The following is a 54,212-nucleotide window of genomic DNA, read 5'->3' on the forward strand; positions in this document are numbered from 1 at the left end:
TACCCAAGGTAAACTATCCAATATCCCAGTTCGAGACATTCTTGCTTGTCGTGACCTTTCATACATGAAACTTATTTATCATTTCATAAAGAAAATTGGAGTTTCAATTTAATAAAGGCCCCTTTTAAGACTTAGTTCTGATCCCAGCTGCGTCCATGAGTTCAACCAATAGCTAAATTAGAATAAAAATTATGTAATGATACAAACAAACTCGAAACAGTTTATGAAATTATCAACAGAATGTCTGAAAATAACAGCTTATTTTATAATTTATAGAAGTTAATCGTTTGGTTCAAATAATATTTCCGAGTAGATTTCATAATTAATGACGAGTTACCTAAGATGATATTTAAGCTATAAGAGAATATGTTTTAATAAATTCAAAACGTTGTGACTATGTTAGAATTAAATTAGGATAAGAATGTTATGTAAAAGTGATGCTACGGCGAAGAAAAACTTATGTAAACTGCCTTAAGAAATAAACGTATTTATGGAAAAAAAAAAGTAATGTCCTTCATGCACAATGCGAGACTATTGTTTACAATTCGATCTCAGCATTTATCCAAAATGAGTACCGCTAACGCTTCGCGCTTCGAAGTTGTTTTTTTCTGCTCGCACCCGAAAGATCTCAAAATGACCCAAGCCCTCTCAGTCGCCCGATGCCAATCCAATTGAGAACGTTTGGGCTCAAATGAAGATGAAGTTTGGGAAGAACCGACCACACAATTTGAAGCAGCTTGCTCGCCGAATTCACAAAATTTGAAGGTCATTTTCAGAAGAAAACGCGCAAAATCTCGCTCAAAGTATGCCTCGAAGCTGTCAAGCCATTATTAACACTGAAGGGGATTGGACTTGCTATTAATGTATTTGCATGCAAGTTTTTGATCTATTAAAATAATATTCAAAAGTATTTTCATGTTGAGTCTTTCCACAGACTAACAGACTGTGTTACACGAAAACACCGACATTTTCAGCTTCAATTTAAAATGTTATTTAAACTCACGAATTGTTGTAACGTACTAGACGAAAAAAACCCTCGATCTTCTACTTTCTGATGCCGTGTTCCGTTTCTCCCTCCCTTTTTTATTTTCAGTGTAACTAAAGAACAAAATGTGCCAGGTTCTTGCGCGCAACCCTGTATAAAACTCGTGAATTTTATCTGGATCCGACTTCTGGTTCCGGAATTACAATGTGATGAGAGCTTAAATTTTCAAACCGTCGTATAAAAGCGACGATACGAAAAATGAAAAAATCTGAATTTGACTCCGATACTGTGTACAAATTGAAAAGGTTATGCTATTATATATCCACCAAATTAACTTTCTTGTTTTTATTCAACATTCAATGAGAATTCCTTAGTATAATCTGTTCGCGTCAAAATTTTTAAGAGGGTTTTAATACGTCTATCTACTTAATAAACGCGTGAAATATTTCACAGACTGGTGAACGTATGTAAAACCGGATCAGGTTCTGTTCGCCGAAAGCCGTTTCGCCAAATGTCATTTCGCCTAAAGAGTCATTTCGCCGAAAGGGTCATTTTGCCGAACTCCTAATTAGTCCTAATATCGTGATTGGAATTGATTTAAAGAAAAGACAAATGAAAAATGATTATGTTTACTCCCGTTTTGTTGACCTACAATCGTACTTCTGAAATAATCCAGCCAGATTTGAATCATTTTCGTAGGTTTATATAAGATGCTCAGAACGGAATTAAAAAAAACTTGTTGGCGTTATTAATGTATCTACCAGGCTATTGTTTGCGATATTTTCCGATAACTGAGTGCAAATGAAAAAATTTTGTTTTTGTTCTAAATCGAAATTATTATCCAACCTAAACTGTTTGATCTGCTACTTTTTGCACTCTTCTGCGATATATAAGTTTGAATTTAGACTGTATTTTACAAAAAAATATTCATAACTCTTTTGAAATTTATCATAGCACTTTGAAATGTTATAGTCTGTTAAGTATTTGCACAAAGTCTAGTTTTGTAGAAAAATTTATTACTCTCAGAAGAATATAAAATTTGTTAGAACAAAAAAACTGATTTTTAAAACTTTATTATTTAAACCACCTAAAATTAATAACCGGCTAGAGCTAGAAAAAAATTTTCTTAAGTAAAGTTACTCGAAATTTAATTTTCTACAATATCGTCGAAGACAAAAATTCTCTAGCTGCTTGCAGTAAAAAGTTAATTTTTTTATCTGTCTTTACACGTGTACTGGAACATGGCCGTCCATGTACATAAAACCGCAGTAACAACCCGTGCAACTTTTCATAAGACACCAATGATGAAAAGTCTACGGTTTTGCTGAACAATAATTAAAGGCATGAAATTGCCGTTTTGGACCACTGTGCATCGTTTTGTTCGTATGCTTTCCGACCTCGCTACAGTTCGTTCGGACCTAACTGAACCAAAGAAACCTAGCTTTGAGTAGACCGGGCAAACGAGACGGTTACAGGTTTGTATGCGAGAGTCCGCCGCTTCCAACGGCGGGTTAGCGGCCAACTCTGATGGCGTCGCCATCTTGGCTTCGGATATGTGGCTACGAAACATTAATTTTCCATGAGATATAAAAACAAATAGATTTTTGATAACAAGAATTTTCAGTTTTCTAATAAAATATGTTATGTATTCGGGAAAATGACCCTCTCGGCGAAATGGCCCTTTCGGAGAAAAATCCCTCTCGGCGAAATGACCTTTTCGGCGAAACGATTCATTCGGCGAAATGACCTTTTCGGCGAAACGATTCATTCGGCGAAACGACTTTCAGCAAAATGGCTTTTGGCGAAATGACCCGCTTCCTGTAAAATCATTATGTAAAATCCTTTTTTGGTGATATTACAAGTTTATGTATCGAAGTTGGAGTCGAAAGAATAGCAAGTGCGAAAAGCAATTATGTGCGGTCGTATCCGGAAATCCGGATCTGTCAGTTAGAAAAAAAAAAAGCAAAAAAAGCTTCTGATTAAAAACATAAAAATGGCTCCAACTTTCGTGCATACTCCCAAGCACCAACGGAACGGCGTAGAGAAACATTTCAGGACGAAAAAAGGTAAAAAAATATTTGTTTTAGCAAACAATATGCAACTGTGGTCGAGAAAGTCAAAGCTTAATCACTACCGGAACGGTAAACAAGCAAATATACCGTGAAGAATGCCTAAAGAAACGATTGTAACATTTCTACGCAGCCATGGTGCTCCCTCGCTATTCTGATGGAATTTGGCATCTTGTCACTACGTCAAATATGTTTTGGAATGGTATAAAGCGAATGCAATTCATGTTGTACCGAAGAAGGCCAGTCCACCTAACTCCCCGGAGATGCGACCTATGGAGCGGTATTGGGAACTCGTGAAAAGAGAATTCTCTCAATATAAATAACAAGCTACAACTATAGACAAATTTCGACAAAGTTGGACAAAAGCAGCTAAATCGGTCTTCACAGACCCTAATGGCTGAAGTAAAGCTAAAAGTTCATAGTTTCTTCATGTAGCGTAATTAAGTAACCGTAACTAGTTTTAAGATGACTAATAATGCACAATTAAATGAATGAAAAATGCATATTAGATTGAACTAACAGCAAATTTGTTTTATTACTAATTTAATCTGTGATTTTGGACAGACCAATTTCAAAATACATACATTACATGAACCATAATTGATAATGATTCATACGAAGATAGTCTAGAAAAGACTGATTAATTCGTTCATAAACTGATTTCGGGATAGTTTTAATAAATAGTTTTAAACTTTGAACAACCAGACAGAATATCTGTAATTTTCAGGAGTTTATTTTTGCGCGACCAACAATTCCACACTGATTTTTTCGTATTCATTTATCATTTATTGGATGTGTCAATACACATTTTAAATTAGTTTATTATTGAAAATATTATAAACAGACGACTATTGTTATCCTGTACTATAACACTGATTGGCGGATGGTAAACTTATGTTTATCTCTCCCTGTTCTATTATTGTCTATCTATGAAATATGAGAGCTCGTCCTACACCCATTCACCAAACATAATTATCATTCGATGTTTGAGAGTATTATTCAGATATCAAATTGTTGACATAACCCGCACATTTGTGCACAATTAGTCCATTGTCAAATCTTTTCATCGACGCGTACCAAACCAAAAAAAACCCTACTTCCACATCCTTCCAATCCCCACTCCAATGTACATACAACGGGAAACCAGAAACAGTATGAGCTTACCTCTCGGCGATGTCCGGGTACAATGGAATTTCCGACACCATCGTATATCATGGATCCCGGTCCAATCGCTCGCAGCAGGAATAAAAATTTTAGAACTTGCTTCCATGCTTCTCGCTGCAGGGCTTGATCACGGAATCCCGTTGGGAATCTCTGCTTCCCGAAGCGTCGAACCAACTCGCCAACATCCCGCACTATAGCCGTGCATCGACTTTCATCGATGGCTAATCTTTCGAAGCCAAGAAGGTCACCCCCCTTGTGTAACGATAATTTACCGATGGAATCGCTTTCAAAATATAGCTTCAACGAAAGAGCTTGCAGCGGGCGCAACAACAATTCATCGATGATGGCTCTGGTGTTAATTTCTTTTGCGGATGTTTTATGGCTGACCAATCCTGGTTTTGGAGAGAATGGATAAAGAAAAGTGAAATTATGATAATGAATTGTGAATCATGCTTTACGACCAAGATTATGTGCACCACTTAATTTAGTAATAATGTGATTTTATGCATTCGCACAGCTCACAGCTCCAGACATACACTACTATAATTTATAGCATACCGCAAGGACTTGGCGTTTGCCAATATGGCGCGTATAAATTATAAATCACGAGTTTCGTTTGGTTTAAAGAGGCTTTAAACACGTTTTGTTCTCGAGCCAACAAAAACTTCTGATTATTTTTTGTTTGGATATGTCCTGTTGGTTTCCGTATCATGCTGTTATCCATCCCGAGTTGCGAATATATACGCGTTATATTTATGACTTAAAATTCAACGAAGTAAAGATACAAAACGTGGATAAAGAGAAAAGTAGGAACTTAACCAAACATGCTCCGAATGTTCCACCGAAAGGCACACACACTTTGAAGATAAACGACATAAATGAAGGGAAGCACAAATGAAAATGAATGTACATGTGCACTTTAGTAGTGTGACATAAAATCAATGCTAATCGAATATTCAATTATATACAAATTTCCATAAACCGGTAACGAACGTGGAGACTGGAACATTGAACATTGTAGTGTAGCGAACAATAAGATGTTGCTTGAATGGGAGGTGAGTGTAGCGTGATTTGTAACACCATCGTTCTTCAAGCAGCCTACCTCGGACTGATCTTCATCTTCGCACACAGGGTCAAAAAGTTTTTCTATACTCCAAGAAAAGAATAATAGATTTTGAAGATTTCCATTGCATTCGAAGAATTTGAAGGTTTCTATTGCATAATACTACTATATTGATATACACTGAAGTCTTTTTTAAGCGAATTTACGTACCGCATAAAAAGACCGCATAACTCTTAAAATTCGCATAAAAAACGCATAACTCTGAAACTTAAAAAAAGTCGCATAAAAAACCGCATAAAAAAAAGACCTTAGTGTACTCCATTTGAATTTAAGGTAGAGAAAATCTATGCGAGAAAGTGAAATTAGCTCCATTTTATCACATTTGATTACTATTGCCAGTACTTCTGAAACCGAAAACAGAATATCGACATAGTGACATTCGGTTCATTCATCCATAAACTAATATGACCTAAAAAATTTTTCGTGATTCTCTATGATGTTTAGAATTTTGTAAAAAATGTACCGAAATCGGACTTGGATGAAATTCAGCAAATCATTTATGGAACAATCAATCCTTTATCTGGTTACATACAATCGTGATCTGGAAACTAGATAAATGTACTAGCCAATCTAAAGAATTGGTAACTAATGGAAAAAAAATCGAGGGTTGTATTCAAGACACGACCGAGCACAATAACATTAAAAATGAAACGTTTCCGGGGTCTTCATAATAAATACAAAAATAAAGATAATAATGATGATGATACACTAAACTTCACTACACTTCAAAGTTATTTAAAAGCTCAATTTTAGATACAAACAACCTTAAGATTTAAACCTGAACAAATGTAACTATTTTATTTTATAATGATTATTTTCGAGAAACGTACAAACTTATTAATTTGATTTGATTTATATCGTTTATTTACCCCCAGTTTTAACCTAATAATGGTCGTTCACTGGGTGGACTTATTAATTTTATAAACAGTTAATCGATCCAAGAGAATGTTGTACCAGTAATCTCAGTAATGGTGTAATTTTATTAATCCTTCAAAATCGTCGATAATCTTCGGAAAGTGTCGGTAGATAATATGGCAACAATACGAGGAATAAAACATGTGAAATAGTACGCATAAAATATTTAGTTACTTACATTGATTTTCGCTTTGGTATATTAGGAATATACGGAATGGATACGTAACAAAATTCCGAAATTTTGTTCATATTGTAACTTGATGTCATTAACACATGAATGAACATTGTCATACCAAAACTCTTAGCTATTTGCTATACAGTCCTCGCCTAGTTCCGCATAACCTAAGACTCCAAATTTTAAAAACATCGATTTTTTATGTTTTCGAAAATATTTAATTATTTACTGCTACAAATTTGAGCTAGTGCTAAAATCCAAACGATTAGTTTACAAAAACAAAAAAATCAATGTTCACTATAGTTTCACTCTAAGTGTCAAAAATTTGTACTATTTTATAAATTGATGTAAAAATGTAGATGATTTTGAGAATATTACAGTCAATGTGAAATTATTTTCTTCCAATTATAACTGGTACCAAATTCGATAATTTGTCTCCCAGAAATGCATAGTTGCCCCTTTTTGATTTTTTTAGTAAATTTGAAGTAATTTTCTTCCGAAAACTAGAGCTCAATCATGGCATGGGATCTACTGGTATATAAAAATATATATGTCATCGATTTTTTTGTTTTGATTATAGAAGTTTTAACCATAAGATCAGTCGCCTCGTCGGGCCAGAAAAAGTTTCTGGCCCTGGGATTCGAACCCAGATGGGCAGCGTGAAGGACATCGACTTACCCATCACGCTATACCCGTCCCCTATGTCATCGCTTTGGATGTAATGATATGTCAAGAAATACGAAATGTCCTATTATTTATTCTTGGACTTTCGGTTATGAAGTAGTACTCCAATATGTATATTTTTTATTAGAAGTATCATATCCCGATTGCTGTAACAACCTAAAGAAGTACAGAAGGATGTACCTATTTTTTGTGTCTAATCAACGTAAGAGAGTGCAAGGATAATTTTTTTAATATTACCATTTAATTCTGTTATAAGTATAACAAGTAGTAGTATTAATTCTGTTATAAGTATAACAGAATTAAATGGTAATATTAAAAAAATTATCCTTGCACTCTCTTATGTTGATTAGACACAAAAAATAGGTACATCCTTCTGTACTTCTTTAGATAGTTACAGCAATCGGGATATGATACTTCTATTAATAAATATACATATTGGAGTCATTCTGTTCAAACACTCAAACGAAAAGTTAATGGTAAGAGAGTGGTTTCTAAGTACCTTCCTCTTGATTTAGAGAATTTTAGGTGAAAACGTGTACAAAGGTAAAAACAATGAACGTATTGAAATAATGATAAATAATCTTATGAAAAATTCTACTCGATAAATGTTGATGTTAATATTGAATCCTTATTTTAGCTGTGATTCACACATTTTTTCAATTTGGAATACAAATGCATCCGCACCCATTGTACCCGTGAACATTAGTGAGTCGTTAAGCTGCTTGATTGTAGGGGAAGATCTTCGGTTGCCGGCAGTGTTCGGATGCCGACACCCCACCGTAACTTTTGACAGAAAGCAGATAGCGTCATTCCGACAAATGTCATGTGTGTGTAATAGCAGCACGTTCTTTTTGTGTCTAATACCAAAGCAAACAAACGCTTGTACTTTTTGCTGCGCTAAAAACACATTTTAATTGCGTGAACATCAACACAAAAGTTTTCTATGACTTTGTTTTATAGTATCATAAATTGAAAAGCATCAATCGAAAAGGTGAGTGGATTGAATATTTATGAGGTGAAATCGATCTATTTCGTGATTTAATACTAGATGCCAGTGCAGTAAAACTTCAGTCAATTCAATTGAAACCAAATGTGAAACACACTGACGATCTCTCTACTGCAGTAAACTTCACTCTCTGACACACACAATGTTTGCTGACGGCCCGAACGGGCAGCATTCAGTTCATCACTCGTATTTCTTCAATCGAGGCTCAGTTTAACCACCGTCAGTTGATCTCTTGAAGTAACCAAATATTTCTTTCAATAGAGAGAGAGCGGCCTTCAAATGAGGTTCATGTAAAAATTCTAATTGATTCAAGAAAATAGATGAAAGACAAACCAGATAGCTGAAATATCAATCACAGAATACACATAAATTAATTGTTTCCTCCTTCAGTTTTGATTTTGAATACTTTACTACATTTATAATTCTATTCGTTCGAACTTGTTAACTACCAAGAGCGAAGGCAATGAAACAGGTAGACTACTTGGCACTTGAAACTTAGCAAGTAAAACTTCAAAGTACTAGGTACGATTATTCAACTGACGATGAATCCTGGGAGCTTCACTTGAAAATGGCAGCAAAAGTAAAAAGAATTAGTAGGGATATGAAAAATTTCGCAACCATAGTTTTTTTTTTCGTCATTTTCATAATGTCTACCGATTTCGGTTACCGGCACCCCAAGGTGTTTGGTTACCGGCACCCCATTTTTTCGACAAATCGCGAAAAATTGTCAGTGATATGCAGAGATGCCAAGTCTGCAAATTTATCTGTAAATTATCAAATTTCTTAGTTAACATGTAAAGCTAAAGCGTCTAAAGACTTTCTACAGACTTTTAAAAATTCGATTGTTTGCAGACATTCGTCAGAAATTAAAGACTTTTGAAAATTGGCGCGATCTTTTCTTTTTGCTAGCTAAACTTTTTGTATTACCTGGCATCTCTGGTGATATTCAACACGTGGACAACTTGACAGCTTCAACACATCTGTCATATAAGTAAAAACTTTGGTTCTCTGGTTCTGTGAGCTATGGCGACTTCAAACAAATCTTCCAAGTCAAGGAAAATTAACTTTAATGCACTGTTTAATGCCATTAAGGTAGCGCTTCGCCGTGGTCAGGTCGAAGCGAGACAACTCACTGCTTCCTCTTGCTTTGTCGCCGAAATTTCACCCTAAATTGCAAATTTCTTCAATACTAAGCCGATTCACGAAAAATCAAAAACATACGATTGTAGGTAAATGATTTTACTATGCATTTGGCGAAAAATATTAGTTAGAAAGCTTTTCTTTCGCGAGATTTCGTGCGAGTTTTGTTAAACATTTTGTTTTCTTTTTTCCTTTTCTCGCTATAAACAACTCGCATATGTAGGGATGTGCTACGTTTTCAACAAAGCGTCAAAGCTAGTAGCGATGAAAATCATTACTGATTTCTGGTTCACCTGAAACATGAATAGACATTATTTTACAAAGTAGTAACACTTACTTACATTTTCTACTCATCTATATTCAACGTTTACGCAGAGAGAACAAACAACGAAAACAAAAGAAATGTTGTTGGCGTCTACCGCATGTGAGATTTTGCACACCCCAATGCATGCGTGGACATTGTGTGCGTGCGAAAAAATAAGGAAAAACTCATTTATTTTTATAACTCGCACGAAATCTTTCGATAAAAACGTTTATCAGGCACAATTTATATACGAATCGATAGAAAAATTATTTATCTTGAATCGTATGTTCTTGGAATTTCCGTTTTCTTCCCCGTTTTCTCACAATTTTGGGTAAAGTGCATGAAACCCCGGGATAGGCAGCGAACTCCCGTGACCACAGCGAAGCGCTACCTTAAACGTGCCGGTAACGGAACACCGTTTTTGAAATGGCCAAAACTTATCACTTTACTAAATTGATAATAAAATTTTTTCAATCTATTGAATCAACTTAGTTTCTTATTCAGTTGTTAGCTAGGGACTTTAGCTTTCCATTGATGTATATATGTACGCATAATGTGCACTTAGTCGGAAGTTATAAGCTTAAAAGAAAATGGTGCCGGTAACCGAACACTCTCCCCTATATAACGCATTTCCTGGAATAATGACAAAAATCGCCTGTCAAACTCGCCATTGAAGAGGAATTTCGAAGAATTCAGTGCTAGCTGAGAGCTAACAAAAAGTATTTACTCTATTAATAATTATCCACCCGGAATTTCATTTTCATAGTGGATGGTTGTTACCTAAATTACTATCAATCCAAATATTTAAATGTCAACAACTGTGAATAATTGCGATGATGAAATTATACGTAGAAATTGAAAATAATTCTGAAACATCCATCACGTTTTTCTTCAAATGCTGTGAAGAAAAATTTCGCCTTATGTGTACGAGCCCATGAACAGTGAACCATTGATTCTCGTTTATTCCCTGAATAGCAATGAAAGTGTCTCTCTTCCATTGGAACTAGAAGAAAATATTGAACGAAAGTCGGTTATGCAAAAAAATATATGTTTTAAATATGTTCAAACGGTAATTTTTATCTCTGAATTAGCATGAGCCCGTTTTCAGTCTTTTCAGAAAAAAAATATTCCAATCGAAGGTATTGAGAGTAATTGGGTGGAATGAAGTCCACTTCGTTGGAATTCTTGCCTGCTGCAGCTCCAAATCGCTTGCTAAATCAGAAATGTTCTAGTGAGTCTATCAGCAAAAAATAATCTGTTTGAGGCATCGCCTCTCAATCACCGGTTTCGAATGGTGGCACGACCTTCTTCTTCTGGACTTTCCGACAAAAAACGCCGGACAAAGATATGTTTGGAGTCTGCTTTAATGTTCGTCTCGTCATCCACTATGATGCATTTCGGCCACGCCATCAGCCACTCGCGGTACAGCTTTATGGCGCGTGATTTGACCATTGTTTTCTGGATGGTGTTTCAATTCGTTATCTTAAAGACATGAAGTCTGACCCGCTTCATTGCTTGTTGGATGAACCGGATTGACGAATAGGCCTTTTGGACAACGTCCCGAATCGAAAGGCTCGAATTGAGCTTGAAGTAATCCCTCGTCTTCCTTGCGTTCACGGGGTTGAATTTTTTTTTCTTCTGCTGCTTGCTAACCGTTCAAATACAATTTTTAATTTTCAACCGGCAAGCTGCCCAAAATCCATCTTTCCATCCAAGGTAGTTTGGATGAACCTCTCTATATATTTTATCTGAGCTTATGTTTAGCCATTCAATCTATTCCAGTGTCCGGTTTGGCTACTTGCTGAAACGATAGAAACAATAGCCGTCGGGTAGATGGATCCTCTGAAAGGTGCTGATGTTGAAATTGTTTTTCATGTCAATGTTTTCATTCTGGTTAACTGGGTTCGTTCCAATTGTCTTTAATACCTTTCATCGCAGTTGCCGATCCATCCGAACAATATTGCTCCACTCAGAAAAATGTTTGAACACGGTAAATTCAACCGAAATCAACGATTTCGGAATGTTTGGAACCTGGATTGGATTTTCGTCGTGGTTGTAGTAAATTAATTAACCTTTTTACCACCTTCATCTGTCACGACTTTTTCAAAACTAAATTAATCGTAATAAAACTTTTACGACTGAAAGAGCGGAGAAATTACCAAACAGTTTGCTGTCAAAACATCATCAGAAGCGTAGTAAAACATAAACAGTGCGGCAAAATTTTATTTGAATCGAGCTTTATGCATTTGTGATCACATAACGATGGTTGGAGTTGGTTTCTTTAGGTACTTTAGAGAAGTCATTTCGACTATTACTTCCCTTCCGGATCGAGAAAATGTAGAGCGGTTTTTTTTTCACTGGAAACCTACAGCATTCTGCAACCTTTTCAAAATCATCACTAGATTATGGCTTAATCGTCGGTAACACATCACTCAATAAGTCGTGTGACTAAATAGAAAAATCACTTTTTTTCGATTTTTTTCGGCAATGTAATCTCTTTCAAAAGCAATGCAATCATTCCAACGTTTGTCTAACTTCTGGGCACTGTTCTTGTAAAAGGATTTGTCTCTTACCATAAAATACACAAAGCTCAAGGCATCACATTAAGCTATTGCTTCATTACTTGAGATGAATTTTTTACCCGTGAGCTTTTTTGAGTTCAGAGAATAGCCAGTAGTCACTGCTGGCCAGATCTGCTTCATGCGGTGAATGAGGTAGCAATTTAAAATGTAATTCATTCAATTTAACAATCGTTGCATTGGACTTGTGAATTGGTGCATTGTCTTGGTGAAACATTCTTGTTTTTTTTTCTTCGACACTTGATGTCGTTCTTCCTTGATGCTTGCATTGAAACGATCTTACAACGCTATTTAGTATTCGCTAATGATTGATTCTCCTTTCTCACTGAAGATTGTACCAAGTGCATTCCAGGATTCTGATGCCATAACCATTCCAACTGACGCTAGTATTGGACGCTTTGAACATAGTTTACCGGATGCAGTCCACTCATATGATGAGTGTTTTGATTCCGGAGTAAAGTAATGGATCCATGCTTCATCCATTGTCACATATCGACGCAAAAAATCCGATTTATTACTAGTAAACATGGCCAAACACTGCTTTGAATTGTCAGCACGTTGTTGATCAAATGTCAATTTGAAAAGAGCCTACCCCATGGTCAAATGTTCATGCATAATTGTGAACACACCGCCATCTGATTTCTTTACGGCCTCAATTATCCCACGCAATTTCAATTTTGAAAACTGATTATTGATTGATTATTTTGGTACTTGATTTGATTCTACTCATTCGACATGAATCACGAGAATCTATCATTGCAGCAAATTCCGTGAGAACAAGATATACGACCTTTAAGAAATTCGTAACATTAAGTACAATTGTTTTCCATCGAAAAATATTAGACTGCTATTTTACTCATTTTGCTATTAGGGTGACGATTTCCATGTTAAGGTTGTCCAAAGAATCGATTTTTTCGTAGTTTTTTTGGCAAACTGCCTTTTTTTTTAAATTCATAACATGGTGACATCTTAACAGATTTTTTCAATTTTTGCCCATGTCTAAAAATGTCAATAGTATTTCTTTCTAGGAAAAATGCAAAGATAGATAAATATGGAGCTTTGTGGTTGATAACGTCAGTTTTATACGAATTTATCGATTTTCATGGTTCGTAGAAAGAGGGCACTACATGATTTCATAATTTTTTTTAAATTTCTATACAAAATATCAAAATATTAGTGAAATTAAATTTTTCGTTTCTGAGTGAGATTTTTTGAAAATTTCACGTTCAATTTCATATCAACCATGCCCATTTAAAACAGATCATAACTTTTGAACGACTTAGCCGTTTTTTTTTCATTCTTTAATATGTTCTGTAAAAATGATTATATTTTCCACAAAAAAATATGAAAACATAAAAAAGTTAGATTTTTGCGTTTAAAGACGCTTATTGTATAAGTTTTCACGCTTTGTTAGAGAAAGGTGGTACATGTGTTCATATTTTTTTTTTGAGAATTTACACTTCTTAACATAACATATCAAAAAATTTGCCAAGCGAAATTTTATATTTTTGAGTAATAATCTTTTGAAAATTTAAACCCGAAATTTGGGCGATAATAGCAAGACTTGAAATGTTTAATTTAAAACCGAACAATTTCACTTTGCCGATTTTTTATTGCTAAAAAAGTGGTAAAAAGACGGAGTTTTTAGTAAAAAATATTTTAAATGTATACCCTTTATATAGTAACTATAGACATTTTCAGATAACATATCCAAATTTATAAAAAATCAGTTCTGTGGTTACCAAGTTATAAATTAAAAAAAAACTTCTTTAATCCACCTAGTGGTGTAATGATACCTTTCTCATATTACTTATATATTCAAAAACATCACAAGATGATTCTGTCAAGATTTTTTTTCAAACTTGAATAAAATCGAAAACTTTCTTTGGTATAAACTATCATTAAATATATAATATATTAAATTAATATTGATTTAAATGTGGAAATTCTGCACGCTCTACAAAATTGAACAAAGCACGCTGTGTGCTAGGCGATGGCGTTTTCTTTTTCCGTGCCGATACGTACCAATTTCGCATCATTTTGTAAGACCGTTTGTCATTGTCCAATTCAGAACCGTAAGTTGGATCTGAATGAAATTGCACAGTATCTTTTGAGATACAGGGAGCTTTAATTTGAATCATGATTGGTGAAAATCGGTTTAACCGTTGCAGATAAATCGAAATTAGTTCCGGTTTTGGAGCTTTTCTTCACTGTTACCGGTGCGTTTGGAAGCGGAAACTTGGGACTAGTAGTCTCAAAGTAGTTTTATATATCCACTAACTAACAAGATCTGCCAACTAGTTGAATTCACCAGTAAATTTAAAAAAAATTTACACCTGGTTTCTCCATCAATTTTTTCGCTTATCGCACTGTAATACCGGAACCAAAAGTCGGATCTGGATCAATTTCTCAATGACTTTTTAAAGAATTTTAAGAGCTTTTATTTGCATCTTAGTTTGTAAAAATCAGTTCAGAAATTTCCAAGAAAATTGAGTGCGCATTTTCTCATAGATTTGCACATATTGCCTTGTAATTCCGGAACCGGAAGTCGGATAAAAATAAAATTTAATATCGAGCTATGGGGCCATAAGACCTTTCATTTGAATCTATGTTTGTTTTTGATACATGTCACCCTGTAATTCCGGAACCGGAATTCGGCTCGGAATAAATTTGAATAGCAATCTATGGGACCATAAGACCTTTCATTCGAATCTGAGTTTGTGAAAATTGGTTCAACCATCTCTAAGAAAATCGAGTGACATTGTTTGTCACATACACACATACATACATACATTCATACACACACAAACATTTGCTCAATTCGTCGAGCTGAGTCGAATGGTATATGATAAAGTAAAAAAAAAAGGAAAAAGTTCTTCCACTTTTCTTTTTCGATAGAGAGAATCTCTCCGTATTGGGACATATTTTTTCGAATATATGGATCGATGACGCTTGAGGGAAGATCATACACACGCACTTCTATAGCACTATCTTCCATATATACTGGAATGTTGCACTTAATGTTTTCATACTCCACATAATGCACATTGTTATTATCTTTTGCAAATTGAACTCTCCAACTCTTTATAAAACTGGATGTAAACAGCATTATTTGTCTTATTGCATTGAAGTAAATGCACACGTTTAATGTCAAGATGCATTTGCTCCTTAAGCAAACCTTCAAGTTCTCGTACCGAAGGTCGAATTTTGCACTGCTTGAAGTCAACAATAATTGTATTCTTTCGTACCGGCGGTAGCTTTTGTTCGTTTGGTTCACTCATTCCGAGATCGTTCTATTGTTCACTACACAATACTGTACTTGGTTTCTTTCGTCCCGAACGTAAGCGGTTTTGTTTTATCGACTGACTTGGATGAGATGTGAAAGGGAACTGACAGCGAGTATTTGTTCATGATTGTGAGAAATAATGATGACTGAAGTCATGCATGAAACTTTCACGTTTATTTTCTTTAGTAATCATACAGCAATATTTCCTTAGAGAGTACTACATTTTACCCCAACTTCCCCTATTACGCATTTATTTTGCTCATGGAATTTCTGATTGATTGAATAAAATTTAATTGGGGTTCTGCTATAGCCGAGTCAACTGGTCTAAATAACTTATACCGCGCTCAGTACAAAATGTGAAACTCAAAAACAGGTTTACAACTTTATGTGACTTTCTGTTAATTATCCTTTCTCCTGTCCGAACGCCATAGAGTAGCTAGTGGAATTTAACTGATTTCCCAATATGGCTTAAGGCAAAAACTGCATCCTGTTGCTAAGTACAGAAAACCACAATCAGTCGGTTATTTTTAAAACAGTCGAATAAACTTTTGTGCGAATAACCTAGACTACGTGAAATGGCAATCATATCCCCCCTCTGTTCCGTGAAATATGGATGCAACTTTAACGCTATGCTCACCCTTGAAGTGGCAGTAAAACATAAATTACCTATGAGCAATGTGCAGGTATTTCAAGCACTGCTTTATATTGGAGATGGTGGAGAACGACAAAATGTATGTACTTATCCAACCAACCAACCAACCAACGAAAGACCATGCAACCTAGCTCTCTCTCTGCACATGCCCTGCACTGTAATGGGTCATTCGTTGGAAATGGAATAGCAGAAGTCAGTGCAACAAAAGGATGGATTTTCAACATTAAAAGGTAAATGAGAGACTCTTGATGGAAAAGTTAGTAGGAAACAAAAGTTTGGATTTTTTTTCAACGTACGAGATTCATACTTGAAGCACTGCTCTATGAATGGAAATGGAAATGAAATTGAACGCAACCTGTTTAATACATGCTTCCTTACCGGGAAAATACCATGAATTAACCCTCGTGATTACTTGAGAGTTTATTCATAACGAATTCCCCGCTGAACAGGGTAATACGCTTTTTACTAATTGTTATCGTCTGACTGATGGGATAATGAACGTATTTCAGATTACAACTTGATGAGATGCATGTTTGCCTAGCCCTATACAATCCTTTCTATCGGATGCTGCCTGGTGCTTGTGCGTAGGACATAACATTCCGTATGCGTACAGCATAACACCGAGGCTGGTTAAATATGATAGCTCAGAAAGAGGCTTCAGTTTCATTCTGAAAGCACGAAGAAACAGTTGTTCGAAAACAATACTGATTCTTAGGAAAATGACAAAACTATGAAAAAAGATAAACTCATGTAAAACATAAATTTGATCGGTATCGAACGAAGAAAACCGCTCGGAAAAATGACATGCAAATACAACTATGTAATGAAAATCACGAAACGATTGCCGCAGAGACGGAACTCGAACCCGTAGTTAGCTCCTATACCGCAGATAACAGATATACAGGTTCAAACAAAAAAATGTCCAAAGCTGGATAAACTTTAAATTAACTTTACTTTAACAACAAGAAGTCAACTACTCGACAATTCGCCGCGGTCGTTCAAAACGTTTCATTACATTCCGCAACGACAACTAAGTTCTCATGCCAATTATAGAAATATTCTAGCTAAAACACTTCTCACATGATTTCCATAAGTGTAAATCCATCACGTTCAAATCACACGTGAATTCAACCGGAAGAAAACGATAATAATCTTTTGATTTTAACCAACAGCAGAGCAAAAGTTTAGCATGGAGTGAATGTAGCACCCAACATAGTGGCGATCGCGGCGACATCTGCAAATATTCGCCACGCTGCTCGTTCAAAATTATAATCTCAGTTCATTTACGATGTTATATCTGTTTCTGTTGTTCAACAGTAGACGCTAGACAGACGTAAAATTAATCATATCTTCGAAACAATTTTTCGGATAGAAGTGTAATGTCTTTAAATGCGGGTACCGGTTTGAACTAAGTGCACATAACAAACGGCGTTAGCAATTCAACACAAAATGCTAATGCACTGAAAAGAATCGAAGACGAAACGTAAAATTAAGACAATAGTTATATACGCTTACCATCGATGTATTGAAACGCGAGTTAAATAGTCTGACACGAGTTATATAGTCTAACTGGGGCCCTTATTACCGTTCTCACTTCCACTTTCACATTCACTTCACTTACATGTCACTTCACTTGATTTTTCCTATTACCAGTATCACGAATAGTGAAGTGATCACTGTAGTGGAAAAAACTCATTTTTTCAACGAAATGTTGGTGGCGTGATGTTCATAATGACATCAAGTTCGTCCAAATAATTACTTTTGCCTTTGAAGCGACTTCCGTACTGAGGACCTAAATTCAAATTGGGTCTCGGTTTCTTCAAAAGGCCAAGTTCGAATTCTTTTCGGCTCAGGCGTCTTAGTAGTTGATCTGCTGGAGCGTTTTCTCTGTAGGAGATCAGGACAGAACAAGCTCAATACTAATTTGGCTTAGAATTGTGATGATGAAAGTAATTATAGAACATCAGTTCTAGCTCAGAAACAAACATAACACATGGGCTGAAAAGTCCCGGGCCTAACAAAGAGAACACAATTTTTTTTGGTTCAAGATTAACTTTATTCATCATTGCACAGTGGTCCGGATCCACAATTTAGGGGAACAAAAACATTTGTGGCTTAGCCTTATACTTTAGAGCTATGGTGTCTTCAGAATAAATGATCAGTGAAAGATAAGCCATATTTTGAAGCATATGGTATTAGGGTGGTTCTAATTTCATTTCGTAGAAAGTATTCCGATACAGCTCGGACATTACAAATCAGACACGTATTATAAATAAGCGGTTATTCACATTTTTGTAGATTACTAATATACGTTAATTATACTAAACATCGCACATTGGGGTACGGTTGTGGATTCGAATTAAATTGATTTGTAATCGCACCGAGAATTGGAACTTCGCAGGCTACATATTAGCTCAAGACAGAAATGTTACATCGAATAATTTCAAATCAGTTTAAGTTGTGATAATTTAATAAGATAAGTTTAGTAAAAGTCATATTAGACATAAGAATATTACAATAAACGAATTTTGCGCACAATTTTTCGTATTCGTAGTTAACAGCACTCTCTCAGATTTGAATGAAACTTACTGAACATGTAGACTTTGTTGACCTATTTTGTTTTTCCAAAATTGATCTAGACTGTCTTTTCAAAAAGGCCAAACTTTTCAACCTTTTTTTTTCAAAAAGTATTTTCAAAAGTGTTGTGTTTGTTATTTTCATAAAATAAATCAAATTTTCGAATAAATATAATGAAAAAAATCCTTTTCGAGTCCAACACTGAAAAAATTTACTTCAAAAATTTAAAATCGATTTTCAAAAAAAAACGTTTTTTGATAACATTTTCTCCCAAGATACGTGAATGTGTTCCAAAATGGGTACTTCAAGGAAAAAAAGTTTGTTTACCAAAAACTTTTTCTTGTATACATATTTTACAGTGTCTTTTTATCGATAACTATCGAATCCAATGAAACTCAATTTGTTAGGAGATTTCACAAAATACTCTAACATTGGTTGCTCGATATTTGAAAAAAAAATATGAGCAATGGGCAAGATAAAGTTTTAGTTAGAAAAGTTAGAAATGGTTTTAGACTTTCTCATATAGAAAAACTATTCAATCACTGTGAAAACCCACATTTGAACCGAGGCCCGAATTTTGCTCATGCTAATGTATGCTCAAACAAACTTTGTTGTTCTCATTTAATAGAATTTAAAGACAAGTTTTTTGAATAATCACTAATTGACATTAACGAAAACACTAGTTATATGAGAAAGGAATCAGTTTTTTTTTGTTTTTTTTTAACCAACTCAAAATTTTGAAAATCGATTTTTTCCAATGTCGGATTTGAATAGACGAATTTCGCGTTAAATCGTATTCTAACCAACTTAGTGGACAGCATATAGACTTTAACACAAAAAGCCACTTAGCTCACTTTGTTTTTATACAATTGATCTAAACTGTCTTTTGAAAAGAGCTGAACTTTCTATAACCATTTTATTTGAAAATAATTCCAGCAGAAAAATGACAAATTCTACAAAATATTATTGGGCTCGTGACGTTTACAAAAGCAGTTTTTTTTTTCTAATAAAAATATACTAAACGAATCCTACACTGAAAAAAATCGAACTTAAAATCTTGAAGTCTAATTACAAAAACATTATTCTTTATTTCAGTGAAATTGCCAATATCGAATTTTTATTTATTTTTTGTTAGAAGCATTTTTTTCCTTGATATTTTATTTTTTTGTTAGTTTTTTCATTGGAAAATTTAACTGATTTTGTAGAAATCACTAGTACAACATTTTTTTGTAGCATTTATCATTTTATGACAATAATTGAATAAAAAATAATTTCAAATTTTGGAAAATCAGTTTTAATCCACCTAGTGGTGTATTAAAACCTTTCTCATATCAATCATACTATCATATATAAAACTGTGGTATTCTTCAAAATAATTTTCTTCGATTCCTAAAAGAATAACCGAAATCGGTTTGTTTGACCGTCTACTAATAAAAACTATCAATTGGAGAAGATTTTAGGTCGATTTAGAAAACTTTTAACGGGTTTTCGCCAAATTTTAACACGCTTCACCCTATATTTCCGGATCCTGAAGTCGGATCCGGATGAAATTCAGGAAATACGAATGGGACCATAGCACCTTTCATTTGAACCTAAGAAAATCGGTCGCGCCATCTGTGAGAAAACTTAGACACATATTTTCATTTTTTTGGACATTTTACCCCATAACTCCGGAACCGAAAGTCGGATCTAAATAATATTCATGAATTGGACCACAAATTTTGTTTTATGTCGTTTTTGCTTGAGAAAATAGAAACTGAGCCAAGGAAGTTTTATCAAACTTTTCACGAAACTTTGATTTCGCATTTAGCAACGGCAAACCTGATATAAAAACCAGGTTCGAAACTGACTCGATTTTCAGTTCAACAACGTTAAAACTAGGTTCGAAACTAGCTTCAAATAAACGGTTTGACAGCAGTTAGGGTGAAAACTGGGTTAGGTTTGGCATCAAGCGAAAACGACATAAGATTTTAATCAAAATTTTCTGGACATGTCCCAAAATGTAACTTTGCCTACTTTGTTTTTCCAAAATTGATTTAGACAGTCTTTTGAAAAGGACCACACTTTTTAATTATTTTTTTTTCAAAAGTGTTATATTAATGATTCTCATGAAATCAGTCAAATTTTCAAATAAATATATTGAAAAATTCCTTATTGAGACGGGAAACTAGCAATAGTGAAGTTCTCTCACATATTGAGTTTCATTAGAATATTGGAAGTTTTTGACTTTCAGTTCAATTTAGTTTTAGATAAAAAGACAATGTATGATGTTTTGAAGTATTTTATGATTTTTTCAGTTTTTTATTGAAAAATTTAGCTGATTTTGTAAAAATCTCTAGTATTTTTGTGGAATTTGTCATTTTTCGACAATAACTATTTGAAAAAAATTATTAAAAGGGCTTGGCCCTTTTCAAAAGACAGTATAGATCGATTTTGAAAGTCTACATGTTCAGAAAGTTCCTTTTAGATCTGAGAAGGCGCAGTCAACATTTGTTCAAGTTGGCGCTAAATTCGTAAATAAAATTTCCAGCAGTGAAGAGAAGCCAACTCCTGCTAAAACAGAACGGAATAATCGAGTTGCTTCAGGAAAGGTAACAGACATTTTACCAGGCATTCTGACACATAAATTTCCTGGCTGATGATTTCGGTCTAAATGTAAATGTCATTCATCAAGTTACAGGAACAGTTGGCCTATCACACATGTTTTTTTTTTGTTTCGATTATAGAGGTTTTAACCTTAAGGGCTGAGGACAGTACCGTAAAGTGGTAGGTTTTTTGCTATTTTCCCGTTTCAAATTAAATTTTCTTGGAAACGGTGCAGAATATAGAAAAACACACCTCACAGTGTCTTCGAAATTTAGTTGAGAATATTCTGTGAAATTTTCAGAATGATTTATTGAGTTTAGCGGTCGTGTTGTATTTTTTTCTGACTGAAGAACTTTTGAAAATTGGAACGTTCGGAAATGCATACCTCTACTTGTTCATCGAATATCTCGGCTTTGTAGGCTTGTATCATAAATCTACCGTGACAAAGCCCAGATAATTTAGTTTAGATGCGATTAGTACATAAAAACATATATGTTATCGCGATAAAAATAAAGTCTTGTATTTTTCTGTAAAACAAAGTCAGTTTCAATGCATCCGCCATTTTTTTCGCTTTGGCTTCCTGATAGTATTCTGAAAAAGGAGAGAGAAATAAAATTGGCTCGACAAAGCTGCCAAACACGCAGAAGTTTCATTGTATATAAACACATTTTTTGTTTCGCATTCAATCTTTGTGAAAGTTGAATATTTTTTCAATGTTCATTGGAATCCATGTAATGTTCAACCCATACGATAGATTTACGTGATAAAACTTCTCATCAAAATAATAAAATGTATGCTGGCAATCCGGTACAGATTGCTCATATACGAAAGAGTACAAGAGAAGTACGATGCGCAAAGGGAATTGAAATTCAAATTCAAATTAAAATTGTGTACACTCTCGAACTGCTGAGCAAGTTTTTGAGCTTTTTCGCTATTTGTATAAATATTTGATTTCCTTCCTTGAGAGCAGGAATTGGTTTCTGAGGTTTCTTAAGAACCTTAGAAAGTTTCCAGAAAGGTTTAGAATATGGTTTAATTTGTTCAACTTCTTTAGAGAAATTTTCATTTCGCAAAAGAGTAAATCTATGTTTAATTTCTTTTTGTAAATCCTTAACTATGTTTTTCATAGCAGGATCACGATAACGTTGATATTGTCGTCGACGAACATTCATCAACCGAATGAGCAGTTGAGAATTTAATTTAATTTGAGCTTTGGGAACTGAAAGATTTCTAGCTTCGATAATATAATGATTCAAATTATCAATTTCTGTGTCGATGTCCGCAGAATTTCCTAAAATAGTTTCAAAACCAGATCAATTGTAAAGGGGTTTTTCACGGAAGAGAAACAAGTCGGATTACTGGGATGAAGAACTGTGAAGTAACCAGCTGAGAGTTGATTATGAAGTATTTTACCATTACTGTTATTTTGCCTACAATTCCACTGGACATGTTTAGCATTTAAGTCCCCTATTACGAAAAATTTCGATCGATATCTTATGAGTTTTTGCAAATCGCCTTTAAAGAAATTTAATTGTTCGTCGGTGCATTGGAGAAATATGACGGAGCATTGGAGATATATGCAAATAGGCTCCAGCGATGAAATAAATTCCATGAATGGTTTCAACTTCGATTCCCAAGATTTCAATAACTTTAGTATTGAAAGAAGGTAATATTCGATGTTTAATTTGCCGTTGGACAAAAATGGCAACTCCACCACCCATTCCAGTAATCCTGTCAAATCGATGAACCACATAATGTGGATTACATTTCAATTTGACATTTGGTTTAAGAAAAGTTTCTGTCACAATGGCAATATCAATTTTGTGAACCTTGAGAAAATTATAAAATTCATCTTCAGTCGATTTCAAAGATCGAGCATTCCAATTTAAAATATTCAAATAATTATTTAACATCACTGTTAAATTTTAAATTCATTATAATATTATTTGCAAATTGCCATCCGATTTTAAATGCTTTAAAAAGTGATGAAGTCGAATTCATTCGGATGATCATTTGAAAAAGTTGATCTTGTAGGTAGATCATTTTATTTTCAGTTATATCGCCTAAATCAACTTCATTTATAGAAGCGAATGGCATTGAAGGAATATTTGTAGGCAGACTGCCATTAGAACTGCCATTAGAAAAAGATGATATGGCCGATCTACCTATTAATAAATTGTTTTCGTTAGAAGATGAACTGCAAGGCGGTCCTGTGTTTTGATTATTTACATTAGAAGAATTAAGTGATAGATTTCTACCTGTTATACTAGCATAACTGACATTAGAAGAAGATGATGACGAGGTCGCTCTACCTGTCGATAAATTGTTTTCGTTAGAAGACGAATTGGAAGGCGTACCTGTTTTTTGTTTTAAATTCGAAGAAATAAGTGCCTTAGAAGAATTAGGTGTGGCATTTGTAACGGTTTTTTGATTTTCAGGTATGTTCTGTAAGTTTAAGCAAGTTGATTTGACTTGTTGTCTAAGCGAACGAGCGTTTAAAATTTTTTCCCTGACAGGACATTTCAAATACTTGGATTTATGATTTCCATCGCAATTTGAACATGAAAATTTATCAGTGGTTTCATTCATTGGACAAACGTCTTTCGAATGCGATTTACCACAATTCAAACACCGTATATCCATATGACAATTTTTGGTTCCATGGCTGAAGCCTTGGCAACGATGACATTGCGTTAAGTTTGCAATACGATTATGCCGTTTATAATGTTCCCAATGAATTTTAATGTGGGAAATAAAACGTACTTTTTCTAAAGTTTTCAAATTGTTTACATCACTTCGATTGAAGTGTATTAGATAAAGTTCATGGGAAATTCCAGAGCGTGGTTTAGAAGTACCATTCGCTTTTTACTTGGGAAGGGGCAAAACCAAGCAATTCTTTTAGCTCAATTTTAATTTCATCGTAACTTTGATCATTTGATAAGCCTTTCAAGACAGCCTTGAAGGGTCTGTCTGATTTTATATCATATGAATAAAATTTATGAAGTTTCTCGGACAAATATCGAATAAGACGTTCGTAATCTTCCAATCCATCAACCAAGACTTGACATTCTCCTCTTCGTCCGATTTGACTTTTACTTCCGGGAGAAAAGTAGAAAGCTCAATCCGGAATACTTTGAAGTCGGCAATCATCACCGTCACTGGAGGCATAGACTGTTGTTTCTTCCCAGAACGACAAGCGTCCATTTTGGGAATTTTTGAAGAATTTTCTTCTATGTCGCTACAATCGGATTCAGGAAGAATCTCGTAAATATTGTTAGACGGCATAGGATCAACGGAAGGGAAATCTGTCCGTTGTCTTTTATTTTTACATTCAGATTCTTCAAGATCGTGAATGTTATTAGAAAAATGTTGAATAACGGATTGTGATTTATTGAATTATTTTTAGCCTTAGGCTTGTTGCCTTTCCGGTTGGCATTTTTGAAATGAATGAAATTTTAGAATCAATTAACTAGGCTATATTAGTCTTCGATTAGACTCCTAGTTTGGAAAAGTCTGATAAAGACTGATTTTGTGGTAGTCTTTATAAAGACTGATTAGTTCGAAGAATAGTTCTTTGGATAGCTAGCCTTGAAAAAGGCTGATTAATTTCTTAGTCACTCTAATATCACTCTTTGTATCACTTAGTCACTCTAATATCACTCTTTGTATAGCCTTGAGAAAGGCTGACTAATTTTTAGTCTTTAAAAAGACTGTTAGTGATTCAGGTAGCCTTGAAAAAGACTGAAGCCTTGAATCAATGAAGCTCTAGGTAGCCAGAAAAAAATTCCAGGAGCCAAGAGCTATACGCGTGCGGTGCGAACGACTGTTCAACACAATCCATATTATTTTGACAGTTTAGTTCGTTTTTTAGCGTGATGAGTTTGTGTACATTATACTCCCAACTTGCAAACTCTGTAATTTGGCAATCTGTTTTATTCTTAGTTATCAAGCGATGTAGTTGATTGTTGAATGACCAAACTTAGACAGGGGAAAATCAACTTTTAGCTGGAAAATAGTTAACAAAAATGTGATCAAGCTTTTGCAACAACAGTTCAGGAAAGTTTTATTTAGGGATGTGACTCAGCATTATTCACATCAGTTCGTTATTTATAACAATCATTCCGTACCCAGAATCCATCTAAAAAAATGTTTATTTTCTCGTGAAGCAATTTGTTAAAGTAACTCAATTCGTTCGTCAGTGGTATACATAATGGATTACTGCATCCTGTAGCGATGTGTAAATGTTCAAATGGAAACAACAGTCACATTGCACAGGCATAGGATTTCAGTTCTTAATACTCACCATTTTCAGCATCCTCGTCTGAATCCAGGCAAATTATATCACTATCCATGATGAGCCAGCAGCTCTGTTCCCTCAGCACTAGTCTCTACTTCGAAGATGCGATCAAACCCATATGACTGTTTGCAAAGCTCACAGACAAAAGGATGAACAATCCAACACTTTTTGCTCTTTTCCAATCGTCCGTGACAAGGCAAACATTACTTCTAACACCTTTGGTTACACTATACTGACTCTGGTAACAGGATACCGTTAATTGGGTTAGATATAAAGGAAATGCACCTTTTCATACACCAGCGGCGGCGTACAATTTCTGTGACCTAGGATGAAACTCGCTCAGCAAAACCTCACTTACGTTCAGTGACACCTCCTCGGGAAGCGAGGATGTGACTCCCATTACGACGCTAGCAACAACTAGTCCACTACAACACAGAATCAATAGTACTATGAATAATTGAGCGCGGTATGAGAATCCATAGTTAAAAGCCACAATCAGTCTAGCCACTAGTTGAAGCATCAGGTACCTAGAAACTCTCTCTTCCGCTGTCTGTCGTCTGTTCGCATGGCACCCACATCACCGAGAATGTTCAGCTCATGTGATGAAATGTGCAAACAAACGCTTCGAATAAATTATAGCAAAAGAATGGTAACGTACAAAATGAAAAATTAGATTGCTTCTCAAACATTAAAGTTCCATTGAGTTATTATGTGGATATTTTTCTTTTAAAGAAGAAGTTCTAGTCTTGTCAGTTGATTTCAAGTTTTCCATTGCAGCAATTTCAGAAATGGGTAGCAAGTCATTAGACTACGTTTGCAGTATGGCAAATCGATTGTTTTACACAGAAAACGAAACCAATACGACTCAAGACTGCTTTAAAAAACGGGTGGATGTATTTTTGCATACAGTTTCTGCTAATCGTTGTAACTTGGAAACTGTAAACTGTATGAAAATTAGGTCTAAAAAATATACTCCTAAATAAAGTTGCAACCTTTTTCAAGAATTGCAAAATCATTTTTGAATTCATCATTAAAGACACAAAATCATGATAATAAAAAGTTCATTTCACTCATAAGTGCAGAGCAGTTCAAATTGAACTTCTTAGTGCAAATTTACACAGTTCAACGTAAAGTTAATGCGATTAGCGAAACACTTTTTAATTGACACCGAAACGTGAAGAAAAGTAAAAACGGTTATGTGCCCTAAGCACAAACTTAGGTTAACCCCTAAATGACCATACCTGAATCAGCCAGTATTAGCCGAAAATAACGTTTTTCGTTTGGCACGTCAGCAAAGACATGGCACTTCGGTGCCAATTGAAAAGTGTTTTGCAAATAGCATTAACTTCAGTTGGTGTTGAACAGTCTTTCGCACCGCTTGCGAATAGCTCTTGGCTCCTGGAAATTTTTTCTGGCTACCTACAGTGTCATTGATTCAAGGCTTTAGTCTTTTTCAAGGCTACCTAAACCACTAACAGTCTTTTTGAATACTAACAATTAGTCAGCCTTTCTAATGTAATCAGTCTTTTTCAAGACTAAGAAATTAATCAGCCTTTTTTGGGCGAGCCATTCAAAGAATTATTCTTTGAACTAATCAGTCTTTATTAAGACTACCACAAAATCAGTCTTTATCAAGACTTATCCTAACTAGGAGTCTAGTCGAAGACTAATTTGACCTAGTTAATTTATATTTTTCAAAAATACCTGCGTTCAACTGGAAAGGCAACAAGCCTAAGTCTAATATTAATTCAATACGGAATAAATCACAATCCGTTATTCAACATTTTTCTAATAACATTCACGATCTTATATAATCTGAATGTAAAAATAAAAGACAACGGACGGACTTCCCTTCCGTTGATTCTTTGCCGTCTAACAATATTTACGAGATTCTTCTTGAATCCGATTGAAGCGACATAGAAGAAAATTCTTCTAAAATTCCCAAAATGGACGCTTGTCGTTCTGGAAGTAACAACAATCTACGCCTCCAGTGAAGGTGATGATTTCCGACTTCAAAACATTCCGTACTGAGCTTTCTACTTTTCTCCCGGAAGTAAAAGTCTCATTTCAAATCGGACGAAGAGGAGAATGTCGAGTCTTGGTTTATGGATTGGAAGATCCGTCTTATCCGGTATTTGTCCGAGAAACTCCATAATTTTATTCATATGATATAAAATCAGACAGACCCTTCAAGGCTGTCTTAAAAGGCTTATCAAATGATCAAAGTACTGATGAAATTAAAAATGAACTAAAAGAATTGCTTTGTTTTGCCCCTTCCCAAGTAATACTTATGAAAAAAAGAGCGAATGGTACTTCTAAACCACGCTCTGCAATTTCCCATCAACTTTACCTAATACACTTCAATCGAAGTGATGTAAACATTTTGAAAACTTTAGAAAAAGTACGTTTCATTTTCCCCATTAAAATTCTTTGGGAACATTCTAAACGTCATAATGGTATTGCAAACTTAACGCAATGTCGTCGTTGTCAAGGCTTCGGCCATGCACTGTCATTTGTTTATTTGTTTATTTGGAACAGTAAAAAGCCCGGTGGATTTAGTTTCTGTCAAACTTGCTCTCCAACAGGCATAAAACCTCCTCATCTACTGCACCAACATATTACAATCATCCAAATGATACATTTCACTTAAACATAGTATTTCTAAGCTAACTAAAACTAAAATTAATTAGGTAGTAACCCTAGGAACAATTTCTTGACAACGTTTCGTGATAGATTAAAGTCGAATGAATTGGACCAGTGGTTGAATGTTCGCCACATGCTGGCAAAAGGCTCATTATACCCATATACGGTGTACGGTGTTTGAATTGTGGTAAATCGCATTCGAAAGACGTCTGTCCAATGAATGGAACCACGGATAAATTTCCATGTTCTAATTGTGATGGAAATCATAAATCAAATTATTCGAAACGTCCTGTTAGGGAAAAAAATTTAAACGCTCGTTCGCTTAGTCAACAAGTCAAATCAACGACCTTAAATTTACAGAACATACCTGAAAGTAAAAAAAAAACGATACAATTGCCACGCCTAATTCTTCTAAGGCACTTATTTCTTCGTATGTAAAACAAAAAACAGGTACGCCTTCCAATTCGTCTTCTAACGAAAACAATTATTGACAGGTAAATCGACCTCGTCATCATCTTCTTCTAATGACAGTTATGCTTTTAAAACAGGTAGACAACTACCACTTAATTCCTGTAATGTAAACAAACAAAAAACAGGAACGCCTTCCAGTTCGTCTTTTAACGAAAACAATTTATTAATGGGTAGATCGGCCACGTCATCTTCTTCTAATGGCAGTTACACTAGCATAACAGGGAGACATCTACCTACCAATATTCCTTCAATGCCATTCGCTTCTTTGAACGAAGTCCATTTAGGCTATATAACGGAAAATAAAATGATCTACATACAAGATCAACTTTTTGAAATGATCATCCGAATGAATTCGACTTCATCACTTTTTGGAGTGTTTGAAGTTGGATGTAAATTGGCAATAATTTTATAATTAATTTAAAATTTCACAGTGATGTTAAATAATTATTTGAATTTTTTAAATTGGAATGTTCGATCTTTAAAATCGAGTGAAGAATAATTTTAAAATTTTGTCAAAGTTCACAAAATTCATATTGCCATTGTGACAGAAACATTTCTTAAACCAAATGTCGAATTGAAAAGCAATCCACATTATGTGGTTCATCGATTTGACAGGTTTACTGGGATGGGTGGTGAAGTTGTCATTTCTCGGTTAATTTTTCAAAAGGGCGTATAAGCAAGTGACAATTTCTCTTTGTTTACTTTCTCTTCTATTAATTACCTCTCTCAAAGAGCCTCTTCTTAAACCACCTAGTGGTGTGATGATGCCTTTCTCTTGTCATTCAAATAGTCTCATTACACGAACACTTTTTTGCGTTACCTGTTTTTACGTACCAAATCCCAAATAACGTTTTTAAGGAACCTACTTTTCAGCTAATTTATAATCCATGGAAACTGCTACAATTAGCGTATTTTTGGAACGGGTTTGATGAGTACATTCCGGAGAACGATGTTTAAGGTATTTTGGAAATCCAAGATGGCGACTTCCGGTTCATTGATATTCCTTAGGAACCCTTACAATATGAGTATTTTCGGAACGGATCTGATGAGTAGATGTCAAAAAACGATGTTTGAGGTGGTTTTATAATCCAAGATGACGACTTCCAGTTTATTGATATTCTTTAAGAACCCTTACAATATGAGCATTTCCGGATCTGATTTGATAATTAGATGCCGGAAAATGATGTTTAGGCGCGTTTCAAAAATCAATATGGTGAGTTTAGGTATATGGATAAGAGTTGCACTGAGTCGTGATCATCATTCACACGCCTAAGCATATGAAATAGTTCCGTCATGAAAAAAAATGATCGTCATTCAAAGTTGATCGAATTGATGCCATGGGTAGCGTACGGCGAACACAAACAATAGTGACGCGAGAGTGGCAACACGCAGAGAGTAAAAAGATTTGAATGAGAGAAGAGATCGGTTATTCTCTGTTTGGTTTTGAAATGGTCAGTTTATAATTTTTACAGTTGTTTGAAATATAAATTGAAAATGGAATGTTTGGTATCATTGGATTGCTCGTAAAGACTCCCATCCTCAACTTTTTGCCATAGTAATGGTGGTATTAGCTACTCCAGCAAATCGAATATCAGTGTAACGTGCGTTCCAGTTCAATGCTGGTGTGATTTTATTAGAATTGAGAACAGGGATCTCTGAAAAAGTTTCGGATGATGTTTTACTCGCTAAACTAAATCAAAAGTTGTTTCAAATACACTTCCCACACTCTATGATTGGTAAAATTTCAACAATCAGTGATTTTTACTACGTTTTGATCACATTAATTTTTATGTAGAACTGCTTACTATGATTGAAAATGATTTCGCAATATGAACAATCTTGTGAAGACAGGTGGGATTATTATTCTACAAACGTTATAAAACTACCAATTAATATAACTAATCGTTGTAATAAAGCCTACTTTGATGTTCCTAATCATTTTTTGACATCACCTAACGTACAAGATGATGCAAGTCTGGTGTTCATTTTGTTTTGTTAGTAAATCTTCGGTAATGTAAAAAAATCCAAAAATTTGATATTATGTTTCTATACGCTGGTATGAGACTTGGTTTGCTTCAATTTCCATATTGATTCATTGGATTGCGATTGCGAGAAAACGTTGTTTTTAACGAATTTTCCTTGCAATTGACGATCACGACGGAAATTTTAGAAATTGACCGTTACTCTGAGATTTCAATCATGTTGAGTGAGCATCAGACTGAACTGACGGAATATATCTCTCAGTGAAACTCATACATTATTAATGACAGTATGTGCAGGTTTTCAGTGAGAGAGCTTGCAAGAGAAACGATTCTTATTGGGACGCTTGTGTCCGCCAGTGAATATTCTTTGTTGACGGATACTGAATGCAACACTAGTTATAATGGCATTGTATGATTTCAATATTATATTGAACAACTGAAATTCTTTATCTAATATTTAAAAGCGACATCAAACATATATCTTTTGCTTAAAGTCAATGTGTGTCACGCGTTTCTATTTTCAGTGTTATACAAACCACAGTTTTTTAGTGTACGCGATAAAATCTAAAAATTTATAATAACTCTCATCACGACAAATTTGTTATTGCTTCCAGATTATCAGCATCTATCCATCAAATCCTATCCAAAAATACCTAATTTGTAGAGGTTCTTAAGGAATATCAATAAACCGGAAATCGCCATCTTGGAATTTGGAACGACCCCAAACATCATTTTCTTGCGCCCACTTATCACATCCGTTCCGAAAATAACCATATGATTGGAGGTTTCCGCATTCATAACACAGAACTTGTTTTACGAACCAAACCCCAACTAACGTAAACATTTTTACGAACTGCCTCCATTTACGAACCCCCGTTTAGTTCCTAAATGGAGGTTTCGGTGTAATACAAATATCTCGTTCAGATCATTTTTGTCATGAATTTGGGCTTATTTACAACAAAAATTATTTTGGTATGTTCAGAAAAGCGAGCTTCAGCGCTTAAGGTCGCAATACCAAAAGCATCAGCAACTGTACATTTGAACTTGATCATTGGTCACTTTCTGAAAAAAAAAATGTGCGAATACAAAAAAAACGCGACTTGGCGGATTCGTTACTTATAACCAGTGGCGTACCGAGAAAATTTGTCGCCCGGGGCAAAATAAAGCTAAAGTCCAAGATGATTTGGGCGAGCAAAAAAAAACGGTCCCTAGGATTAGTTTGCCGCCCCCCTAAATACGTTACGCCCGGGGTGAGTGCAAAAGTGTATTTCTGAAACCAAAAGTGGTAGCCTTTTGATCTTCTAACCAAATTCACATATCAAAATTAGCTTTCAAACGAGCCTATGCTTGTGAAAATCGGTTCAACCATCTCGGGAAAACTAAACGGAGAACAGAAAACCGTTTTGTCGGTTACGTCACTTATGTCTCCCGAACAATAAATGACAGCCATTTGATCTTTAAACTTGATCCACAATCCAAAAGTAGCTTTCAAACGAGCCAAAGCTTGTAGAAATTGTTCCCGCCATCTCTAGAAAAAACCGAACGGAGAGAAAAAAAAACTCATTTTGGCGGATACGTTACTTATGTCATTACATCTTCGGAACCGGATGTGATAGTTAATTGATCTTGGAACTCGATTCACAATCCAAAAGAGTCTAAGTTCGTTACAATCAGACTAGGAATCAGTGAGAGAATTGAGCGGAGAGCAAAAATGGGTTTTGTCGGTTATGTTACTTATACCATTATATTTCCGGAACCGAAAATGACAGCTAATTGATCTTATGACTAGATTAACGATCCAAACGTTGCTTTCAAACAAATCTAAGCTAGTTTCAATCAGTTTAGCCATTCCATTTCTCCTTTAATAAGTTTTTTTTCTAGGAAAATAAGCTTCTTATTAAAATAAATTCGAAAACATACGAAATTGACAGGAAAGTTTTTTGAATAGCAAAATTTGATTAGCAACTTTTTAGATTTTGTGTGCTTTCATAAAATTGGGTCGAGAATTATAAAACAAACATATAAACAATTTTTGAACAAAATCATCTACCTATTTTCTAGATTATATCTTTTCTGTCCGCTATATTTCAATCTTTAAATTTTAGGTGTTTATTTGCAAAACAAAATAAAAATGCAAAAGTAGCTTCAAACATTGCCGACGACACTTAATCAATCGGTTCAACCGTTTTTCGAGATATATGTTCAAGAACAATTTCAAGGTATTTTTTCTTATGCCCTTCCTAAAAGAAAGACTCCAAATGGTGGAGTAATGATAAAAACTGTCAATTTTGGTCACGAAGAAAGCGTATGCAAATTTTCAGAAAAACATGAGAATACTAGAATTAAATTTAAAAAAATACGTGATTTCCTATGGAACCGCTCAGTAGACATAATCACGTTTTGCCTGTCGCTTAATAATCGGGTTTAAACAGAAGTGTATGAAAGCAAAGTGTATATAAATAATTCGGATCTATTGTGCTGAAAACAACTATAGGCAACTATGGCGATGCATTGAAAACACGAATGTCACAAAACAATATAATCAATGAAACGTTTTCAAGCGAAATTTTTATGGTGCCAATTGCGTACTGTGTGGAAGTATGGAAAAGCCCCGTTAATCTTCACTAAGACGGCTAGCTGGCGTGAATCAATTGCTGAATGCGCATTGGACATACATATTGCAATGAACATGAGAGAAAACATACAGGTTATGTACATGGAATTATATTATTACTCTGAATCGTATTCGTTCTGTTAATTGGCTACTGTTGCAGAATGCGTATATAAAGAATATTTATTACAAGCCTTGTGAGACATTTGTTTTTCACGAGCCATAATAATTGCTGCAGAAATACGAAGTAGTCTTTTTTGTACTTGTCTTTCCAGCCGGGCTAAGACCATAGTGAGTCTGCCTTGCCACCAGAGAAACATTGTTGTAAGTCAGTGAAACCCAGAAGGGGAAGGAAATACCCTCCCGTAGGCCCTATATCAACTTCAGACATATTCTTTGGATACTAGGATTTTTTACAAAGATGGTATGAGACGAATGGAGCAATTTTAATTTATTTATTGTCATTGACAAGATATTTGTAAGCACAGATCTTAAAATACATTGACTAGACCAATGTTGCTGACTTGTATTGAGGTTCGATCTAAAAACTCGCTATTCGCTCTTGAGAAGTTCTTCCTTATTAGACATGAACGAGTAAGACAGTAACTTTCCCTCCCTTTGCGCAAATTTTGCTGCACAAATTATGTCTTTCTGATAAGTCATGATTTGAATAACCAGAGTTCAAGAAAGATATACAATATACATAAGGAAAAAACACCTTGTGGCGTAATGATGCCTTTCTCATATCTCTCGTATCCTCATATATAAATGTGTAGATTTTCGCAAAATAGTTCATCAACTAGTATAACCTACAGAGTGAAACAGTTTTCAGATCTGTAAGACCATCTCTCAGTAAACGAAGTGAGTTCCACTATTGCAGGTATTGCCGAAACCGGAATCCGGGAGCGGGTATAATCGAAGTCGTTTCGACAGAAATTACTGGGATCCATTTTTGAGTCTATAGTCACAATATTAGGTCGTTAATTGAAAACCGCATTTAATTTGTTTGGCCGTTTACTGACAATGACTAACTCTTGGAATAGTTTTGAGGCAAGCTTAGAAATTCTTTCACGTGTTTTACTCACCGCTTTTAGAGACGGTATAAATATTTTAACAATCTTCACCCTGTAATTCCGCAATATGGGACCATAAAACCTTTTATTCAACCTAAGTTTGTAAAAATCGGTCAGTCCATCGCTGAGAAAAGATAGTGAGATTCATTTAATTGAAATTGAAATCTAGAAGTTTTTTATGGGACCATGAGACCTGTAATTTGAAGCTAAGTTTGCTAAAATCGGTCACGCCATCTCTGAGAAAATTGAGGAAGTAATTTGAAATAGGAATTTTTACACTAATCACCCTGTAATTCTAGTCGGTTCAGCCGTCACTGAGAAAAGTAAGTGCACTTATTTGATTTTGATATTTTGATGCAAAAATTCTGTCGAACGTAGAGTAGAAAATTGACATCACTGAGCCCAAATAATTGTTTTTGAAGTCGATGGAAGTGACGAAAGAGAAGTGAAGTAGATGTATACCCGATATAGATATAGATTATCTTTAGCTATACTCAACCAATTAGAATTCATTCACTGAAGACTAAGTGGAATTTGAAAAGTGATGTTGAAGATCCGTTGATCAACTTCGATTCAATTCACATAACATACGCAAAAAAGACTTGAATTTACTGAAAACAGTACTCCAAATCTATAATCTATAAAAAGAAAATCACTTCATTTTTCAGAGCTCACAATCCGATTTTCACAAACCAAACGTAAATTGTACCAAATTATTGGTCTAACTTTCGAGTTCAGAGATAGAGGTCAAAAACTCAAAAACGGAACTAGCTCTCTTTTCTCGGAGATGGCGGGACCGATTGGGTACTGTTGAACGTAGCAGCTGCGCGTATCGGTGGCAATGACTGTCTTATGCTTGGCGACAGTTTAAAAAAATGTCAAATTTTCGCATCCTTGTGTTGAACAGCATTATCAGTGGTGAGACAAGGCCGTTCAAGACCTTTTTCAGTACTATTGAAGGAATTCTATCAGGTCCGTAGAGTTTTTGCCTTTCTCATATAGAGAGGTTATGCAATCACTTGAAAAATCGACTAGTAAACATTAGTCATATACCATTCGACTCAGCTCATCGAGCGGAGCAATCTCTCTCTCTCTCTCTCTCTCTCTCTCTGTGTGTGTGTGTGTATGTGTCAAATAATCTCCCTAGGTTTTCTCGGAGATGGCTGAACCGTTTTTGACAAATTTAGATTCAATGAAAGGTCTCATGGTCCCATACGGAATTTCTGAATTTCATCCGGATCCGACTCCCAGCTCCGGAGTTATAGGGTGAAGTGTGTTCAATATTGTACACCGTCACTTAAACCGGCGAAACAAAAAACGTAAAAAAATTCATAAACTTGTCTCAAAACTACAGAAATCGGTTGTCATTATCAGTAGGCAACTAAACAAACCGATTCCGGCTATCCTGGTTCCCGGTATCTGGTTCCGGAAGCACCAGAAATAGTAGTAATATATACCAAAATGGATCTCAGCGATGGTTTGACCGATTTCCACAAACTTAGAATCAAATGAAAGGTCTTCTGGTCCCATACGGAATTTCTGAATTTCATCTGGATCCGACTTCCGGTTCAGAGGTAATAGGGTTAAGTGTGTTAAATATTGTACACCGTCACTTGAAGTGGCGAAACAAAAACCCTAAAAAATGTGGTAAACTAGACTCAAAACCCTTATTCCCAATCTCAGGGTCAAATGAAAGGTCTTACGGTCCTACCAAAAATTACTGCATATTTTCGGATACAACAAACATTTAAATCGTCATTAAGAGTGCGATGGCAAAATTGTATAAAATCTTCAAAATTTGAATACGTACGTACGAACCGACCTCGATTATACCGGTTCTCGGGTTCCGGTGCCGGAAGTGCATATAATAGTAAACCCACTTCGTTTTCTTAATTATGACCTTTGCGAGCAAAGCACTGTTTCATTATGTATGTTATACTAGTAAATGCACAAACAACTCCTTGGTTTCTTTCAAAAATCGAAGAGAAAAATTTTGAATAGAATACCACAATATTATACATGAGAAAGGCATCATTACACCACTAGGTGGATTCAAACAGGTTTTAATTTAAAACATGTCTTATTAATCACAGTCGGTGTAATAGTAGGAAAGGGTCCAACAGGAGAACGAACTGTTCGATAAAACCCAGAACTCAAGTTCAATCGAGTAAAATATGTATGCGACGACACGACCAGCCACTCCGAAGGAAAATCAGCATTAATATTGTCCGTTAACGATTTACCGCCAGTTACCAAAAATATGGAGACCCCTTGTTAATGATAAAAATAATCTTCTCGAGCAACACTGTTTAAGTAGCTACGAACTAGTTACCAAGGAGCCCCAACATAAATAAACAAACATTTTGAGGAAGCAGTGGAATCCTCGTTCCATTAGTGTTAAATTTTATGCAAACGACGGATTTTTTTGATAACGAAGCAGAACTGCATTGGATTGAACTCGATTGAAATGAAACAACCTTCGAACATCATAAATATGCATTTATTTCTAATATAACAAAAGTAATCAGATAGAGATATACATAATTGTTCGTGTGATGTTTAGATTCATGGCCAATGCTCACCCAACTTTCTGCGCCCAATATTGTTTGCCACTCTTCCGTAGTTTTATCTATATCGAAGTAACCCTGCACACAAGACTTTTTCTGTAGATTCCTCTATCGAAGATAATTCACTAGTTCACTAACCAAAAACAAAAATTTCCTCCGATAACGGAAAACTGACTAAGATGCAGTATTTCTCGCTCTCGTTGATGTATTGAAACAATTACCATAAGAGTAGTCTCGCTGGCGGTATTCCGAATACAATTCAATTCATCGTAGCGGGAGGACTCATTCAGCGATCCGTTCCAATTGAAATGGATGATAGACACTTCCTATGGTCAATGAACCAGACCGGTCGTTTTATCGTTTCCCGACGAATTAACTACTTCCAGCTATTCATCAATACACTTGAACTGTTAGCCCAGTACAAGAAACCCCATCTTCTGGGTTGTTGATTTTTGGCGTGAGGTACCGGTGTTAGAATCGCCTCGTGTCGGCTGAGTGCGTAGTATTTCACCATGTCGGTCACCACTCGAGGGTTACTGGAGAAATCTTTCCAAACAGAGAAATCATTTTGTCGAACATTATGTGGGAACCGCAGCGCACTCCGCTGTCGCCTGGCCACGCTCAGCTCGTTGTAGGTCATATCCATGTCTTTCTCATCGGTTTGCGCCGAGCTGTCATAACACAACTGTTCCAACTCAGCAGTGGGTTATGCGTCATAATGTCCACTACGGTCGAAATGTTAGACCTGGCCGCAACGAATTTCAGTTATTGTAAAAGAAAAATTGAGATAAAAGACTTCAATAACTGATATAGTAACAATCTAAAACAACTGATTTCATTCGCATTTCAACTCCTGGCTGTATCCCTCTCAGTTTTTACTTATCGTGAGAAGAGGATCTTCTACTCGTTACAGTCGGTAAATCCATTAAAATTTTCCGTAATTAAATAACCGATCCGCAGTTTATTTTGTTTATCATCTAACCTTCATCATGCAGTAACCAAAGCCATGGTAACTGTTATTCAAAATCAATAATATATTAACTTGTGCTGCCAGTTTAAATATTTTTACTAGCGTTTTCGATTTGACTTTACCAGTTACTGGGGGGTAGTTAAATTTGCGATACAGTTTTTATAGACGAGTGGCAGGTCGTGTCGTCGATGTATGTATTTATGTATGTTAAGGAGTGTATCGATGAGTAGTTAGCAACATTCAAACATTATTACTCTGAAATGGCTTAATTTTTTGCAGCGTGTTTTGCGGTGACATGTTTGTTTACATGTCAATAACAGCTGCGCAATCGATTGGTTTCGGTACGGTTTATCGTTTCAATGATGAGTCGAATTGATCCGGAAACGCGAAAGAAAATTCTGTACATTTGGTGCTCAGAAAGTGGTGTCACGTACAACGAAACTGCAAAACGGGTGCACCACACCAGTGTCAAAAATATTATCGAGAAGTTCGGTAAGACCCTTTCCACGAAGGATTTGCCCCGATCCGGTAGGAAAACGGGTCCCAGCCAGTCCGGCCGGGATTTAAAAGTGATTGAGTACATCAGGAAAAACCCATCGGCGTCGACGCGAGATTTGGCCAAGCAGTTCAACACCAGCATCGGGATGATTCAACGGATCAAAGTTCGGAACTCCCTGAAAACGTACAAGAATCAGAAGGTGCCGAAAAAGTCTCTGGTACAGCAAGTTCAGGCCAAAACAAGAGCGCGAAAACTGTATAACCGGATTCTACAGAATAAAGACGGATGCATCCTGATCGACGACGAAACTACGCCAAGGAAGACTCTCGAGCGCTGCCCGGACCGCAATATTATACGAAATCGGTGTACCAGGACCTGGACCACGCTGACACCACGGTGGCGATGGAAAAGTTTGGGCAGAAGGTGTTGGTTTGGCAAGCAATTTGTGCCTGTGGTTTGCGGTCGTCGATTTTATTCACGAAGGGCACAATTAAGGCCAAGGTGTAATTGAAGGAAGAATGTTTGAAGAAGAGAATGCTGCCACTATACAGAAAACATAAGGCTCCTCCTCTCTTTTGGTCGGATTTGGCTTCAGCCCAACACGCTGGGGGGAAAGATATTGGGCAATTGTCAAGCGGCACTTTCGGAAGGAAGGTACAGTGTCCCAAAACATGCAAGAGTTCAAAAAAACTGGACATCTGCCACCAGAAAAGTCACAAAAGTAGCTGTGCAGAATTTAATGAAGAATGTCAAGTCCAAAGTGCGAGCGTTTCACAGAAACTAGGATTTTCTTCAATCTAATCAGTGAAATGCATAAAACTGTAATTTTTCTACAATACATCGAAAACTGATGTCAAAATATGTTTTTTTTTCGCTTTTTAATTCAATAATCAATGTTGCTAACTACTTTTCGATACACTCCTTATGTATGTATGTTTGAAGCCACCATCAGTTCAAGGCATTACCAATGTACGCGGGTTTACTTACAGTAGATCCGAATTTGATTATCAGATAGCTTTCATATTATTGCTGTTAAGAAGGCCATAGTGGGTTTTGAGGACCCAGCGCTTTCCAGCAAGAACATCCGGCCATATAATCAAGTTCAATCGAGTAAAATATTGATATAAACTGTAACAGAAATTACATTGAATATTTATCACCTTTGCTTCAGTTCTGGCAATATTGGACGAGAGGCATTTCAAGTTCACAACAGGGATCCACAAAAATAAAAAGTCATTCTTCTAGTAAAAGGAAGCAAGTTGTCTAGTCCTGTTCTACGTCGTTCTACGTCAACATGCTTTCCCGTTTACTTGATAGAGATTTTGATGTTTGAACGAACAGCACGTTCTTGTGTTGGATGCTCATGACCAACATTAATATGCAGATGTAACCGAGCTTCCATCCGAAAAGATGCGCATTTACAAAATATGTTCATCAAGTTTCCACTTAATCATTAGTATCCATAATAATGTATAATATTGATAAAAAAAAAAGCGTGGTGTCACATTCCGATGCGGACCATGACTTTCTGTTTCGACAGAACTCGGAGCCGTTTCAAGAGTGTTCAAGATAATTGCATTGCATTACGATCCTACTGACACTGTGATGTTGCCAGCAGAGTTCAGTTTTTCGGGTACACAGTTTTTCGGGTACACAAATAAATATGACTCAATGATTGCATAACTTCACTGGAACGAATTCCAGTCCTCATAACCGTTTCGATCATCTACTCTGAGACACAAGGGAAAAAACTTCATGAGTCGTCATCATGTCATGTTAAATAGACTTTTCCTTGTTTTCATACTTTCCTGTAAACGATGGAAATGGGGTGAATTCCATAGAATCATTTTTTTCAGATTTCTGGAATGTCAGTCCAAGAAGTATAATTTGCTCAATTTTTCAAGATACAAGTATATGGCATAGATTGTTGTTTACAAGTCGTTTATTGACCTCATTCCATCAACATCAATTATAAAATATTTTTGATGTAACAAAAAAAAAAACAATTGACCGCAATATAAAACGAAACGAACCATAATGCGCCTCCATTGTTTTTCTCCGTTGAATGGAACCACCTGATTTACTTCTATAAATTTACAGTGGCGACTTTCTATGGAATCAACAAACGCGATGATGTCATGTAAGTAAACACCAATACAAAAAAACGCTCTGTTTACTTGCACACAAAATTTCACAGCACAAGCTCGAAAAAATTGCAATACATCACTTCGCATTACTGAAACATTCGCATTCGAATGCAATTGAAATGAAATTACTTTCACTTTTTATTCAGTCGCTTGATTTTCTGCAGTTAGCGAGTGCAGTTAGCAAATAAACATTTTTTTTTTTTGGTAGAATCAAACCATACGGAATAATCCTTCACCAGCGAACCGAGCATGACATTCCGTATTTACTATGCTGTATGCAAACAACCATCCCGACTGACTGTGACTAACTACGGCCTAAATCCTGGCGCAACCAACGTCGTCCTGCACATATATCTCGTTTTAACTGCACTTTGTATACACACATATTCCTCTGTTTTTTTTTTTTGTTAGATAAAACTAAATCAGTGCGGAAAATCGTATCGTCAGTTCTCTCAACCGAAATCTTTCGCGGGTACATTTATCCAGAACCATCCGGCGACTAACAGGTACACGTGACCTTCAAAGTTTTTCTTTGTGATAACAATTTTTGTAAACTGCTGCATTCACGGGGAAGCAACACTTTTTGCCTATCTTGGTCTGGCAGGTTTGAGGCAATCACTCCACGCGCGACTATCGGGTAGAAAGTTCACCCATATTCGGCACTGTTTTGCACAGCACACGGCACACATACACCCACAGAGACATCAACATGATGCACTGATACAACTAACCATAGGCTCTGTGTGTCACATTGTCACCGAATCCATAGAATCACATGTGGAACCCTTTGGTTCGGAACTAAAAAACAGCACAGCAAAAATTGCTGACAGCTCAGCAAACTCTACCAGAGCCTCGGCGCGGGACGTTTTTACTGCACTGCACCTCGAATTGCACTGCATTACATGAGCTACAACAGAGTAGTCGAGCGAGAGTCAGCTTACTGCACACATTTATATATGGCAGGAGCTACTGGTTGCAAGTGCAGGATATCTACCATCTCACCCGATGATGGTTCGTGCTCATCCTACGGCCATGCCCAAACCCATACTCGGTACGGAGGGCTCGCTGCATTGCATCGTCGTCGTCGTCGTCCTCGGCGGCGGCGGCGTCGTCGTCGTCGTCGGTATCGTTGTCGCCGTTATCGTCGTTGTAGCCGTCGTCGGTGGTTGTTATTGTTGATCCCTCAGGACCATCAGATTTGGTGCACCCGAAAGGATTTCGTCGTCCCATCAGCAAACCCCGAAACTATGGTGATGGCAATTGACGACTGGTCTGCGGAGAACGGAATATCAGGTTGACGAAGTAAACATGAAAACAAAACGCAGCGGAGCCGGTATGCCAACAATGAATTGCATTCTCGGTAAGAGGGCTAGAGGAAGCGATGGTGGAACGCTTGTGCATCATCGATGCATGGGATGTGAACAGTGGGCTGCTCCATTATTGTAACAAGCTTTGAAGGAAGCTGGAGTTTGTCAGTTTGAAAGATGTTGAAGACTCAATGATGTTTCACTCACAGATTTATTATTTACTGGCTGTCTCGAAGAACTTCGTCCCTCCCTTAGTTTATATCTGGATTCAAATTATTTCTTGCAACCATCTTCACCCGAATTCTAACCATTTTTAGACTGCAGTATTATCAAAAGACTTATTTGTAATTTGCATTTCACTTTAAATTTTATTTATATATTGAACTCATTACTTTGTTCGAGTTAATTTCGTAAAGCCTATGCACCCGCTCATTTTAGTTTACTCCCATATAACAAAACAAATGGTTAGCAGTTTTTATTTCGAATAAATGTGAGATTAATATGTATGATACTGTCAGTTGTTCGTCCCAGAAAAATCCACAGATTTGTCCTCATAGGCCTCAAGAAAACACCCCCAATGTGGAACTTTTCCCCATTATCCGACGGAAAAACATACTCAAAATAGGACTGATAAAATAAAAATAACGAAATATGACAGAGACAGCTATTAATTCGCAACCTTCTAGAATCCGGGAGAATCGTTCTGCCAACTGAACTACTGCTAATATGATGAAACATAACTCAGAAGACTTCCCGGTAGGAAAGAACTTGGTGTATGATCTGACTGTGCACGGCCGGTATGGTTCAAATTTTACTCAAGCCTTATATTTTGTTGCGGTGACATATGAGAATATTTTTGTTGCAACTTGTATAAATAAAGTTGTCCCAACATAAAAATGTTACAAGGGTAGTATATCCCAAGTAACATATATATAAATCTTGCATTAATACTTTAAACTCTACGAAAGTCTACTGATAACCTTTATAAGAGCTTGTTCCTGCCAAGTGGACCATTCTTCATAAGGCTTATAAAACAAAATGAAGAATCAGCATAAACCAGCGTTAAAACTTCAAATTCAAGAAAATTTTGAAACCAACTTTACAATTAACATTAAATTTATTCGGATGGAATTAATTCCGCTTTGAATAAACTGTCGTTTTGATGATATTTTTCTTGACGGTGTGTGTGTCAAATCTGCTTTGAATGCAATCAGTAAGAATATATGAGATTTTAATTACGAGTTTGAGGCTTTTTCCGAACGTAAATAAAAATAAGAATTAAAACTAATCGCCTTGAAATAAGTGCGGTTTTTGTAAAAATCTCCATGATTTATGAAAATAGTTTTTTCCGATTCATCGTCATTTTTGTATAAAGCTATTTCGTGGCGTTAAAACTTCTGCATGCATATGTTCTGAAAATGAATCATGAAAGTCCATCATATTTCGTCGTTTCTGCATTTTGAAGTTTATTTGATGTCAATAAATGCTGCGACATCATAATGGCGGCCATGAAATTTCCCTTAATGCAAATTACACTGAACCTAAGAAACAATAAATCAAATACACAGAAAGAAAAGATGAAACTTACACGACATGTAAACCAATAGTGCTATTAAACAGACGTCAGTTGAAACGAAAATCTGATTTAAAACCATGATTGATGTAAAATTACATTGAAATGCATTTACTTTTTCATTGAACAAGACTGTATATTTACAAATCGCTTAGCTTTGTAATGTAACTTTCCATTCAATTACCTGCTCCAAATATGTGCATGCAAATAAATGTAAATTCACAGAATATTTTTATCTGTGTAGCCTACAACTAATGTGTCATAAATGTACTTTAGAACTAATTTTCTCTGAGTGAAACTGTCATCCAATGAACATGCACACACACAAAACTAGATTTATGAATGCATTTAACTGACAATAATGTTTTAAAGAAAATGTTTTAAGGCAATATTAAGTGTTTGCATGGTTTTATTCTAGTACAAATTGTTTTCTTTTTAGATGTTAGTATAGGTAAAGGGTTTTATAGAAGCTTTAAAAACTATGATATTACTTGTCAAAAAAGACACTTATTATAGTTGTCGAAAAACAGGTAGTGATTGAAAAATCAATTACAAAACTCCTATAAATTATAATCAAAACCGTAAGGCATTTAAATTATTTGAATTTGTTACTTGGGAACCGACCATTAGACGTTTTGTACGGTTAAAATACTTGTTTAGTCGAAGCAAAACCTTACATCGAAAAGCTGCCCAATGATATTTTCAGATTTTTCATATTTTCCAGCAAACGACAACTGCTAAACTTGCATAGCAGAGATATCTTACGAACAGATAATAAAATATCAAAACCCTTCTGAATAAATAAAATATCAAAACCGGAATCCTTTAGATCTTTTTCACATTTTGACAATACTAAACAATACATTATCACGTCACGCATGCGATTATCCTAGACCAATTAGTTATATCTAAAAATAAAAGTAGTTTACTTATTTTTTTTTTAAACATCCAAAACAACCCACTTTACTAGAATGTCTTCAATGTAACAATATCAACTGCAAATACCTGACCAACAACAGAACCACAAGCACCGTCGTCATTCAAGTGATGCGCATATAATCCTACATTCGGCATGATACACACTCTCTTTTTTATAAAAAAAAATCCCCTTAAACCATATGCACCTCAGCTACATTTTCAAATGAAATGGCACGGGCATACACAGCTCTATTCGAATCCGTTCTCAACGACGCGTCTAACTGCAATTAAATGCTTTATGTTATGTTTGTATCACACCGCACCAAAAGCTAGTCATGCATGGACTATGCAGCGGAACAAACAAGGTATTCAGTGTTAGACCTGAGCCAATGAAAGACGTAAACTTGAAAAAAAATGAAAGTAGAAGATGATTCCAGTAGTCGGTGCATATCCAGTAGTCATGGTATCAAATTTAGTTCGGATGTGACAATTGATTAGTAACACTGAAAATCGACTAGAATAAATCGATAAGTTTGAACTGTTCCTTGTTTTGTTAGGTATTTCCAATATTCCGTCCATCTATTGAACCTCTCCGACATTGATATTCGTCATAGTCATAGTCATAGTCAATAGACTTCTAAATTACAATACAAATTTCAAACAAACTGAATAACAAATCGAACATTTCAAAGCAATTTTTCTTTACATTTCGTCTTATACTTATCTGTGCATAACAGTTTATGTTGAGCTGTTATGCCTCCTAGCAATATGTTATGAAATTTTGCTTGGGCGTACTCGACTATATTGTTATGGTTTATGACGGAGCATACATACAATTGGTCCTAGTATTTGTATGATTTATTCAGAGTTCAGATGAGAGTTCACTCGTTTATTGAAACAGGAAACGTTCTGCATATGCATCCAGTTTTAAATAACATATTTTTACCACCACTAATATTCTCCAAATAAGTCTTTTTTGGCACGATCTTTGATCACAATATTATAACTAAAAACGTAGCTCTATAACAAAATAGTGAATTGAATCACAATTGAAGAACACATATATAAAAAATGTTTGAATCGTTGTTTTAAATATCATATGTTTTATAGTGAATTACGAAAAATGTTTTTTTTTTTCAATTTAAGATCTCACAAAAAGCTGTCGAAATAACTAGTAACGATATTGCAAGCATCCACACAGGAACACTCATGTTGTTCATTTTAATACCGGTGAGGTGTGGTAAGGATTTCTTTTGTTCTTCAGGTTCGATTTCATAGCATATCCGACCCCAATTATATACGGATTTGGCTTGAGTGGAAACCCGGACGATGGCATAGAGCCTCATAGTTGCTAGAGATCATCTCGATTGATTGCATTCTATCTTTCAACTCATATAGATATTCAAATTAGGACTTTAACGTTCTTTTACTTCATGTACGATTTTTGGCCAGTACATCTGGAGCTCCCGATACTGGAGAACATTTTATTAGTTCGTCGCTGGCTACAATATGTATATATTGCGGTTTTCAGCGGGGCATAGAATGCGACGAAACCACCGCAGAATAACGAAATAATAAGCGTTAGAACGACAGGTGCCAAGTTGCAAATTTGCATGTAACAGTTCGGCTGAAAAATTCGTATCGTTTAATAGAAACACACATTTTTTTGCCAAAATTCGTTTTTATTATTCAACATAATTGCCATCAGAGGCGATACAGCGATTATAGCGATCTTCTAACTTTTCGATACCATTTTTGTAGTACGATTTGTCCTTTGCCTCAAAATAAGCCTCAGTTTCAGCGATTACCTCTTCATTGCTTCTAAATTTCTTACCAGCGAGCATTCTCTTGAGGTCTGAGAACAGGAAAAAGTCACTGGGGGCCAAATCTGGAGAATACGGTGAATAAGGGAGCAATTCAACAGCTCCGAACACTGCTCAGAATCATCAATTCGTTGTTGTTTTTGATCGATTGTGAGCTCACGCGGCACCCATTTTGCACAAAGCTTTCTCATATCCAAATATTCGTGAATAATATGTCCAACACGTTCCTTTGATATCTTTAGGGTGTCAGCTATCTCGATCAACTTCACTTTACGGTCATTGAAAATCATTTTGTGGATTTTTTTCAAGTTTTCATCGGTAACAGCCTCTTTTGGACGTCCACTGCGTTCATCGTCTTCGGTGCTCATATGACCAGTACGAAATTTTGCAAACCACTTACGAATTGTTGCTTCGCCCGGTGCAGAGTCTGGATAACACTCATCAAGCCATTTTTTGATATCGGCGGCACTTTTTTTTCGCTCTCTTTGCGGCATTTTATTGCTATCTTGTCGCAATCTTTGTTAACCGCCAGTGAATATTACAATTGCCGTTTTTCATTGAAAAACATTGGTGGCGTGGATTGCTCTGGTTTTGCACTTTCGAGCAGAAATGCAACATTCTGACAGTGTTTCATTGCTGTTTCTGCTCGAAAGTGCAAAACCAGAGCAATCCACGCCACCAGTGTTTTTCAATGAAAAACGGCAATAAAAGTCCAATCAATCGTTCAACGGGAGGCCAACACGGGGCCTTCGTTTGCCGATTTTGAAACAGACCGTTGTACCGAATGCCATTTTTTTCATTCAACAACCCCGGCAGACAGAGGTCCATTGTTGAGCCATTTTTAATATGAGGAGTTGGAGCCCCGTTGGACTGGTTTTACCGGAGAATTTCCGAAGCTTTTACCACTTATTTTTTTAAACTAACATTACATAACTATACAATACTTCACCTTCATATAGAATAACAACAAATTAGGTAATACCTAATTTTGACACTATTTTTGCAAAAGAAAAAACAACAGCAAACCGTTCCAGCAAACTGAACGAATATTTCGTGCAGTATGTCGTTCAACAAGCGCTCAACGACCAACAAAATAGAACCGCCTGCTGAAAGGGTGCTTATACCAATTTCAACCAATTATGAGGTGGTCCAAAACTGACTCCGAAAGCGGATATATAGTTGCCTGGTGCTATCCTAGGTCGTTCAGTTAAACCTACGTCCGACTCAGTCGATATAAAAACTGATATAATTGATGGGTAGTGCTGTCAAGAAGTTTTTCTGACGATCGTTCAGTTAAACCGAAGTTTCTTCGAATTGCCCATTTTAACGATATTAGTCAGTAAAGTGTAACGAAGACCCGACAAATAAGGGTATTGTACCAATGTTGCCACGTTACCCTACCAAAAACATCCAGTCTGTCATCTAGACTGTGTTTATATTTTCTTTTGCCAACAAAGTTGCCATTCATAGAGAATTATCTGTAATGTACTGAATTGAATATGACGATGCGGATCTCATGCAGGATACAGATTAGTCAAATATTACCAAAAATAAATACAGATTTGGGCCTAATTCTCCACAAAAATTGCCTGTGTCGTTCATTTGATATTTACTTGCTTAGATAACTACAAGTTCATTTTACATCGTGCCCGATAATGCACTTTTTAAACATTTTGTATACTTTTGAAAAACAAACTAAAGATAATAAATATTACAGTATACCACAAACCAATAATCGGTTTTACGTACATGAGAAGTCACTTTTCCAATCAACATTTAAAATAATGAATTGTTGCCTTCAAACATCGCCAAAAAAATGAGATAAATATATTATCAACGCAATCCCATAATTTATTGAGACGATTAACTTTGAAAATTTTACACGAAGCTTTCCTGCAAGCAGCTGATCTGTGTAGACAATCGGGAGAAACCAACTAGCAAAAAAAACATTTACATAATACAATGGGTGTACCGATGGTAAACAGTTCGCACAGTTCAATATAGGTAGAGCTAGTGACCCCCAAAAATTTATTTTTAGAAGGTTTTCATCATAGTGTCAGTGAAAAATACTATGGCGTATAATTTGTGAAATATTTTTGCGTTTTACAGTCCGGTTCGGCATATTCTTTACCGAACGACTCGCTAAAATATAACAAATTGGTGATTGTTCCGAAAAATTATTTCCTAATGTGCCGACTTATTTCGTAATGAAAACTGTTCGGTTGATATTATCAAAACATTCGCTATGTCTATGTTGGATATTTTAAATGAAATGCTGAATTTTCAACAAAATTGCTACCGAACTGAAAGATCGAAAATAAGTGTCTAGTTTCGCCACCTGTACATTTATACATTGTGATTACATCCCAATCAGAGTAACGCAGTGTAACACCTATAAACGAAGATGCCAGATTAGTATCCTGTAGAGTGCCTATAACCAGAGTGACGACATCTCATCCGTAATGCTGGCAACAATTCAAAACATTCCATTAGCTTTACATTGAATTGACAGGTCGTTTGCTCGTTTGGAACTGGGAGCTGTCATTCCAAACGAACAGCTGTCGCCACTCTGATTATAGTCACTCTAGTATCCTGTATATTAGAAGGATTCTTCTGAAAACTGCGAATATACTTCTGCCTGCATTTTCATGGGTTTTAGTAATATTCTGCATATTTTAAAGCTTTTGCAGCCTTTGGAAATTCTGTTGACCTATTTTCTGCTCGTCAAACCTATACCTTTTCAATTTGAGTTTTCGCTTGACATATATTTAATCAATAATTCGATATTTTAAAATTCGAATTGGCATCTCTGTCTATAATTTTATGTAGGCAGTCAGAGTTGCCAAGTTATTTTTTCAAAAATCTGTCAAAACTCAAAAATTTATCTGGATTTGTGTGGGTCTACTATATACAAGGAAATATTTGCCGTGCTTCATTTTCCAGTGAGCAAAAAAACAAAAAGAAGTCTCCCCACCTATCGTATAGAGATCAAAACCGTAAAAATCTAGCGAGATCTGACAACATCTAGGAAAATCTGGCAAAAGATCTGGTTAGTTTGAGTGTCTGGCGAAGCGAGAAAAATCTGGGATTTACCAGACAAATCTGGCAACCTGGCAACGCTGGTAGCAGTAAATAAATCTGTGTAAACATTAAAAGTGTTTAAATCATTTTTTTCCGTATTACTTTTTGATAATACGTGAGCTCACATTACTGAATCTAGTTTATCGCGCTAGAAGCATATCAATACGCTATTATGGAAGATGACTACGGAGGCGCCACAGATTCACCCAAACGCGGACCAACTCTATCGACTTCGACGTCAAGTTTTGAACCATTCGATGCTCATGATCCTAACTTGTCCAGACTAGCTACTAAAATGTTCCAGAAAACTGGCGAATACATTTCATATGAGCTAAGTTCTACTGTGGAAGATTACAAACTTATCGAAAACATGAATAAAGCAATGATGGGAAAAGTTGTTGAGATGAAACAGATGTCCGAGTCGATTACTGCGAAGAATAATGAATTGAACCAAAAATACGAAGAACTGGTAAGATTTGCATTTTGAACGATATTTTTTACGATTGAATACATCACCAGATTGATTTCAGAAACCACTGCTGAAAAAAATAGAAGATATTGAATCCACTGTGGATAAACTAGAAGCTGCAGCTTATCAGCTCGATTCGTATACCGTGCGGTTAGAGAACAAATTTAAAGCACTAAAAGCTAAGAAGTAGTAATATCTTAGTACTATGAGTATTTCTCTACATTCGTGCTAATCAGAGAATGATCTGATCAAATAAGTTTAAATGTTTTAGTGTAGGGTTTTGAAATTTTCTTTTTTCTTATTTTTATAATTTACATTGATTTTACAACTTCAATTCATACCAAAATGATAGAGTTATTTTCATTCGTTTGTAAGAAAAAAAATTGTTATATTATCCTAACACTAACTTGAACATTATCGCTAGGATATTGAACAATATCAGCGGTACTGAAATCAAAAATCATAGTTTAATTGTTGAGATAAATCGGCAAGCCTTCGAAAGTTACCTTTTGCTACCGTTCGAATGGATCGTACCAAATTTAAAACCTGATCCTTCATAGATTGTGGTTCTCCGAAGCCATGGACCTGAGCGGAAGCAGCACCCCATCCAACTATGAAAACACAACGTTAATGACATATGAACCCAAAAATTAAACTACCAGACTTCATGCCAAGTACGAACTTACATTTTGCCAAAAATCGCTGCTCATGCAAAATACACACCGCATTCAAACACAGCAACGATGCTTCGATAAGATTCCACAGAGTAAACATGTTTCAAACTGATTAAATTGTTTTAACCTAAATCCTTACAATAGTAATTCAACTGTGTAATAAACAAAAATGCATTAGATTGAAATTATTTATAAAAATTCGGGCTGCTTCAGATGTTTTGGCATTTTCGGTTTTCACATATTTGACAGATTTTCATAACGTCATCAAAAGATGAGAAAAGTTCGTAACGCAAAGTAACGCTTGCACCAGTTATCGTATCCCAGTGAATTTTGTCGGATTGCTTCAGACCTATTGAGCGTTATCGTACAATTTTGCATCAACCTGAAAATTAAAACCAGGGACAAATAAAACTATAACTAAACTAAACTGTTACAAATGTATTACACGTAATACTCAATTATCTAAACCAAAAATAAACTGGTCCAAAATTATCTTTAGTTTGACACCCGTAATCCAATAATCAGACAAAAACATATAAACTGATGAAATTACAGCCATATTACACACAAGAAAATTTGCTGTTGACATGTCATCAGTTAGATTTTAAGTACAAATAATTTGATAAATATGGTTTATTCTCCAATGTTTATGTTTCATGAGATTATATTATATATTTGGTTTGACACGTTTTTGTTTTAATGGCCAACCTGTCAATAATCACTTTGAAGAGAAGTTTTTTCTTTTTTATTTACTGTTATGTCCAACCCTCAGCGAGCTCCGAATTCTTTCAAATCAACAGGGTAAAGTGGGGAATACAACGAATTTCCAGACATGACAGTCACGATCTTTTTTTGGCGCACATCTACGGTCCTCCGTGAAATTGGCACCAATTGTGATACATTGGTTGCACTGCTGAGTTCCCATCATACATTCATAATGCAAATGTCAAACCGTGAGAACCCTTTCGATTCGGTAGCTCATTTGTATATATTGAGATTTTATAGCAGCCCTTACACGTGACAATATTATTGTCAATCCAAAGTATTGTCAATACCGTCAATCCAATTGACTTGGTAACTGGAGTCCGCATTTTTCAAGAAAATCAAGCGTTTGGAGCTTCAAATATTGCAAATGAATATTAAAATATAGAGAGAAGAGATTATTGCACATATTTAACAGTTTCTCTCTGGAGAGAAAGTATTGTTGGATTGATAGAAGTTTTGATTTTTTGACAATATTTTCGTCAATCCAATGAAGTTTCCATTACACGATCAAAAGTATTGTCAATACTCCTTGTATTGACAATAATATTGTTCGTGTAAAGCGGCCCTTACACGTGACAATATTATTGTCAATCCAAAGTATTGTCAATATCGTCAATCCAATTGACTTGGTAACTTGAGTCCGCATTTTTCGAACAAATCAAGCGTTTGAAGCTACAAATATTGCAACTGAACATTGGAACATTGAGAGAAGAGTTCATTGCACATAGTTGACAGTTTCTTCTCTGGAGAGAAAGTATTGTCGGATTGATGAGCAGTTTTGATTTTTTGACAATATTTTCGTCAATCCAATGAAGTTTCCATTACACGATCAAAAGTATTGTCAATACTCCTTGTATTGACAATAATATTGTCTCGTGTAAGGGCAGCTTAAGGACAGCTTATGGCACACTTTGGTTGAAATGATAACAATGCAATTAATCTCGCGCTCCACCAAGCGGTGAGTGCGGTCATTTCAGAAGGTACCGGGAACGAACCACATTTTTTTTAAATATTTATAAGCACGTACATGTCTTTATTATTTATCTTTGGGAATACTATATTTTGATTTTGACTCAGGAAATCGCAATTGTTTAGAAATATGAAAAATAAACGTGAACTTATGAGCAAACTACCTTGTTTTGGGATCTGTCGAATTCAAAAGTTCGAATATATCTATGTCATTTCGATCGAAGCGAATTTCGAATCAATTTGCAAATTGAGACGATTTGAACAAATATTCCTGTAAAACGTTTATTTCTGACTGTAATGATATTTTAATGAAAAACTTAGACAAAAATCGATATTTTTTCGGAGCAGCAGTTTCCGACTGATTATGATTTGCAACGTGATGCGGCATATTGACGGCACAAGCTTAAAACTAATCACCTAACTTTTTTTGTCAGTAATTTGTTGTTATTTAGCATGCAAAATCGTTTAGAAGCATAGAAAAATACTGAGGAGTATAAAAAAACGTAGTCGTTCGGTATTCCGAATCAAAAAAGACGAAATTGAGGAGAAATAAATGTCACTCTCAGCTCCGCTGGCAAATTATGAGAATTAGATCCATGTCCAGTCAAGGGCATAAGCGGAACAGTAGTTCCAAAATACTGTTCTTTCTTTCATTTACCTTCGATTCATTTTCGGCTTTCAGTGAAAATCATATACTATGCAATGTCGATATTTTAGCGAAGTTTCGAGAATCGATTTTGACAGACAATGATTTTTACCACAAATCTAGTTTAGTGCACTAAATTTTTTATTTGCATTTTAAGGCACAAATTTCCAAATATCAAGGGGAACGTGCCATTTGAGCCAATTTGTTCTGATCCAAACCTGCTAACCCCATGAACCTGATTAATTTATGTGAAACAGACATTTTTATGTAGTTCCGGAACTAGAGGTCGGAACCAAACATAATTCAGGAACCTTGTTTGGGAGTATACGACTTTTCATATGAATCTGAGTTCGTAGAAAACGGTTGAGTCATCTCCGAAAATAATTGAGTGAAATTATTTGTCACACACGCATTTGCTGATCTCGACGAACTGATTCGAATGGTATATGGCTGTTATGTTCTTCCAGCATTTATTGCTGTAAGTAGTTTAAATCAATATAATTATGGAATTGCTTCCAACGCGAAAATTCTGCCATCATCTGGTGTACATATGGCATATACGAACGATTATGTTGCCATAAACGAACCGTGCTAAAATCGGTCCGAGGCAAAATATCATGCTGCATACAGTCTTTTGGGTACTTAGAAACAAATGTATGTAACAGTATAAAAAATCGTGTTTTATGTTGCTCCCAAGCATTTCTTTGCCAGACAGCGCTCAAAACTTCTACTGCTGGAATAGGGGAAAAAGTCGCTTACACAAAAATTTCGATATCTCCGTTAGAAATGGACGGATTTTAACAATCTATGGCTTGTTGGATAGGTATTACCGTGCGGAATCTAAGTCTGAAAATATATTCTGTTTCAAGAGCAATTGTGACAGATACTGTAAAAAAACTGAAAATTTTGACATAAAACTTCGTATAACTCAAAAAGTAAACATCCGATTCTGGGTTTGATCAAAATCGGTCCAGGCATCTCTGAGATCTCGACCTCTTTGTTGACAACACACATACAGACACACACACGGACATTTGCTCAGTTCGTCGAGCTGAATCGATTGGTATATGACATTCGGCCCCTCGGGGCCTCGGAAAAATTTTCTAAAGTTTGAGCGAATTCTATACCTATTTTTTATATTTATAAAAAAAGGTAAAAACGAAAAAGGGCGAAACTTTTATGAGGCACAAATCTCCAAATATCAAGGGGAACGTGCCATTTGAGCCAATTTGTTCTGATTCCTGATTCAGATCGAAAGAAATTCAGGAATTTAGTATGGGACTTAAACAGCTTTCATTTGAATCTAAGTTTGTGAACATCGGTTTAGACATCTCCGAAAAAAGTTGGTGCACTTATTTTCACAATTTTTGCACATTTTACCCCATAACTCCGGAACCGGAAGTCGAATCCTAATAAAGGTCAGGAATTTTGTATGGGACCACTCGACCTTTCATTTGAATTTAAGTTTGTAAAAATCGGTTC

The 54,212-nt window shown here is 35.6% G+C and overlaps 3 protein-coding genes across 10 annotated transcripts; 1 reads left to right on the top strand and 2 right to left on the bottom strand.

Annotated features, from left to right (window-relative positions):
* Positions 1-4,083: 4,083 nt before the first annotated feature.
* Positions 4,084-41,462, bottom strand: LOC131436269 (uncharacterized). 8 transcript variants are annotated; one of them, XM_058604897.1, is made up of 4 exons: positions 41,237-41,459; positions 25,901-25,967; positions 25,549-25,780; positions 4,084-4,610 (listed from the first exon to the last, which is right to left on the bottom strand). In XM_058604897.1, the coding sequence occupies exons 3-4, from the start codon at positions 25,595-25,597 to the stop codon at positions 4,108-4,110; spliced, it is 552 nt and encodes a 183-aa protein (XP_058460880.1). In that variant the 5' UTR covers positions 25,598-25,780; positions 25,901-25,967; positions 41,237-41,459; the 3' UTR covers positions 4,084-4,107. The 8 variants fall into 8 exon arrangements, with proteins under 8 accessions (XP_058460880.1, XP_058460881.1, XP_058460882.1 ...); XM_058604898.1 differs by having other exon boundaries at positions 41,351-41,446; XM_058604899.1 differs by lacking the exon at positions 41,237-41,459 and adding an exon at positions 40,889-41,230.
* A 7,762-nt stretch (positions 41,463-49,224) lies between these two features.
* On the top strand, positions 49,225-50,447 carry LOC131435738 (biogenesis of lysosome-related organelles complex 1 subunit 2). The gene is made up of 2 exons (XM_058603911.1): positions 49,225-49,676; positions 49,738-50,447. Exons 1-2 carry the CDS (start codon positions 49,380-49,382, stop codon positions 49,864-49,866), a joined length of 426 nt encoding a protein of 141 aa, XP_058459894.1. The 5' UTR covers positions 49,225-49,379; the 3' UTR covers positions 49,867-50,447.
* Positions 49,985-50,503, bottom strand: LOC131435739 (immediate early response 3-interacting protein 1). The gene is made up of 3 exons (XM_058603912.1): positions 50,363-50,503; positions 50,183-50,287; positions 49,985-50,123 (listed from the first exon to the last, which is right to left on the bottom strand). The coding sequence occupies exons 1-3, from the start codon at positions 50,448-50,450 to the stop codon at positions 50,068-50,070; spliced, it is 249 nt and encodes an 82-aa protein (XP_058459895.1). The 5' UTR covers positions 50,451-50,503; the 3' UTR covers positions 49,985-50,067.
* Between the last annotated feature and the right edge of the window lie 3,709 nt (positions 50,504-54,212).

Source organism: Malaya genurostris, chromosome 3 (genome assembly GCF_030247185.1).
Source record: "Malaya genurostris strain Urasoe2022 chromosome 3, Malgen_1.1, whole genome shotgun sequence".
In the NCBI taxonomy this organism is placed as follows: Eukaryota; Metazoa; Arthropoda; class Insecta; order Diptera; family Culicidae; genus Malaya; species Malaya genurostris.

Coding starts and splice junctions, on each gene's coding strand:
- LOC131436269 (XM_058604893.1), bottom strand. CDS start 25,597: ATGGATAGTGATATAATTTGCCTGGATTCAGACGAGGATGCTGAAAAT. Junction 4,611..25,548: donor AGACGAGGATGCTGAAAATG/GTGAGTATTAAG, acceptor CTCCAAAACCAG/GATTGGTCAGCCATAAAACA.
- LOC131435738 (XM_058603911.1), top strand. CDS start 49,380: ATGGAAGATGACTACGGAGGCGCCACAGATTCACCCAAACGCGGACCA. Junction 49,677..49,737: donor ACCAAAAATACGAAGAACTG/GTAAGATTTGCA, acceptor GATTGATTTCAG/AAACCACTGCTGAAAAAAAT.
- LOC131435739 (XM_058603912.1), bottom strand. CDS start 50,450: ATGTTTACTCTGTGGAATCTTATCGAAGCATCGTTGCTGTGTTTGAAT. Junction 50,288..50,362: donor GCAGCGATTTTTGGCAAAAT/GTAAGTTCGTAC, acceptor GTGTTTTCATAG/TTGGATGGGGTGCTGCTTCC. Junction 50,124..50,182: donor CATTCGAACGGTAGCAAAAG/GTAACTTTCGAA, acceptor TTTTGATTTCAG/TACCGCTGATATTGTTCAAT.